General features: G+C 37.2%; 3 protein-coding genes across 7 annotated transcripts in view; 2 read left to right on the top strand and 1 right to left on the bottom strand.

Moving 5' to 3' along the window:
* The window catches only part of MS3_00003663 (uncharacterized protein), a 25010-nt gene extending 14562 nt beyond the window's left edge, over positions 1 to 10448 (top strand). For both annotated transcript variants that reach the window (XM_051211519.1, XM_051211520.1), the window contains exons 8-10: positions 1178 to 1267; positions 3921 to 4010; positions 4743 to 10448. In XM_051211519.1, coding sequence (XP_051071586.1) covers positions 1178 to 1267; positions 3921 to 4010; positions 4743 to 4753 — 191 coding nt within the window. In that variant the 3' untranslated portion in view covers positions 4754 to 10448. The remainder of the gene's footprint in view (positions 1 to 1177; positions 1268 to 3920; positions 4011 to 4742) is intronic.
* A 23209-nt stretch (positions 10449 to 33657) lies between these two features.
* On the top strand, positions 33658 to 48469 carry MS3_00003662 (uncharacterized protein). Of its 3 annotated transcripts, none has more exons than XM_051211516.1 (12): positions 33658 to 33737; positions 34356 to 34710; positions 35430 to 35650; positions 39208 to 39386; positions 40597 to 40875; positions 41036 to 41139; positions 41921 to 41971; positions 42455 to 42535; positions 45415 to 45498; positions 46178 to 46249; positions 46424 to 46516; positions 47903 to 48469. In XM_051211516.1, exons 2-12 carry the CDS (start codon positions 34368 to 34370, stop codon positions 47974 to 47976), a joined length of 1581 nt encoding a protein of 526 aa, XP_051071583.1. In that variant the 5' UTR covers positions 33658 to 33737; positions 34356 to 34367; the 3' UTR covers positions 47977 to 48469. The 3 variants fall into 3 exon arrangements, with proteins under 3 accessions (XP_051071583.1, XP_051071584.1, XP_051071585.1); XM_051211517.1 differs by having other exon boundaries at positions 33658 to 33771; positions 48329 to 48469; XM_051211518.1 differs by lacking the exon at positions 46178 to 46249 and having other exon boundaries at positions 48329 to 48469.
* MS3_00003661 (uncharacterized protein) lies at positions 47712 to 71472 on the bottom strand. 2 transcript variants are annotated; one of them, XM_051211515.1, is made up of 8 exons: positions 71287 to 71472; positions 71185 to 71251; positions 69136 to 71153; positions 68967 to 69097; positions 64871 to 65189; positions 57644 to 57919; positions 57222 to 57325; positions 47712 to 52664 (listed from the first exon to the last, which is right to left on the bottom strand). In XM_051211515.1, exons 5-8 carry the CDS (start codon positions 64879 to 64881, stop codon positions 52648 to 52650), a joined length of 408 nt encoding a protein of 135 aa, XP_051071582.1. In that variant the 5' UTR covers positions 64882 to 65189; positions 68967 to 69097; positions 69136 to 71153; positions 71185 to 71251; positions 71287 to 71472; the 3' UTR covers positions 47712 to 52647. The 2 variants fall into 2 exon arrangements, with proteins under 2 accessions (XP_051071582.1, XP_051071581.1); XM_051211514.1 differs by lacking the exon at positions 47712 to 52664 and having other exon boundaries at positions 57195 to 57325; positions 69136 to 71472.
* Positions 71473 to 72089: the final 617 nt, after the last annotated feature.

The raw sequence follows: 72089 nt of genomic DNA, 5'->3' as shown, positions 1-72089 counted from the left end.
TATTACTAGCAATTACATTTCTGGCACCGTTCAAAAAACGTGTGGCCATAGTTGATTCTTTTTATAGAGTCTGATGAAGAAGTCACTCGTGCGGGTGCCGCAAAGTTTAATCTGAATATTCTATTCTTGCTGGTTAAGTGATGTTCTTTAGGAAATGTAATTGATTGTCGAAGAGCTGTTAATGTCCCGACGTTTACGTTTTTTAAATAGAATTGTACTTCGTATATGGATTTTCTATTCTAAATAATTTTTCTATCTTTATTTTTCTTAGTATCATTGATTTTAGCGTTGTGTTATTTTCATTTAGCAACTTTGTGTCTTTATGTTGTCTCAAAATGTGAAAACCTGAATCAATCCGATTACATATATGATCTCGAAAGAGCGTTGTGTTGACTTGATTTAGTCTTTTTAGCAAACTAAATTAACAACTCAACTAAGTCGAATGATGATGATATCCAGGATGACCGTTATATATGATCGCGCAACAATTGTCTGTTTTTCTGCTTGATAGTTGTTTAATAGCTCAAACTGAAACAAATTTGTGTTTTTTGGCACAGCTGAATTATAATTTGGAAATAACATGACCATAACAATGTCAAATATATATTCACTTGGTCTCAGAGTGAACATCAACTCTGAGATGCAGGTACATCCAGTTGAGGAGTCCCAAATAGGACGAAGACGCGCGTCCTGGATTCCACTGCTAGTCACTATCCATCTTTGCTTATAACGCTTGTGAATTAAGGCAGTTCCGAGGCAATACACACAGTATGCACATATGCCAATAAGAGACTGATCAACTGCAGTCCTTAACATCAATGGGAAGATTCAAGTAAACAATACCAAGTGAGTTTAAACTTCACCCTGTTGCACAAGCAAGTGGCTATCAGGACTCAGTAGCTAAGTGGATAGCGCGATGGCGTTTGAAGCGAATGGTACTGGGTTCGAGTCCCAGAGTGAACATTAACTCTGAAATGCGGTCGAGTTTTCTATTTACTAAGCTGCTACTTTGCTGTTGGATGTTGTTACACATATTGAATATTTACTGACCAGTTAGTCATTTTATTTATTTTCACCTTCGACCTTATTTAGCAACATTTCACTGCCTAGCATGTGCATTAATTTAAAATATATTGTTATCACAGCTTAATTAAATTTTTCAAATTTCTACCCTTAGTTCCTACTAATCGAAGGCATAAATCACAAACAAAGAATATAGAGGAGAAAGTGAACGATACAGTTCTAAATTATAACTTACCCAAGTCAAGTAAGTAATGGGTTTTAATTCCTTCATTTACCGCCTTTATAAATAAGTTTGACTCTGATGATACCAAGAGCATAAACTGTCAGAACTTCACTATAATGGATTAATTTTGATTTTAATTGAAATATTAGAAACAAATCAGAATATTCCACAGCTTTCCAGGATTTCAACATTGTTTTTTTCATTTAATTCACTTCAAACCTGGTACAACTGGACACCAAAAGTACGATGTGCTACACAGAATATAGAAATAGCATTCCGAAGAAAGAAGTGAGAAAAGAAGTATATCTCAAGAAAAGGAAATAAATGAGAAGGCCACGGTGTATAATTGGAAATAAGGTTCAGTTAACAGAGAAAGATTTCTCTCAGTTAGAAGTTCCATCCATTATTATGAAGAATAACAAAGAAAGCTGCAATATGATATATATATATCAAGAAGCATTCAGATTTTCGGTCTACTACAGGTGTAGATGTGATTTAATATTTGGTAGTAGGCGAGGACGTGATCAGTATGTCTACCTGCATGCTCCTCGTACCAATTTTTCACAAGTTTTGTACAGTCGGCAATGAATGACAGAAGCCAATAGTTTGGACCCTGTGGAAGTAGATTCGCTCCTCGATAATTGTAGGGTAGATGAATATGAGATAGTTGCTTGTTCGATAAATTTCCGAATAAATTCTTAAATATAGAATAGAAGAAAAAGCTATGGAAACTTTCATATATTTTTTGCTGCAGCTTCAATAAACCTTAATAATTTCACTCGAATTTATTCGAACTCAATTATTATTTATTTATTTATTTTAATACATAGATATTGGTACAAGGGGACACCAGATACATATGCGCCACAAAAATCTCATTTGATTTGTGTGAGGGCTGTGATACTGCCCGGGTGCCCAAACCGAAGCAGGTGGTTTTCTTAGGGGACCACACCCGAAGCCTTTGACATATAGCTCTGATCTACAAGGCAGTGGAGCATCGTAAGGAGATGCAGTCCCATGGTAGTCGGTGATGACCAGTAGTTGGTCCATACGCCATTTGTTCCTTCAGGATACTGGAGCCCATTTGCACCATTGGTTTGTAATCAGGGTTTTCCAACTCCCCTAGGTGGATCCTCTATATCCACCAACCCGGTTAAAGCACCGGACATTCGCTTTTCGTCCTCTCAATTTCGTAAACAACACCCGTGGTGCGAGAAGGCAGTGAGTAGGACTTCTGTGGCAGAGGCTATATACGCGTGGCCATATGAGAGCATTCGGAGAGGGAGAACGAACTCTTCCCACTCGGCTGTACCTGGGCATTTGACTTGATGTACAAAACTGGAAGATCAATGATTAATTTGTGGTTTTCCTTTTAATCCTCTAGTAATAATTTGTTATGCGGAAAGTCATATACTGTTTATAGTGTTTTGTACGTCCATCGAACCAAGAAACACGTCTGCTGACCTCCAGTGAGTGTTGCTGTGTTCTATAAATAGAAAGGTAGTTAGAATAAAACCACTAGAACTTTCAATTTTGATGCCTACTGTTAGGAAAATTTGCCGAATATGTAGTCAAAAACAATCACTAGCCTTATTAAGAGCTCTTCATACTTAATCCACATTAAATTGAATTATATTACTACACAGGCCATCTGCAAGGAGTAATAACTACCAGTCATAACGCAAATCATAGATCCCAAACAAAAATTCGAGGATTAAGGGAGGCGGAAAATTGGCAGCCAAATAGCAAACAGGCTTATTACTAATAATATGTGCAAATGGTCGATAACATTGATTTAGATATTCATAGTGCATGTTTAACGCGTTTTATGATAATAATTGACTCAAGGTTAAATATCCTAAAAATACTTGATATTAATAGGTAAACGTCTACAAAACATAGTGCTGATTCAGTATTTCCTTCCATATGCCCTGATACCGTACTAACCGTAATCAAGCAGAGGATGTGGTAGGTTCGAAGGATTAAGATATCAGCTAGGACTGGCAAACGGGACGAAATTCAGCAACGCGACAATAGAACAAGCTAAGTTATTCCACTGCGACCTATCTCTGTTGGCTAGAAGAGGACCAGATTCATCCGGGAAAATATATAACTCCACAAGCAGCCCGGAAGAATAAACGTCAAGCGCACGACTCACACGTATATATACAACACAAAAATGTCCTTGAAAACGTCACAAGATAGCATACTAAACGGGGAATCCAACGAATGACGTTTAAGGTCCTTCCAGGTAGTAAACACAAACCGAACGTAAAAGTGTACGTTTTTGACGCGAGAACGAGAAATTCAAGTTCCCATAATGAAATTACAAAAATAATAAGTTCACCAATTGATTTCTGGAGATCTAGCATCTCCATAGTATGTAGCAATCTAGCAAAAACAGAACTTTTGTCCATTTATAAATTAAAATTGCACAGGCAGAATAATTCAGGCTCATTAACTCAGCAACAATACCAATTGTCCAATAAGGTTATTTCGACTATGTATCGGCCTGATTCGAAATCAGAATCTCGTGGACCAGTAACTTAAAATAATCATATCGCTTATTTGGAGTGTAAATAAGTCCTTTGTGGACCCCCGGTGTGTATGTAAATACTCATTTTTAACAACTACGAATTTGTAGTAAGATTCTTTAAATTTAATATAACTACAGATGAACTCGGTCAGAATGAAATAAAATGGAATATGGAAAAATGTAGGAATATGTCTTCATCCTTTCCCAAGAAGTTAGTATTTGAATCTGGTAAGTTGTTAATATTTCTTGTCATTGGTTTTTAAAAATTATTCACAAATGTATAATCTTTAAGTATTGTAAATCACTGTCAAGTTAAAACTATTAAAAACATTTTTTCGGATGTTTTATGCAAACACGTTTTTTATCTGAACACTGAAATTTATTTGTATTGATGGCAACAGTAATTTCTGTCTATTTTAATGTAATGAGATCCGCAGTATCTTGTTCAATTGTGGTCATTTAATTAATAGGATCCTTTTTATTGATAATTCTGTTTTGGTAAGGAATGCATATCAATGCTCTGCTCTTTGAAGTACCATATTCCCTTTCCAATTAATGCTTTATATAGCTTTGGACACGAATTGATATTGTTTGCAACCACGATCCGAGATGAAATCGGACCCAAGACTTCTGCACATGGTGACCGGTGCGATACCTTCAAACTAATTAAATAAAAATCTAGTATATCTCACTTTCCGTTTTTATTAAATGGTCATTTGGTGTGATAGTCATTCACCGGTTAGTAACTGTTCTGCTCGTGAAATAATTGTCACCTCGTTAAAAACTATGGGATTTGATCCGTGAATACTGTTTAAGTATTGGATTTGTGTAAGTTTGTGCACTACCGAATAACCTCTACAAAGTGTTACGTTTGTTGAGTGTTATTTTGTTCTTCATAATTCTATGGTTGATATCCGCTTATGACGACAAATGTCTTAATATTATTGTTTTTAATTTCAGATGGTGAATAAACAGTGGAGACAGGATTTTTTCCAACACCTGTTTTACGGACGATTATAGTAGCGATACACTGAGGAAATTATACTAGTTAGAGTAAAGAACAACCTGATTATTTGTACAAAGTCACTTTGATTTAACAAAGATAATTTTGAAAACCTTACGTATTTACTTTGACTTACCAAAGTATTCTCATCATCCTCATTAATGTTAGCTAACGGAAGTTCCGTCATCCTAGAATACTTTTTTCCTTATCTACATCTTAGTTTCGTGTGCTTGCACAATTATACTAAGTATATTTAACCCTCACTTGGCTCACTGACGAGTACCTGTCATTTGTGAATGCACGGATTGGTCAGAATGCATGGCCACCAAACGATTTACAAGATGCAATGCTTATGGAGAAGGTTTCAATCTGCATTCTAGTGAGAGCTGATAACTCAGTGTGTTATTGCTAGTACTTTTATAGGGGGTTCATTTGTGGAAAATGTGTAACCTTTTACTGATACGTTTACGTGCTGATTTCGTAATAACCAGGAATCTCATTTCAAACACCGGACAAAGAAACCTTACTCCGTTCCATGGTTTGTCCGTGTAAGAAAATCAATACATTTGTAGATTTATATGACTACCAGCTCCTGGGAACTGTTCGTTCTGTTGATTTCAGATCTTTTGAAGGGTCCTGAAGAACAATGATTAGTCCTACGGTTTTCGTGGTTTCTGAATACTTCGGGGGTATAATCGGTGATTTATGGTACCTTCCATATTTAGTGTTTCCGAGGAGATTTAACAACATTTTGGTTACTATGCATGAAACACGAACGGTCGATCATTAGTCAACAATGAAAGTGCCGCAGGGTTCCCACTTATTATAGAGAGCTTGACACTTGAGTTATCATAAAATACTTGTCTTTTCCATCAGTACGGCTTTTGTAAACGGAAGTTGCTTTGCTTATAAATTGTTCGTCCACTGACCAATCCCTGCATACTGCATCCAGATGTCCCCCTGTCTACTTGCGTAGATGTACGCGTTGATGATGAGAATTAGACAAATATGATTACTCCCCAAGGGTTTTTAACAAGTTCCAAATGCGTCTTCATGACTTATCCTCTGTATTTCTTGGGATCCAGTATTCGCTGTAGCTCTTGTGTTATGTGGTACAAAGTTCTCGCAAGAGTATTTTGGTTCTTCTGGTATCACTGAGTTTATCTATATCAACATGGAGTAAGTCATACCTTCTGAACAGTAAGTTCGATGTAGTACCAGACGACGAAGAATGGAGTACCTGTGATTTAACTATCTACCTAGAAATTTGAGGCGGTACTTACGGTCATTCTTGTTTCACAAATGTTTCCGGTATTTATAAACTGGCATGGGAAGTAAGCTAACTAATTCCAACCAAATATTAACGGGACCCTGTTTGAAGAGCTTCGAAACTGAAAGCATTGAAGATAAAAGTAAACAACGAAAATGTTTCAGTCACGATGTTCTGTACTTTTCGATAATGCTTAGTTCATCGGATGAAAAGACACCGAGCCTCAGTCGAATCGACCTGTTATGTTGAATGACCACAACATTGGGGAACTGCTCACTTGATGTTGAGTTGTTTCACCATCGGTTGAGGTCGAAATTAGACAATTTATCAATACACGACTGCCTGTCTATGACTCATAATTATAGCATTTCTGCGGCCTATCTTTATAAATACACTTCCATTCTTGTGGGATTTCAGTACGATATTACAGTCACCAGGTTAATGTGAGAAGTAATTATTTAGTGAAGTTTTAGAGCAGGTGTCAACAACAAACCTTACCCAAATGACCCGCTAAACTGGTGGTATCGCTATTTTGGGAGGTCGAAAGCTAGGTGTAAGATAATATGTCTACACTTGTCAGTCTCAGTATTGATGAGTTGATGTAGTTCTACGGTGGGGTCGAAACATTCAATATTATGTTCTTACTTTGTTTGCTGGCATTTGTTATTCTTCGCATGCATATCTGATGAGACTTCAGATGCTTTTTGAGGACATTGAAGAAACTGGACTTCCTGGCCATCATGTTCGGGTGGATTAGAATGTTACCAGGAATTACATCCGAAGTTATTGACTTTACGTTTTAAAAAGGCACAGCGTAGAAAAATCTCATTATACACCATGGTATACATTTCCGCATCTTTTTTCTGATTAAAAGCGCGAAAAATATATAGTGTTTCGTACCGATTTGTATATGTGTTTCGTGTATATTCATGTGATTATTTATTAGTTTTTCTATCCGCATACATTTTCGACATAGATGTTACTATTGGCGTGCTAACCTACATTATACATTAAAGCTCTGAACTATGCAAACCCACTAATCTCTTCTTACAGTAGTTTATTCTTTCATCAATACACTTGTGAGGTTTAGAAGCAAGATGATGTTGCTAGAGTAATAAACTTTACTTAAGTTTTTGAACTTTCCATCGTGTAACTACCTAATCTACAAGAGCTTACGTCATAGCTTCACTATTGTCTTTGCTGACTCCCTCCTTTATTATACTAAGTGTCCTTGCTTACTGATGGAATAGGATGATATGTACAACTACGATGAGTTAAGGAGTGGTCGTGAGGCCGTCGAAATGTCACTCTGATCATTGCATGTCTAACAGTCTCGTGAACACCGTCAAGTTCAAGGGAAGACAGCGCCAACCACTAAGTTTCCACATCATGAACAGCCAAATTCGCGGTGTTCCCACTCTGTTTATTATTATTTTTGCGTCATACGTTCATCCAAGTATCCACAACACCTCAATACAAAAAAAGGTATTTGAAGTTAAGCAATAATCCCGAGGTTTGACATCAATATAAGCTGAGAGGTAATGACATTCCTGTCCAACGCAAGCAGTGTCTCAAACAAGGATGCAGTTCACGTCGGACTCACCAGTGTTGATTACCAAAGCAAGTGATTTATATCGCTGATTGCGGTGATATTTGCGTTGAACAGGAATAGCATTACCTCTCAGCTTACCATGATGACGAATGGAAAATGTTCGACGTACTGTGATCACTACCTCATGACTAAGCCGGCACGACCGAGACACGAACCTGTTTCCACGATGAACCTCATCGAAGTTCAACTATTTGTCAAATACTCAACGGCCCATTTAAATCTATGAAGTTATGGTCTACTGAATTTGAAGTATGGTTTGTAGAATTATGGTTCAGTTCGTTTTTAGTACTACTACAAAAATAGACCTAATCCCAACATTGTAGATATATCATGGTGTGATTACCTAATCTATAAGATCTTACGTGGAAGTCACATAATTACCTACACTGACTCCTCTTATCGCAACAATCAGCAATATGATGTTTGGTGTTTATAAAGAACATATTTAGGTTGGAGATAAAACAATATATTTAGCATGAATAGAAAAGATACGTTACAAAAGAATGATCACGCCTGCAAGACTCAACCATACCATCCGGTTTAATCTCGAATGAGTGTTCCCGCGTTCACCATTATTGACCTTTTCTTAGCGTTATATGTTGAGAGCTTACTTAACCAGTTATCTCATGTTAAGGTATGAGGATTGTGTGGTTAGGGCCAATACCATTACAGGTTCACTATGTAGCATGGTCATTACGCACTCCTATACGATTGATCGTCACCTCACTCCACAAACGTTATGACTGATTCCTAAAGCAATCCACTTATCAAAACACTTGATCAACGCACAACCAGCACGTTACACAATTCGTGATTCCTTTACAATCATGAACTTTACGAGTGTGATCTACTAACTCAGACTGAAATATGTTTTCTGAAACAGTTTGTATAACACCTTCAGTGTTTAGTCATCATACAAACCCAAAAAATCTTTTACATTACTCCACGAAAATGTGAGATTAGTATTGATCAAAAACAGCAAAAGTTCGATTCTTTTACAAAAGTACTGAGGCAGGCGTGTATTTTTGAGTGGGTAGATCCTGACACGGTTCCATTTTCATAACTTTGAACTGGGATACAAAAAATGACACACCTCAGGTATTTCTGTACCCGAGGAGTTCGATGGCTCCTCTGACTTGCCGGAATATGGTTAAAGATGGAAATATGTAAAATAACTGTCTGGTTAAAATGCATCAGAGGTGAAACCTAACATTTAATGTTCGTCATTGTAGTTTAGTTCTTAAAAATCGTGATGATCAGAGGTAGTCGAATTCGGTATGCTAACTAGTAATTTACACAAATGTCAGAATCGTATCCTTGTAGTCATCAATGGATCATTATTTTAGACGGAGAGAATTTCATGTACCGAATATTGGTATGGGTGAAAAGATAATACCAGGTTAAATCTGCCTATTCAACCTTGAGTGGCTTTGTTCAAGGTGGGCGTTCCATATTTGAAGTGCTCACTGTTGGTTAAGCTTATGTTAACTTCTACGAATTCGTAGTGTTCGAACAATTAAGTCTGAAAACCTAAAACAAATGCGTTTAAAATAACTGTGTGTTATCATTCTTCAGTACAAACACTGCTCTTGTTTCCGGGTAATTGGAAATCGTGTCAATTTCCAAAAAAACGATATATCAGTAAGTATAATAACATACAATTACAAGGACTGTTTATTTATGTTGGTAGGAGATTGTCTAGCGCTAGCTGTCAAGCTTTCAGATGCCTCAATGTTTCCCTTGATGTGAGCAAAGAGTTTAGACAGCTGATGCTGAACAAACTTTCCTTGTTTAAGTTGATTTCCTAAGAGAGTGTAACGAATTTCAACGCGTAAGAAGGCAGCTCGACTGCTTTGTAGATTGCTCACACTAAACATATGCAATTGGAAAGATTGAAGTTTAGTGCGAGCGAATCCTTAAAACAGGTAAGAAGTCGATTTTTTAATGGTATGCTAGCCCAGGATTCCTCATGACATCAATCTGAATTATCATTAAAAATTGTATTGTCACATGCTTAGCATTGTATTGCATTTCAATCAGTGTATAATTAAAATACTATTCCTAACAAATATTTGGTTTCCACATCATTATAATTATAGCGGTATGAGAGAACAGTCTGTTTGAATATTGGTAGATGGGGCTTTGGCTCCTGCGACTAGTTGTGGTACTGTAGTGGACGATAACACAGGCGGGGACAACCAAACGTATTCGAATACAAAATCACAGAATCACTTGGTAAAATCTGAGAACGATACAATAAGTAGTTCATTTGTAAAATGTCAATCAACTGTCTCAGACTTGATTATTCTTTTGTTCCCAAATCAATCATTTTCGTTCTCATTTCTTCAATCTTCCTAATATTCTGAGGCCAGACATTTCACTTTCGATTGATGATAAATACTACTTATATCTGTTGACACCAATAGCACACACCACAACACTACGTTTTAACAGCTGCCATTTGTAGGGCAACACACAAGAAAAACCTCTCTTATTATTCATTTTCTAAGCCATCGTTTCTACGACACGGACTCTTTGAAGTTCATTCAGGGCACATAATCAAGAGACCTATGAGTGTGCTTAAGGCAAGTGCCTATGATCATTATCAGAAACATTTCCAACGATGTATTTAGGAAAATGACTAGAGTTTATAATGTATTTACCTATTCAAACTGTCGGGCAACCAACAATATGTGGGTTAGACCTTTAGGTCAAAGGCTCGGGTTGTGGCCCCCTAAGATAACCACCTGCTTCGGTTTGGGCACCCGCGCAGTATCACAGCCCACACACAAATGATGAACGCTTCGAAAAACAATCAACTGATTCAAATTATCATCATTACAATTATTGTCATTATTAATACTATTATTATTATTACTATTATTGTCATTATTATTATTATTTTCCACATTATTCACCTTCTTTTATACTTATACAGCGGCTCGTCTTTGGTGGAAATTTGGCTGTATCTAAATGTTCTCGTGTCACTGTCCGGTTGAAAATTGTATGTTACCACTGAATATGAGTACTGAAGCAGTTTTTCTGAAATCACGTGCGCCATTCAAACTGGCTGCCTTCAACGTTCGCACACTTATGCAGGTAGGACAAGATCGCAGCCCGGATGCAATCAAGGATGAGTTTTACCACCAGTTATCTGTTCTTCTCCAGAAAGTGCGTTCGACAGATATTGTAGTACTAGCCGGAAACTTGAATGCTCAGGTCGGGCGTCTAGGCACAGAAGAGAGTCGTTTAGGTGGCTGATAGGGGCTTGTTGGTCGCAGGACAGATAACGGGGACCGTCTACTGCAACTGTGCACAGACCACAACCTGTTTCTGGCTAGCACTAACTTTTGGCACAGTCATCGCTGATGTACCACCTGGCGTCCTCCCTCTGCATCCCAAGCCTGGACTCGGATTGATCACATCGCGATCAGCTACCGCTGGCGTGATTGTGTACAAGACTGCCGCTCCTTTTGGAGTACCTATCTGGACTCTGACCATGCTTTGGTCTGCGCCAATCTTACCTTACTTTTCAGTGGACAGCGAAGTGACCGCCATCAACGGATTGATGTTAGCAAGCTGGTTGCAACTTCTGTTGCAAGTAAGTATCGAACCGAGCTAGTTTCTAGGCTAGCTACCACTCCACCGAAAAGTATAGATGAGCATTGTTTGCGATTGCATGACGCCATGAAAATGGCGGGTACAGTCATTTGTGTGTTCGCGAAACGTCCCGCTTATAAGCACTGGGTTTCTTCTGGTTCCTTACAACTCATTGAAGCCCGTCAGTCTACTCCGGGTGACCGTGAGTTTGACCACAAACGAAGGTTGTTACGTAATGAAATCGGTAGAAGCTTGCGTAAGGACCGAGAAGCCTGGTGGTCGAAGCGTGCTAATGAGTTGGAAGCAGCAGCTGCATCTGGTAACTACCGGAAGCTCTTCCAACTCATCCGAGCCACTGGCAGCAAAAAGTCTGGTGTGAGTGAAACATTCTGCGAGGATGATGGGATGCCAATCACTAACATCCATCGACGTCTTGGACGATGGGCAGAATTTTTCGAAGGGCAGTTCAACTAGCCTGCTGCTCCGGCAACATCGGTCAGACTGCCCTGCCCTCCATGGTCGGTGACGGCTGATTCACCAAATGAGGCGGAAGTCCGCAAGGAACTCCAACTCTTGAAGCGCTCCAAATCACGTGGCCCAGATGACTTACCTCTGGCTCTTTTTAAAGATGGTGGTGACTTTCTGACTAAGGAACTGGCTGTGTTGTTTACAAAAGTCTGGGAACTAGAGAGTGTACCAACGTCATGGAATGAGTCGATAGTTGTCCCTATCTTTAAAAAGGGTTCACGTCGTTCCTGTAACAAGTATCGGGGGATAATTTTACCTCCGATTGTGTCCAAGCTACTGGCTTCCGTCATACTTCGTAGGTTGTTCAAAACCCGAGAAAGATTGACTCGCGAGGAGCAGGCTGGATTTCGTTCTGGTCGAGGATGTATTGATCATATCTTCACCCTCCGCCAAATGTTAGAACACCGTCATACGCATCACAGGCCAACAATCGTAGTGTTTCCTGACATCAGGGCTGCCTTCGATTCGTTGGATAGGACTGTTCTCTGGGATTGTCTATTGAAGAAGGGTGTGCCTGAGAAGTTTATTAACATCCTAAATGCCCTATATACAAACACCTCGGGTAGAGTGAGGTCATACAACCACCTTTCTCCATTGTTCTATTCGAGCAGTGGTGTTAGGCAGGGTTGACCAATCTCACCATTCCTCTTCAACTTTGCCATCGATGACATTCTGGAAACAGCTCTGATGGATGTAAGTAATGGCGGTGTGGATCTGTTGCCTGGAGAAAGACTTCTCGACTTTGAGTATGCGGATGATATTGTCTCACTGTGCGATAATGCCCAAGACATGCAATCCGCACTTAATCAGTTGGCAATCAGTGTCCGTAGGTATGGTATGTGCTTTGCACATTCGAAGTGCAAAGTACTTCTACAAGACTGGCAGGATTCTAATCCTGTACTCACCCTGGGTGGTGAGCAGATAGACGTAGTCGAGAAGTTCGTGTATCTAGGTAGCTGCATAAGTGCTGGTGGGGGTGTGAGCGATGAGATCAATTCATGTATAGTGAAAGCCAGAGCGGCTTATGCCAATCTGGGCCACCTTTGGCGCCTTCGTGATGTTAGTCTGGCCGTAAAAGGTCGGATCTACAACGCGTCGGTGAGAGCAGTTTTGCTCTATGCTTGTGAAACCTGGTCTCTCCGAGTTGAGGACGTTAGACGACTCTCTGTGTTTGATCATCGCTGTCTCCGAAGGATTGCTGACATCCAGTGGCAACACCATGTCAGTAATGCAGAGGTTCGGCATCGTGTGTTCGGGCACAGAGACGATAATGCAATTGGTGTCACCATCTTGAAACATCGACCTCGGTGGCTTGGACATGTTCTACGAATGTCGTCCCATAGAATTCCACGTCGTGCATTATTTGCCGACTCTGGGACTGGTTGGAAGAAGCGTAGAGGTGGTCAGTGTATGACATGGTGTCGTGGTATGAAAGAAAGCTGCAAAGAACTGGCTTCTGTTGGACCTTCACGACTCCCTGGTTGGGGTCCGAGAGATGGTGCAACACAGTGGCTAGATACGTTATCAGATATGGCTCAGAATAGAAACCAGTGGCGATGCTGCAGTAACCTTCTTTTACTTTCTTCATAAAAAGTGGTTGTGTCTCCCTTACTTGAAAGATTTCTTCCGATTATACCTTTTCGTTCCCTCATTACTACCACACTACCTTACACCAATCTCTTCGTTATTGTTCTCTTTTTTTGCGCTCGTTAGCTTTTTTTTTCTTTTCTATTTCTCTTCGAATTCTCATTGTTTTGTGTGGCGCATATATATTGGCTCTCTCTTGTACCAATATTCATGTGTTCAAATAAAATAAAATTTACTACCTGGTGGCCAACAATGTTGTTTATTCTTCGCTAAGATGTAACAAGCCATATATATTTTGCTGTCTGGAACTGTAATTGACGAAAAGAACAAACACATTGGTCGTCGAGTATTTTGTCTCCCTTTACATAAAGGGCACACATCCACCTGAGTATTTTCGGTAAACGAAAAAATATAGATCAATCCAAATGATAATAGGAAGAAATGGTATAATAAAACAATACATACATCGCAACTGCCGGAATTCATAATTTATGCTCCTAATGGACGCTTCACAAATAAATACCGACTATATAGATAATTTGGATAAAACAGATGGCCAAAATCACTCGTTCATTCCTTTTCAAAACACATTCAAAAGTTTTTAGGGCCAAGATGTAATAAAGTAGCTAAAAGACCATTAATACAAGAAAGATTCACTAACAGTGTGTTTTCATTGCCTTGATGTTGGCTAAGCCGGTAAACGCGTAAAACGGACATTTAAAAACCCTGTAAATTTGGAGAAAAAACATGAAATTGCCAATGTAATTATGACAAAACGTGCAAACTATGAATATTATCAATAAAATATTAAGTCAGACGGCTGAATTTATACCGTATCACAGAAATAAGTCTCCCTAAACGCTTCGATAACACCTTACGTCTACAAGAAACAATCAGACTTGTCATTTCATCATGCCTTTAATACTTTGGGTTCGAGTCAGTTTCTGAACAATATACGAGAGTTTAATTTTTAGGTTATTAGTAATAACTTTATTTAATATTAAATTTTTCGTACAATATAGAATTCGCAACACGAAGTATTTCAACAAGATTCGTATTCTTATTTCTTGATCCATCCTCTCAATAAATATTGAGTGGTCTCCAGAAGGATGTAAGGAGTTGAGGAATCATGATCTATGACAATTAGGAGTATTTGAATTATAGTACGAACTAAGAATCCCAGAAATAACGCAATTCAACCAAGAGGTGCTAGATAAGCACGAATGAATGTACTGTATTTGGAACTCGAATGTACTCATTAGTATTAAAATTAACAACCGAAATTCGAACAGACTTACTTGGTTCCTGGAATTGTATTTGATCAACATGTCGGTTGCGTGCACCTAAGTCAATGATACCTAGAATTCACGCCATAGATTTCCCGACATTATTCATCACAATACCTGTGGCTGAACCAAAATCATTTCCAAGATAATATGTAATTTCTGCAGACTCCAAACACATATTCCAACGGAGAATTCTTTCTTTCAATAGCTTTCGTGACCGAATGTCGAGCATTTATATATTGTAGTAGAAAAGTATCTTTGAGAGCCAGTGAAATTTCACTGAGCCCTAGCCAAATCATCCGGCAGTTGCACCATTGAATATCGAACAAATCATCGATCCTCGTCAACGCCAAGGACGACTAACGCGCATCAGTTAATCGTACGCCATGGACTGGTCCGTGCACAGTGCTTCTGCCTTCGCTTGTATCTACATTAATTATTATATTTCTGTATTAACATCCTTTGCGTTGTACAGTCTCAAAGCACCTGTAGTTGCAATGGACCATAACCACACAATCCTCAAAGCTGATACGAGATTACTCGGAAAATAGATATTCAATATTTAACGCGGAGAAATACCTAACGATGGAGAAGGCGCGAACAAGGAATTTGAATGGATTGGAGTTGATCGAATGGCATGGCTCGACCATGCAGGCGTGGTCTCTGCGCAATATTACCTTATATCTTTTATTCATATTAAATATATTGTTCTTTCTCTAGCCTAAGCTTGTTCTTCATCATGTGTTGGTAGTTGTTACAACGTAGTGAGTTGGTGTATACGATGATGTGACTTCCACGTAAGATCTTATAGATTAGGCAGCTATATCATGACAAATCTACAATTTTAGGATTAGGTCTATTATTAGAGCAGTACTAATATCATAGTAGACCATAATTATACATTGGTGAGCACGACTAAAGAAACGCAACCTCTTATTATTAATAATCCTTATTTCCACTTTAACTTACTCGATCGATTTTATATTTATGTTAACCCAGCATTCTAATAGTCCTCTGATTAATGCTCACATGCATTATCGTAATGTCATGTTGATTAGTTCTCATGACATACCTCGACCGTTGTTGCTACCTTGACGTGGTGGTCTTGCTTGCCTATCGTGATGAAGCAACCGAGCTATACTGACTGGAACAACTGTTCCTCAAGGTCCTACCACGTCAGAAAGGTCGATTGAAGAGCGGTAAGACTAAAAGCGACAAACTCAAGGTCCGAAGGAGAAGTCGTACTGCTGATTGTTCAGAGGTGTGACAGCAGTAAGGTGTTTCCTTCGGACAACCAGCATGACAGCGATGCTGCTTTCCCACAAGGGGTGAGGTTAGAAAAAGTCGACCCTAAAAATGCACACCTCGCCTTATCCCACGGAAATCGGTCTCCGGCGGTGAGGTCTCAACAAGTACGGAGCTAACACAAAAATTGCCCATTAAGAGGTCGGGTGTGACCGACCTCAAGCAGTTGTCCCTTAGGCACTGCGGTCACGCTCCCAGGTCACTAAGATCACCTATAGTCCGATTTCCTTTTCAGGTACTTCCAGAAGAACCCTTCCTCGGTGTGGGCAACCAGGACGTGATAACCGCCCTCATACCCCTAACAGCACTCAACACCACTGTATTCATAATCAACCTCCCTCTTCAATTCCTATTATTCCCCTACATCGACTTCAAACTTTAAACTTCCTTTTTCGGCTTCCCCCTCAAGTGTCACCATAGCCAACGATTCTAGTGCTCAAAACACTCTCCCAGGTCTACTGAAACCTCGCTTCACACTACACATTGGAGCCTTCAATGTACGCACCCTATGTCAAATCGGTCAGCAGGCTTCCTTGGCTAAAACCCTACAATCTCGTGCCATTGATGTATGCTGTGTCTCCGAAACACACATACAGGATCCCAGTGTGGTCATTCACTTGACCTCACCTCGGCAACACGGAGAGCCAACGAGATACACCCTCCGTGTATCTGGTGACCCGATGGCCAGCTCTCGTGGACTGGCGGGAGTAGGCATATCACTAAGCATGAGGGCGGAACAAGCACTGTTAGAGTGGATCCCCGTCAACAGTCATCTATGTGCTGTTCGGCTAAACGGCTCCGTGAGAACTCAGAAGGATAGGGATACACGTCGTTGCCTTTTCGTCGTTTCTACCTACGCTCCCACCGACTGCAGCTCAGATTAAATGAAAGATGAACTTTACAGAAAGCTATCTGAACTTCTTCAGAGAGCTAAACGTTCAGACAGAGTACTCGTAGCAGGTGTATTTAATGCCCAGATAGGCAGTGTAAACCAAAGAGAAAGGAATTCAGGTGGGTATTTTAGTATACCGGCACAGCGAACAGATAATGGTGATCGTCTGTTGCAACTATGCTCAGACAATCGCTTATTTTTAGCAAACACAAATTTAAAGCATAAGGAGAGACATCGTCTAACATGACGACCCTCTACACCAAACCAACGATGGACTCAAATAGACCATATTGCCATCAGTCATCGTTGGAGAGGGTCAGTTTAAGATTGTCGCTCATTCTGGAGTACCTGCCTGGACTCCGAATATGCACTAATACGGGCATGCATCTGCTTGCGTCTCACTGGAGGCAAAAAGTCACATTAAAAAGACACATTAGAACTGAGTTGAGTGACGAGAAAACCAAAAGTAGGTTCCAGGAACAGCTGAGGTCACACTTAGGTAATTCTGAAAACGAGGCCAAACCAGATGTTGTTTGGATAGATATACGAACAGCTGTGGAAACAGCAATGAAATCTATTAGTGACTTAAACCACAGAGTTACAAAGAACCAGTGGATTTCTTCAAAGTCTATCACACTGATGGATTCTCGCAAACTCGTCCCATCTGGTTCCGAACATGATGAAGAGCGACAACAAATCAGATCTAGGTTAAGAAAAGTCCAAGGAACGACCGTGAGCAGTGGTGGGCAACGAAAGCAAAACAGATGGAAAAGGCGACGACTATAGGGAACACAAGACAGCTCTACAGACTAATAAAAGAAACTGGAACTAATAAGTCAAGTGTAAGTGAGATTGTTTCGGAAAAAGACGATACACTCATCTGCTCCCAGTCCAGACGTTTAGAACGATGGGCGGAACATTTTAGAGAACAGTTCAACTGGCCTTCAGCTACTCTACAACTACCCTCCATTCCCAGACAGTGTGAATGGAACATTGAAGTAGGTCCCCCAACTCTAGCAGAAGTTCAGAAGGCTAATAGTTAATCTGAAACGAGGAATGGCAGCTGGTCCAGATGGATTGGCTCCAGAAGTCTTTATGGATGGTGGTCCAATTTTGGCGATTAGGTTGACTAATATTTTAGCTAAAATCTGGGAGTTGGACGTTATCCCATCTGGCTGGTCATGGTCACTTATCGTCCCAATATATAAGAGAGGGTCAAAATCATCCTGTGACAACCATAGAGGAATTGGTTTAACTGACATAGTATCTAAAATACTAGCCTTATCAATTATCAGGAGACCAACAAAGACTCGTGAACTGCGAATATAAGAAAATCAGGCTGGCTTTAGACCTAGTCGTGGCTGCATCGACCACATATTCACCATTCATCAGGTTTTAGAACACAGGCATACTTATCGGTGTCCGACAATCGTGGTCCTTATTGACTTAAAAGTAGCATTTGACTCGGTAGACCGCGAGATTCTGTGACAATGTCTGCCATTCAAAGGCGTACTTCAGGAGTACATAAACCTTATGAAGACTCTTTACTCGAACACTACCAGTCGAGTCAGAGCTTATGGTGAACTGTCACCTGCTTTTGCAACCTCAAGTGGTATCCATCAAGGCTGTCAACTTTCATTTTTAATTAACTTCATCATAGACCTATTGATGGAAATAACATTCTCATCGACTGAATTTTCGGGAATCGGTTTCCTACCAGGAGGTCCACCTATCGAATTAGAATACGCAGATGATATAGTCCTGTTTGGTGAAGATGCTGATAAAATGTAGTCTTTTGATAGCACAGATCAACGATGCCAGGATGTTTGGAATGCGCTTCTCTCCTCTAAATGCAAAATGTTACTTCAGGACTGTTCTGCGTCAACACCTGAACTAAAGATAGGGAGTGAAGTAGTCGAACGCGTTGACAACTTCACTTATCTTGGAAGTCTGATCAGCCCTAATGGGTCGGTTTCTGACGAAATCTCAGCACGGATTCGAAAAGCTCGTTTGGCTTTTGCCAATTTACGTCACCTTTGGCGAAGGCGAGATATCCGTCTATCAGTAAAAGGACGAGTCTGCTGCGCGGCAGTCCGTCCTGTTTTAATTTACGGCAGTGAGACATGGCAATTAAGAGTAGAAGATACTCGTAAGCTACTAGTATTTGATCAGAGATGCGTTAGAAACATGGCTGGAGTCTGCTGGGATCACCGGGTAAGTAATAGTGAGGTTAGACACATTATTGGGGAATGATGGTAAATCAGTTGATGAGGTTGTGAATCCTCATCAGCTGAGATGGTTGGGTCACGTGTTACGTATGCCCAAACACCGATTACCTCGACACGCAATGTTGACTAGTGTACGGAATGGTTGGAAGAAAGTTAGAGGTGGTTAAACCGAAACGTGGCATCAGTGTTTGAAGTCACTAACTTCTAGTCTGAGCCATATTGGTAGATGCAGACTACTTGGTCGGGGTCCGCGTGACTTTCGTAACCAATGGTTGGAGACTCTTGGTGACATGGCTCAGAATCGATTACAAAGGTGTCGGTGTATACACTCCCTGTCTTCCCTTAAACTAAGAGATTAAATTCACTTCATATCTTTCTTTCTACTAACTAATTCTTTCTTCCTGTACTGTATCCTTATATGCAATCTTTCTTTTATATATTACCACCTTTGACCTAACCACTCCTATGAATCCGGTGTCTATCTTGTTGTGCTAATGAGGTATGGCAACCTGGACCGATGCATATATGTGCCTGGTCCTACGTTGTAGCTGACTGACTGTCTTACATAACATACTAGCTCAATCGGTAACAGAAACTGGTCGTCTATACTTACTAGTTAGCTTTGATGGTTCGTTAACAAACTTTAATAACATTTACATGCTTCAGCGACATAGACTTGTTTAAGCATCATGCTATAGCAAATATGACATGTAAATAACGTAAATATACATTGACTAACAATGCAATCAAGGAGTTATTAGTTATCTGAATCTAATTCTCAGTGTTTCTTCACTTAACACCTCATCCTGTTTTAAACCATGCACTATCCTGTAATATCTTTTCTTCCGACCACTGCCTGCCTAATTTCATATTTTCGGGTTCCATTGCGAAACAACAAGGATGACACTACTCCAGAAACATACAGTGAGTTTCAGCTATGACTTTTCTGCAATCATAAGGTCATTTTAGATGGCTCGTTCAATGGCGACCACACGATTATCTGGATTCATTCGATTGTTCTGATTACAGCGAGTGGCAGAAACGTCAACAGCATCAAGCACCCTGGAATTAATTGCCATACTGCATGTTTTATTCTGGATACTTTTGGATCATTACTACTCCTCACGAATGGCGTTATATATGTCGCCCACTGAATAATCTAATTTTCAAAAATAATCCAGGCGAGTTCAACTACTTTACTTAATGACTTTTTTTGTACTTAACATGTATATGTTTTCCAGTTGCTTTTGCCATATATTTGTAAGTGTCCCTAGGCTAAATGCAGTAACTTCTTATGGAATGTTTATAACGCATCATATTCCTGCCTGAAGTTTCACAAGCTGTCTTAACTTTAAAATTATTCATCTGGTCATGTTCATTATTTTTAAATTGTCATATACGTCAACAACATGCATGTTAACCTGGCCCGTACATACTTTACACTATATCCTCATGTCTTCTAAATTTAGAAATCATCTGAATCGCCTTTAACATTTATCAATAAACCTATCATAGTCGTTGTTGCTAATCGTATTTGGGTTTATGGATTAGTTTATCATATTAGCAGCCTAAAATGCAAACATAGTTTAGATAATAAGATTAAAAATCCAGGTACTATCAACTGCACTAGTAAAATAACTAAATCCTCAGGTAGCTGTTGGCTAAACAAACTTTTAAAATCCAAACTCCGTAGACTACTAGAATTAACACTAAATGAATATTTCCGAATTGAAATTTATAATTAAATCAGGCGTCTTGGATTCTTTAACGTTATAAATTCCTGATAATTTCGAATCACCTAAACCAACAATACCTATTTTTACACTGACTAATGCTCAGTCAACACTATAACTAGTTACACGTAATAGTTTCAGGATATCGTCATAAAGCATTGTCGCAACTTGACAATCACCCAGATTCTCATTTCAAGGCAGATATTTTAGGATTATTACATGTATTTCCCGACCAGATGCTGCCGCCTTCTTTTTGAATTATCTTTCAGCTTATCAATATCCGGAGGATTCTACCTACTCTTGGTAACCTCCGGCGCGCGACAATCCCATCCAATTTGGTATCTAACCAACACCACGTTGATTCTGGTGGGAGAGTAGTGTAGTGGCATTGGACCATAACCACACAATCCTCAAAGCTGATACGAGATTACTCGGAAAATAGATATTCAATATTTAACGTGGAGAAATACCTAACGATGGAGAAGGCGCGAACAAGGAATTTGAATGGATTGGAGTTGATCGAATGGCATGGCTCGACCATGCAGGCGTGGTCTCTGCGCAATATTACCTTATATCTTTTATTCATATTAAATATATTGTTCTTTCTCTAGCCTAAGCTTGTTCTTCATCATGTGTTGGTAGTTGTTACAACGTAGTGAGTTGGTGTATACGATGATGTGACTTCCACGTAAGATCTTATAGATTAGGCAGCTATATCATGACAAATCTACAATTTTAGGATTAGGTCTATTATTAGAGCAGTACTAATATCATAGTAGACCATAATTATACATTGGTGAGCACGACTAAAGAAACGCAACCTCTTATTATTAATAATCCTTATTTCCACTTTAACTTACTCGATCGATTTTATATTTATGTTAACCCAGCATTCTAATAGTCCTCTGATTAATGCTCACATGCATTATCGTAATGTCATGTTGATTAGTTCTCATGACATACCTCGACCGTTGTTGCTACCTTGACGTGGTGGTCTTGCTTGCCTATCGTGATGAAGCAACCGAGCTATACTGACTGGAACAACTGTTCCTCAAGGTCCTACCGCGTCAGAAAGGTCGATTGAAGAGCGGTAAGACTAAAAGCGACAAACTCAAGGTCCGAAGGAGAAGTCGTACTGCTGATTGTTCAGAGGTGTGACAGCAGTAAGGTGTTTCCTTCGGACAACCAGCATGACAGCGATGCTGCTTTCCCACAAGGGGTGAGGTTAGAAAAAGTCGACCCTAAAAATGCACACCTCGCCTTATCCCACGGAAATCGGTCTCCGGCGGTGAGGTCTCAACAAGTACGGAGCTAACACAAAAATTGCCCATTAAGAGGTCGGGTGTGACCGACCTCAAGCAGTTGTCCCTTAGGCACTGCGGTCACGCTCCCAGGTCACTAAGATCACCTATAGTCCGATTTCCTTTTCAGGTACTTCCAGAAGAACCCTTCCTCGGTGTGGGCAACCAGGACGTGATAACCGCCCTCATACCCCTAACAGCACTCAACACCACTGTATTCATAATCAACCTCCCTCTTCAATTCCTATTATTCCCCTACATCGACTTCAAACTTTAAACTTCCTTTTCGGCTTCCCCTCAAGTGTCACCATAGCCAACGATTCTAGTGCTCAAAACACTCTCCCAGGTCTACTGAAACCTCGCTTCACACTACACATTGGAGCCTTCAATGTACGCACCCTATGTCAAATCGGTCAGCAGGCTTCCTTGGCTAAAACCCTACAATCTCGTGCCATTGATGTATGCTGTGTCTCCGAAACACACATACAGGATCCCAGTGTGGTCATTCACTTGACCTCACCTCGGCAACACGGAGAGCCAACGAGATACACCCTCCGTGTATCTGGTGACCCGATGGCCAGCTCTCGTGGACTGGCGGGAGTAGGCATATCACTAAGCATGAGGGCGGAACAAGCACTGTTAGAGTGGATCCCCGTCAACAGTCATCTATGTGCTGTTCGGCTAAACGGCTCCGTGAGAACTCAGAAGGATAGGGATACACGTCGTTGCCTTTTCGTCGTTTCTACCTACGCTCCCACCGACTGCAGCTCAGATTAAATGAAAGATGAACTTTACAGAAAGCTATCTGAACTTCTTCAGAGAGCTAAACGTTCAGACAGAGTACTCGTAGCAGGTGTATTTAATGCCCAGATAGGCAGTGTAAACCAAAGAGAAAGGAATTCAGGTGGGTATTTTAGTATACCGGCACAGCGAACAGATAATGGTGATCGTCTGTTGCAACTATGCTCAGACAATCGCTTATTTTTAGCAAACACAAATTTAAAGCATAAGGAGAGACATCGTCTAACATGACGACCCTCTACACCAAACCAACGATGGACTCAAATAGACCATATTGCCATCAGTCATCGTTGGAGAGGGTCAGTTTAAGATTGTCGCTCATTCTGGAGTACCTGCCTGGACTCCGAATATGCACTAATACGGGCATGCATCTGCTTGCGTCTCACTGGAGGCAAAAAGTCACATTAAAAAGACACATTAGAACTGAGTTGAGTGACGAGAAAACCAAAAGTAGGTTCCAGGAACAGCTGAGGTCACACTTAGGTAATTCTGAAAACGAGGCCAAACCAGATGTTGTTTGGATAGATATACGAACAGCTGTGGAAACAGCAATGAAATCTATTAGTGACTTAAACCACAGAGTTACAAAGAACCAGTGGATTTCTTCAAAGTCTATCACACTGATGGATTCTCGCAAACTCGTCCCATCTGGTTCCGAACATGATGAAGAGCGACAACAAATCAGATCTAGGTTAAGAAAAAGTCCAAGGAACGACCGTGAGCAGTGGTGGGCAACGAAAGCAAAACAGATGGAAAAGGCGACGACTATAGGGAACACAAGACAGCTCTACAGACTAATAAAAGAAACTGGAACTAATAAGTCAAGTGTAAGTGAGATTGTTTCGGAAAAAGACGATACACTCATCTGCTCCCAGTCCAGACGTTTAGAACGATGGGCGGAACATTTTAGAGAACAGTTCAACTGGCCTTCAGCTACTCTACAACTACCCTCCATTCCCAGACAGTGTGAATGGAACATTGAAGTAGGTCCCCCAACTCTAGCAGAAGTTCAGAAGGCTAATAGTTAATCTGAAACGAGGAATGGCAGCTGGTCCAGATGGATTGGCTCCAGAAGTCTTTATGGATGGTGGTCCAATTTTGGCGATTAGGTTGACTAATATTTTAGCTAAAATCTGGGAGTTGGACGTTATCCCATCTGGCTGGTCATGGTCACTTATCGTCCCAATATATAAGAGAGGGTCAAAATCATCCTGTGACAACCATAGAGGAATTGGTTTAACTGACATAGTATCTAAAATACTAGCCTTATCAATTATCAGGAGACCAACAAAGACTCGTGAACTGCGAATATAAGAAAATCAGGCTGGCTTTAGACCTAGTCGTGGCTGCATCGACCACATATTCACCATTCATCAGGTTTTAGAACACAGGCATACTTATCGGTGTCCGACAATCGTGGTCCTTATTGACTTAAAAGTAGCATTTGACTCGGTAGACCGCGAGATTCTGTGACAATGTCTGCCATTCAAAGGCGTACTTCAGGAGTACATAAACCTTATGAAGACTCTTTACTCGAACACTACCAGTCGAGTCAGAGCTTATGGTGAACTGTCACCTGCTTTTGCAACCTCAAGTGGTATCCATCAAGGCTGTCAACTTTCATTTTTAATTAACTTCATCATAGACCTATTGATGGAAATAACATTCTCATCGACTGAATTTTCGGGAATCGGTTTCCTACCAGGAGGTCCACCTATCGAATTAGAATACGCAGATGATATAGTCCTGTTTGGTGAAGATGCTGATAAAATGTAGTCTTTTGATAGCACAGATCAACGATGCCAGGATGTTTGGAATGCGCTTCTCTCCCTCTAAATGCAAAATGTTACTTCAGGACTGTTCTGCGTCAACACCTGAACTAAAGATAGGGAGTGAAGTAGTCGAACGCGTTGACAACTTCACTTATCTTGGAAGTCTGATCAGCCCTAATGGGTCGGTTTCTGACGAAATCTCAGCACGGATTCGAAAAGCTCGTTTGGCTTTTGCCAATTTACGTCACCTTTGGCGAAGGCGAGATATCCGTCTATCAGTAAAAGGACGAGTCTGCTGCGCGGCAGTCCGTCCTGTTTTAATTTACGGCAGTGAGACATGGCAATTAAGAGTAGAAGATACTCGTAAGCTACTAGTATTTGATCAGAGATGCGTTAGAAACATGGCTGGAGTCTGCTGGGATCACCGGGTAAGTAATAGTGAGGTTAGACACATTATTGGGGAATGATGGTAAATCAGTTGATGAGGTTGTGAATCCTCATCAGCTGAGATGGTTGGGTCACGTGTTACGTATGCCCAAACACCGATTACCTCGACACGCAATGTTGACTAGTGTACGGAATGGTTGGAAGAAAGTTAGAGGTGGTTAAACCGAAACGTGGCATCAGTGTTTGAAGTCACTAACTTCTAGTCTGAGCCATATTGGTAGATGCAGACTACTTGGTCGGGGTCCGCGTGACTTTCGTAACCAATGGTTGGAGACTCTTGGTGACATGGCTCAGAATCGATTACAAAGGTGTCGGTGTATACACTCCCTGTCTTCCCTTAAACTAAGAGATTAAATTCACTTCATATCTTTCTTTCTACTAACTAATTCTTTCTTCCTGTACTGTATCCTTATATTCAATCTTTCTTTTATATATTACCACCTTTGACCTAACCACTCCTATGAATCCGGTGTCTATCTTGTTGTGCTAATGAGGTATGGCAACCTGGACCGATGCATATATGTGCCTGGTCCTACGTTGTAGCTGACTGACTGTCTTACATAACATACTAGCTCAATCGGTAACAGAAACTGGTCGTCTATACTTACTAGTTAGCTTTGATGGTTCGTTAACAAACTTTAATAACATTTACATGCTTCAGCGACATAGACTTGTTTAAGCATCATGCTATAGCAAATATGACATGTAAATAACGTAAATATACATTGACTAACAATGCAATCAAGGAGTTATTAGTTATCTGAATCTAATTCTCAGTGTTTCTTCACTTAACACCTCATCCTGTTTTAAACCATGCACTATCCTGTAATATCTTTTCTTCCGACCACTGCCTGCCTAATTTCATATTTTCGGGTTCCATTGCGAAACAACAAGGATGACACTACTCCAGAAACATACAGTGAGTTTCAGCTATGACTTTTCTGCAATCATAAGGTCATTTTAGATGGCTCGTTCAATGGCGACCACACGATTATCTGGATTCATTCGATTGTTCTGATTACAGCGAGTGGCAGAAACGTCAACAGCATCAAGCACCCTGGAATTAATTGCCATACTGCATGTTTTATTCTGGATACTTTTGGATCATTACTACTCCTCACGAATGGCGTTATATATGTCGCCCACTGAATAATCTAATTTTCAAAAATAATCCAGGCGAGTTCAACTACTTTACTTAATGACTTTTTTTGTACTTAACATGTATATGTTTTCCAGTTGCTTTTGCCATATATTTGTAAGTGTCCCTAGGCTAAATGCAGTAACTTCTTATGGAATGTTTATAACGCATCATATTCCTGCCTGAAGTTTCACAAGCTGTCTTAACTTTAAAATTATTCATCTGGTCATGTTCATTATTTTTAAATTGTCATATACGTCAACAACATGCATGTTAACCTGGCCCGTACATACTTTACACTATATCCTCATGTCTTCTAAATTTAGAAATCATCTGAATCGCCTTTAACATTTATCAATAAACCTATCATAGTCGTTGTTGCTAATCGTATTTGGGTTTATGGATTAGTTTATCATATTAGCAGCCTAAAATGCAAACATAGTTTAGATAATAAGATTAAAAATCCAGGTACTATCAACTGCACTAGTAAAATAACTAAATCCTCAGGTAGCTGTTGGCTAAACAAACCTTTAAAATCCAAACTCCGTAGACTACTAGAATTAACACTAAATGAATATTTCCGAATTGAAATTTATAATTAAATCAGGCGTCTTGGATTCTTTAACGTTATAAATTCCTGATAATTTCGAATCACCTAAACCAACAATACCTATTTTTACACTGACTAATGCTCAGTCAACACTATAACTAGTTACACGTAATAGTTTCAGGATATCGTCATAAAGCATTGTCGCAACTTGACAATCACCCAGATTCTCATTTCAAGGCAGATATTTTAGGATTATTACATGTATTTCCCGACCAGATGCTGCCGCCTTCTTTTTGAATTATCTTTCAGCTTATCAATATCCGGAGGATTCTACCTACTCTTGGTAACCTCCGGCGCGCGACAATCCCATCCAATTTGGTATCTAACCAACACCACGTTGATTCTGGTGGGAGAGTAGTGTAGTGGCATTGGACCATAACCACACAATCCTCAAAGCTGATACGAGATTACTCGGAAAATAGATATTCAATATTTAACGTGGAGAAATACCTAACGATGGAGAAGGCGCGAACAAGGAATTTGAATGGATTGGAGTTGATCGAATGGCATGGCTCGACCATGCAGGCGTGGTCTCTGCGCAATATTACCTTATATCTTTTATTCATATTAAATATATTGTTCTTTCTCTAGCCTAAGCTTGTTCTTCATCATGTGTTGGTAGTTGTTACAACGTAGTGAGTTGGTGTATACGATGATGTGACTTCCACGTAAGATCTTATAGATTAGGCAGCTATATCATGACAAATCTACAATTTTAGGATTAGGTCTATTATTAGAGCAGTACTAATATCATAGTAGACCATAATTATACACATCTATAATACCCTGATACGTCAGTGTGGTAATCCACTTAAGGTGCTGACCGTGAGATGTGTCTTCGACGTTAGATATTTCGTCACACCATTCTCGTCTAATCCTAGTAGGTCTCCAATCATTTCTAAATAGATCAGACACGTTGGTAATCTACAATCTACTCCGATTTCCGGCTCAATAAATTTTGAAGCGGCAATAGAATCAATATCAGTTTCCAATGTCCTGACAAAATGTCTTTCCTGACTATTAGAACAAGATTGCCTGTGAGCAGTAAACAGATGTTTGCATCTTATAACATTCAACCAGGTTGTGACTTCATCGGCAGCAAAATGAGAGCCATTATCAGTCACTAACAACATGGGAACCCCTTCTTTGCTAAACTCTTTTCTTAATGTTTGGATTGTGAAGTCAGAATTTGGTGAAGTTGTGAAAAAAACCTCAGGCCATTTTGAAAAAGAACCAATGACCACAAGCGCATAGTATTTGCCAAGAAACAGACCACAATACTCTGCATAAATTCTCTGCCAGGCCTCAGACGATACTGGTCATGGAGTCCACTTCGAAGGCTGATTTTTCAACTGATGACATTTTTCACAGTTGTTTGCTGTACGAAATATATCTGCATTTATCTATTGCCACCAACATGTGAGCCTTGCCAAGGACTTCATTTTCCCAACACTTAAATACCCACTATGAAGACCTTGAGGGACAGATTTACGCAATGAAGAAAGAATAAGAACACGATCATTTAAACACAAAATACTAACAGGGGTGATGTATAGTTCGTCCCGCTTTGTAAAACAGACGGGAAATCTGCGTTTCAGATTGGTATTCCAACCCTTCCGTATAGCTTTGAGTATACATCCAATGTATCTACGAGTTTCTCTAATGAGATCTGGACGTCTCATTGGTAAAGGTAGCGCTAACAAACAGTCTGAAGCATCAACAGGTCTATCTTGTAATGATTGTCGAGAAATGCAGTCAACATGTTGAATTTCTTTGACACTCTGCTGAACCGTATAGTCAAAAGCACTCAAAGCAATACCCCATCATTAAACCATAGCAGCTGAGGAACATGTTAAAGATTCTTCAGGATGATAAATAAATTTTAATGCTCCATAACCAGTAAAAATAGTGAATTCATTTCCAAATTAATATTTATGAAGTCTTTTTACGGCCCAAAACACAAACAATGCTTCTCGCTGAGTCTGTGAATAACCTTGTTCAGTAACAGTAAGTTTGCGTGAAACACAGATAACTGACCTACCTTCCTGCTCGAATACCCACAAGTGGTGCATCAGTAATGAGCACAGAATGTACACAAGAGGGGTAAGTTCGAAGAACAGCATCACTTTGAAGAAACGTTGGCAAACTTCGTAAGCATGACTCTGTTCCTCACCCTATTTGAATGAATTGGATGTCAAAATATTAAATAAACAATTTGCACGACAAGAAAAATCAGGAATAAAACGGAGTTAGTGTTGAAGGGCACCCACTAGTGGGCGTAGTTCCGCAAGATTTTTCGGAGACGGTGTATTTGTCAGTGGAGCTAGACGTTTTATATCTGCTTTAACATCATTACCATCAACCAGGTATTCAAGACTTTAAAACTAGAATAACAAAATGAACACTTATTTGGATTCACTATAATATTCTTCTTAAATAAACGGCTCAATAAAGCAACAAGTCTCTGGTCATGAACTACCTTGTCGGAACCATGTACAATGAGATCATTTTGATAACCTTCAACACCTTTAAGATCACTAACTACTTTATTCATAACTTCCTGAAATATGGCTGGAGAACAACTTAGACCAAATGGAAGGAAATTGTATTTGAACAGACCAAAAGGAGTGTTAATTGTTGTCAAAATAGATGAAGAGTGATCTAAAGGAATTTGAAGATAAGCATCTTTTAGGTCAACTTTCGAGAACACTTTGGAACCATGAAGTCGATTTAGAACATCTTCAGCCTCTGCCGTCGCGCACGTTTGCATCATCAAACAGGATTTCAGTGTTAAACTACAGTCACCACATATTCTAGAGGTCTTGTCATCCGGCTCAATGGCGTAACAATAGGAGTGCCCCATGTTGAAGACTGAATCAGTTCAATTACATCTTTCGCACACAAATCTTTTAATGTCTTATGTACTGCTTCTCGAAGACCATAATGAATTTCTCGTCTTTTAAGAAAGACTGGATCACCCTGTACTTGAAGTTTTATAGGCTGAATTTTCATACCTCCACTGCACTTAGCTCACATAGCTATCAAATCTTTAAGGAAGCATCAGAATTTTCTTTAGAAACTAAGAAAAAACAACTCCACTTTAAGCCTCTTCAAAGTCTTTGAACCCAATAACGACAGTCCTTTTTCTCTAAGTAAAAATTCACAAGCTTTGTATGAAGAATTATCGTCTCTTATTAGTAGTTCACAACAACCTCGTATGGGCAGTCTGTGTCCAGTAATCCCCAATATTGATACTTCAGTGGGTCGTACCACAACATTGGATCTAAAGATTTCAAGTTCTTGAATGAAATAATGGACTCTATACTGCCTGTGTCTACAATAATGTCATGAAATGAATCGAAGGATATATATAATCCCTTCTGAATATGAACATTACCTTTCGAAATGGTGGACAAAGACAAGTGATCATTAGGAACAGCCGAGTTATTGGGATTTAAATTATAAGATTTAGTACGACTTGAAGGAAAATGAACGGTAGTTTTGCATACCGACTGAATGTGTCCTATCTTATCACATCTAAAACATTTAGCATTAAGAAGTGCATATGAATTACCAGAATGAAATTTGCCAAAGGATTGTAGTGACTCACTTTTATCACGAGAATACGACTGGTTTAATGAGAACAATTATTATTATAACCAACTGTACCAGTGCTTGGTTTAATGTGCTCTTTGTTTAACTGTGCTAATGACAGCTATATTGTGCTTCCATTCTTATTCTCACACTTTGATTGTGACCTCGTGAGAGTTCGGTTACGCTCTGTAACCAAGCTTGTATCCTGGCACGATCTCGGTATTCATTCGATACCACGAGATCGCCAGCAAATATATCTCGACTTGGTCCATTAACTGCCTTCTGATATTTGGCTTCCGGGGGGTTTCATGGATATCCTGATACGCGTTCCTTGGTAGCAGTGTTCATAGTCAACCGCGACTCGACACCACGCTACAGGATAAACATTTACTAAACTTGATCTCGCCTCTGTGGTTTGCTCTATAATTCCTTCTTGAGATACCTTTCATATGTATACGAGAATAGGAATCACTATTAAACGAACGCAAGTTTGATTGACCCTGAGGTTGTATTTCATCATGACAACTAAGCAAAACAATAGAAATTTTCATCGACTGGATATCAAGTTCATTCACTGCCTCGTAGTTAATACACGCAGTTCTATCATTTTGAAAAGAACAGAACCTTCACATCTACTCAAGATTTCCAATTTCCTATAATAAATCAAGATATGTTGGTTATTTATGGTATTTCAGCACACAATTTTTAAAAGGTGTCTCCAAATCTCACATGTAAACTCGGCAACCAATCTGGACAGAAATACCGTTTTTTAACTTCCATCGTTGTGAAAACTAAATTATCTTCTAGTAACTCATATTTGAACTCTTAATTCATCAATTGAACAAAAATTGGTAGGATGATGATCGTAATGCAAATAATTCTTATAGACATTTCCAAATCTTACATCCTATTTATGTACGAGAAAATAACAATAATTATTACAAAAACCAGAAGGAGCTGAATAATGAAGGAAACTTCTTACATATTTAAAGGCATCAGTCTGATTATAAGATCAAGGTCAGTGGTAAAATTAACGAATCAAACGATCACAGGACGATTCGGGATGCAAACCACGATTAGTACCGTAAACGTTTCATACCAGTATAAAAATTGCCTTGCGATAACAGTGAGAAGTTTGATTTTCCGAGACTCTGGAAACTAATTCTAACATCAAAATCGTGCAACAGGTAGCCCGACTGGCAAAAGTTATATCGTGTAACAACACCGTTTTGTATATTTAATAAATAACCTACCCATTGAAACTCCATAAACTTTGATAAAACCCAAAATACGTGTTGCAGAAGACAGGGAATTAACAATCACCATGGCTTACGGCGATACCGGATATGGCATGTATCCTGTAACACGCGCCCATGGGTGTAATACAATTTTAGTCTCTTAACAGGCTTTAGTCTATGGTTAATAAGTCAGAAAATCTTTGAGGGCTAGTTTATTAGAAAACGTTTGCGGGCATATCATCACTGAATCTTGACATTGGATAACCTTATCAATAGGGAAGCACTATGAGCTTTAATTTTGAGTTTGCACTCAGTATATGTAATCTTGTGATACTACTTTCTGAATTGGTGATATCTGTCGACGATAGCTTGTCAGCTCCCCTACGTTATTTAACAGAAATGTCTTCAGTTTGCAGAAGATTTTCTAAACTGCTTACACTGACGATTTGCACAAGTGATTCTGTCGCCTAATCTCTCATTATGCTGACACAGTTCCAAGCTATTTACCAACTAATTAACCGATAAAGAGTTTACTAGAATTGTTTGTTAAAGATAACCGCTAGAAACCATCATCAGTCAATGAAGAGTGTTCGTCAGTTTGTCAATGAGTATTTTAGTTAATAGTTTCGTCATATATCAATCATATTATGTGATTGGTAAGTCATAACGATGCTTTATGACGATATTTAAAAACCATTATGAATAACTAATTATAGTATCAATTGAAGATTTGCTAGTGATAAATATGTGTTGTTACTTTAAGTGTTTGGTACTTTTCTGATTCAGAATATGTCCACATTTAAGAATATGGAAACGTCAGAAGTTTAGCGTGATTTCTACAGCATTAGCAAATCCAAGTTACCTGACCATATCATAAATCATAATTCTGAAATACTCGTTAATTTTGTATCAATATTAATACTAAGCTGCAGAGTTTCCATTTTGAACGCGTGAGAGTATGTGTGGTGTTCGCTTTGCAATTCTTTGTTGAATCACTTTTCATATTTACAAGAGAATAGGAATCACTATTAAACGAACGCAAGTTTGATTGACCCTGAGGTTGTATTTCATCATGACGACTAAGCAAAACAATAGAAATTTTCATCGACTGGATATCAAGTTCATTCACTGCCTCGTAGTTAATACACGCAGTTCTATCATTTTGAAAAGAACAGTTCGGTATTCTTAACAGCTCTCTTTCCAAACCCAATGTGTTAATTCCTACAATTAATCGATCTCTCAGTTGCACATGAAGTCGATCACCGAAATTACATTTGGCAGCCTGTTTCTGCAATTCAAGGATGAGTTCCCTAACTTTTTGGTCGTTCTCTCGAATCATCTTATGAAATTTCGCTATTTCACGGTATTCAAAACTGGTGCACTTTACATGATTTAATATTAGTTCCTTAAGAGTTGCATAAGGAAGTGAGATAGGCGTTTTTGGTTATGCTAAAGTCTTTAATAAGCTGTATGCTTCCTTTCCGACGAATGTCGGGAAATATTCCACAATTTTATCACTCTCAACATCTTTCTCGGTCATGCTCCAGATTTCAAACGTTTCTAAATAATTTTCAAAAGCTTCAGAAGTTGAATGAATATCTAACTGTTCCATTGCAGGCTCCATCGCGACGCCAATATGATAATTTAGAGTATTTGAATTATAGCAAAAACTAAGAATCTTAGAAATAATGCAATGTAACCAGGAAGTGCTAGATAAGCACGAACGAATGTACTGTTTTTGGAATTCGAAAGCAAGCATTCTGCAAGTACCAGGAATCGTTAGTTCATAAAAACACCACAAATTTTAATGGTGTTTGTTCTTTTCAAGGCATATTGCCAGCCATCAAGATTTGGCTGATTGTGCTTTTTTTGTAACCTAAGTAGCTAATGATACTTTAGAGGAAGTTGTTTGACCACGCCTGTTCTATTATTATCTGACAGTGGGCGCATTTTTGACATTTTTGGTACATGTTGTGAATTGTTCACGTGTGTCCGTAGTTTTATCTGTTTGTAAGTTGGAAGTTATACGTTCGGATTCACAACGGTAGGGTTGGGTGGTGTATGTTTTAAAATTTGTGTGTAGACATATCAAGTGATCATAATTTAAGACTGAAATTTTCTTATCATATCTGTCCACTTTATACCCACTCCCTGAATCACGACATCCAATTATCACAATTCGAATTATAGTAGTTCAGTCAACACTTTCAGTGAAATTTTTAACGCGGATAACTGTTGGTAATAAGTTGCGGGTAATACTTTTTTATTCGCCTGTTCAGCTATTACACCTGAACGTATTCCTTTGTTCATTAGATCCACTCGGCCTTATTCCCATAGATCCTGAGACTAATTAGTCGACCTTTCAAGAAAGCCTACCTTAGAAGGGTTAAAAATCACTGTAAGGGATTACGATTAGTATTTGGTTAGGAACTAGGTATTTTATTAGGAATTTATATGATCTGTAATGGCAGAATGCTATTTTACATATGGATAAATGGATGACGCATCAAAACTATGGACTTGCTGTTTTTGATTTTATTGGTTTTCCCATAAATTGTATTCTCAACTTATCAAAAATAATGAGCCAATAACTAGTTCTCATAAGTTATTCTGTGTCATCTATCTTAGCCATTTTGTAGGATGAAGCCGATAATTGATTCTGAATCGGTAAAGTTGGACAAAAAAAGCAGCCCTCAGAATATCAAGCAAAAACTTTTCAGACAAGATGGTACAAACAAAAGTGACATAAAAGTATATATGCGTATGCATTCAAAGAAGAAACGGGAAAAGTACATTAAATCTACAGTCGAGGATAAAACGACTGAATCTGAACAAAATACTCTTTTGACATCTGGTCTCAAGGTGGACAGTCAGTTAGAGGAATCTGATCGCTTAAGATCAAAGAAGAAAACTCGGAGGGAGAAAAATAAAAATGTAACAAAGCGTTTGCCCGAACATCCTGATTCTATTATGAGCAGTAAAGGTACGGATTACGTAAGATAAATATAATATATAGTTGGTAAATTTAAGAAACACCTGTTAAGCCAAATACATTAAAACATTTGTTTAGGAAGGTGTAAGGTTCGGAACACTTATGATCAAATTATCTTGATCATTCTGATGGGACTTAGTCCTCTGAACTTCATAACCACCATTCCAAGCTAAAAGTCTCCACAATCGCATTCTTATCATTTATGAAGTTGGAGTTACAGTTGTTTTCAAGACAAAATTAGATTTTAAGGTTGGTGATAAAAATAGTGAAATGTCTAACTAAAGTTCTTCGCATTCGTTTTCTCTCATTGTTACAAATCTAAAAATTCATGATTTCATGTACTGGCATGTAGTTTTAAATGAAAAAGTGAATAATCATCTGGTGTATCCGGTTAATGACGTTGCCTCTGGGAAAAGATTTCCAAGTCGTCAGTGCTACTATTACTAGAAATGTGTTCATACATTACTTGGCAAAGTAATACGTGGAGGTTATTTGACAGTTAATTGCTTTTCCCCTTATAGCAACTCATATGTTCCGAAACTTAATGTAATGAATGCATTTTCAAGGTGGTATAAGGTTTGATCGGTAATTATATTTGGCATCATATGTCCAAGTTCAGTTAATATTATTTTACTTGACGTCTTACTAAATATATATCAAGATAAATCACATTATGCTATTTTAAACATAATTATTGATCGCTCTCACAGACCATTGTAGCGTAAGCAGTCAGAATTGTCTATCTCTACTCATCACCAACCTACCCAAACACATAAATTATTCAATGCTCAAAGATGCCATACCATCGGCTGCACGCTTGCATCTATTCAGGAAATCTGGAAAGCGTTTAGCGTTTGCCAATTTCTATACCATGGATGACTATTCAAATGCCATTAGTCGTTTGGAGGGACTTGAGTTTGACGGGGTCAAGGTAAGATAATATCAGCCGAATTCCGGTTAGCAATAAATGTTTCTTAAGAGTTTTAGACTAAGTTACTTAGTTTCTAACATCATCGTATACAACAAAGAGTTTGGTTTTATAAGTTGAGTAGTCGTGATGATTAACATTAGTAATGGATTCCAATTCTAGTGTGATTCTTGTTTTCAAAACTATTTGATTACTTTTCTTGAGCCAGCTACTCCTTCTTAGACGTAGACCGCCGACCAAAAATCTCCAAGTAACTTTGTTCTGGCCACTCCTTCCTAGTTGTTGTCAATCAGTATTCATGGTCGTGATGTTTGCCTCTGATTGGTAGCGTTGGTCTGCTTCCTTTCGTTTTGGCTTAAGTTAGTGTCTACATTGTGACACAGTATAGTAGCTTTTGCAAACTTTGTTCTGTTGATTTTCAATATCTGTCTAATTTCTTCCTCAATTGGCACATACCTTTACTTCTGATAGGATGAGTTTTTTATGACCATCTGTAGTACCTAGTGTAAGTGATCGTTTATGAATACTTGTACTTCCTTGGTGGTGATCTTGTCAGGGTTATTTTGACGTCAATGTGGAAAATTCTATGACCTTGGATGAGGATTCTTTTGAGCTCCGGATATTCTTCAATTGTAGGAATGTTGCTCTTACCCAACTAACGCACACCTTGGGATCCGCATTAGACTATTGATTATTAGTGATACTACCGAGGTGCGTAAACGTTTCCAACTCTTCCAGAGCTTCGCCATCAAGTACGGTTTGGTTGATTTTCCCTGTATCATGTTTTTGGGGATCTCGCTTCTTCCCTTGTGAATATATAGACCTACTTCTACACTGGCTGTCTTCACCTGCATTTGCTGCTGTATATGGAATAGAAGGGCTAGGTCATCTGCCCACTGTATTGTGTTTTTCGTGAGATTTGGAGGTCTCATAATTTAGTCAACAACCAGGAGAAAGAGAAAAGATGAAAGTAGACAGCCTTATTTTTATCTGAGTCTTCACTTGGAATACATATGTGAGCTGTCTTCCATGCAAGACTTTTCAATTCAGTTCCTTATATGAATTCCGTATGTTAGTGACTATTATCCCAGGTTTCAAAAGGCTTTCCCATCGACACTGGAACATCTCCCCCATAGTCAAGAAAGTTGAGTTTCATTCAATTTATTGCTCAACAATGACCCACAGTGTTAAGATCCGGTCTGTACATGACCGATCCCTACGAAATACTGTTTGTTGATTTCAAAGTTGAACGTCTATTGAAGCTTTCATTCGGTTTAGCAACACTTGAAAATTTTGACTGGGACTGATAAAAATGTGCTGTACCTGTAGTTCTCACATCCACCAATATGAGATATCGTTCTTTCCTCCCAAAGCTTCCTAAACATAACATTGGACATCTTTTCAGTTACTGCCATAATTGACTCCAGTACTTCGTCTGACATGCCGTCTGGTCCAACAGCTTCTGGTCTATTCAGTGTGCTCTGTCCACCTGTTTCACTGCTATTGGTTCTCAGTGGTTGGTTTCCCTTTGTTCTTGATTGGTCGATCTGGTTTCTTACACTTCTCGCTAACAGAGATCCACTCCAAAAGTGTTCTGCGCTTGTAATTAGTACTATGCATACACCTGCCAGTTCATGAGAACTAGCCATCGGGACGTCAGATACGCGGAGGGTTTATCTCGTCAGATCCTCGTTTTGCGAGGTGAGGTCAAGTAAATGACCACACTAGGATCCTGTGTTCGTGTTCCCTCGCGAAGATTGTTAGGTGTTTTCCTGGACATTTCTTCAGGATAGACTGTATTATCTGATAGAACAGGTCTTCATAATCTTTACTGACATCATTGATGGGTGTGTATCAGTGGGCAATATTCATTACAATGTTTTCTTTTTTTGCTTTGGAGTATGTTTCGATAATTCTGTCGCCTTAGGTCTCCCATCTTATAGGCGGTTTTCGTGTTTTTCTGGACAGCATCAGTGCAACTCGTGTATGTGTTGCGCTTTCTTCCTTATGACGAGAATACAACAGTTCTACTGAAATGAAATGATTTCTGTCCAGATTGTGTACATGTAGTTTTACTTATTTCACGCAGATCTGGCTTGTGTATTGTCATTTCTGTGACTTTAGATGATCCGGTTTTTCGCGCAATCTGGACATCCCACACCATTTATTTGTGCTTCTCTGATCGACGGAAGTGGCGTTGCACTTGTGTCTGGTTGTTCAGCAAAGATGTACTACTATAATCTGATTATGACGAGTTTATTGATCAAGTATCAAATAAATTCTCCACTTCATTTAAAAAATATCCCCGTATGAAAAGTACGAATGGCAAATCAGATCTTCCTACTGAGTTTACTGTTTTTACTTTGAACCAAAGTTCTTTATGGTCATCACGTTAATGTGAAACAATACTTAATTATTTGAAGATATGCTGTACTATCAATTGTGTCTCACGAAAATGTGAAATTCATTTTGTCGAGTGTTTGAGTTACGACCTTTAGGCTAGGTTATTTTTTAAGGAATGCCTAACTGTATGGTAACGCGTCTACATATACGAAGACGAAAAACATGAATAAGGAAACAGTATGAGATGCCTTTGGAATCACAGTGTGGAAAAGTTTACAACTCTGATATTCGATGGCAAGATGTTAAAAGAACTCAGCGACCACTAGTTAAATCACTGCGTTTAAACAGATATTTCGTTTAAAAATCCCCATATTAAAATACTAATATATGAACGATGATTATTCTTTCCAGTAAATTCTCTTTGGGTTCTGCTGTAATTTTTATTTGTTTTACGAACAATCTTAAATTCACATGCTATGGTTTTATATGATGTACTTCTCTTAAACGTAGTCACTCTTTGGATTATTAATTTGAATGTGGAACTGAAAGAAAATTTATTGGAAAATAATACTCCGTTCATATATTAGTGCTTTACTTATCCCTTTTTTCGTCTCACTTTAAACAGTTGGCCTTCACCACATAAAGCTTAAGCTACGATTTAGTTTAAGAAATTATGAAGTTGAATAACCTCACTAGAAAAAGTGGTTTCAGATTATACGCTAATTTCTTATGATGATATTTTTATTTTTACGAAATCTGGTGTGTATAACTTGACCGATTCAAGGACTATTCTGCAATGTTTTAAAGTAGCATCATAAGTTGTATCCTGTTAGTGCTACATTTAGATTGTCTACATGATTCTCTCTGGTATAAAATTTTACCGTTTCAAAACCCCTTGAAAAAACTTCCCGTCTATAGAGATAATATGTGCAAACATTCTCGTTGTGATACAATAGTAAACAGGACTTTGTTAACTTGAGTTACTTTTTTCATCTTTTGTCGCGAATTATTTCGGAAAGAAAGCACATCAAATCACTAATCGATCTATAGATTACGTGTATTCAATAATCAATGACCACTTATTTTGTGCCACAATTGCTTCATACATCAATACGCAAACACTTGAAAGAGGGTATTACCAAGTAGTTTTATTTCCATATAGTTTTATGTTTTGTTTTAACTGTTATATTCTTTTACCGATTTGTTTATTATGAAAGCCATTGTTTAGGCAAGTTACACGCCATGAAAAAACTGAAAAGAAGAAACCTGAGAGTGGTGAATTGAGGCTGACTATTCATAATTTACCATACTCTATTACTATAACTGAGTTAGAAGATGAATTTCCTACAGCCAAATCAATCATAATAAATACGAAGAAAACTGGAGTTAATAAAGGGTAAGATTTAGATGTTATTCTTTATAAATTATGTTTTCCATGTTGATACTCAGATGATAATTCCAATTTATATTGACGCTTAATTGGTACAGTCAAAAATCTAGTGATTCATTAGTATATTAGTTCAGAATAAATATAACAGCGCTCTATATCTCGTGGAAATTTCTTTAAAACTCTGTTGTATGTTTCTGTGTGCACATTTTGGTATTTCATCTTATTTTGATTCCAGTAGTTAAAATGAAGTGAAATGCAAAACATCAAAGTCATAACAGTTGCCGCAGATGATGGTAGATTACGCCTGCTAGTAAAACAAATATTAACAGGCGATTGTCGATAAAAAGATTTGTCTGAGATAAACTAGTTGGTAGTATTTTCAGTAAAGACTATTGGCACAATAAATACAATTTTTGTAATGCAGATCAATGACTATCTCCGAAACTTCGATTACTGTTCTGATGAACCAACTTTGACTGCTTATTTCAAACACTTAAAATAATTATAATATAACGAAAGTCGAACGAAACTCCAAGCTTGAATAAAATGACTCCAAATTTCCTACTTAGTTTGCATTCGAGACGCAAATTTATTTTTTGGTATTAAAATAAGTTTTGTTTCGGCTAAGTTAGTTAATGAAATCGTGAGACTGGGAAACAGTTTATATCCATTCTTTCAACAGAATAACATTCGAGCACTCTAATTCCCGATCTTTTGGAAAATCTCAGTCAGTTTCATGACCAAAAGGTCAATTCGCCACCATCCCTAGAAAGGGTTGGAAATAAGTCATCTTGACCTAGTGATTTGCGGAGCTTCGAAGGTTGGAGCTCCCTGTGGACTTCCGCCTTGCTAAGTGGATCAGTCGACGCTGGCCAGGAAGGATATGATAAACTGATGTTACCGGAGCAGCAGAATAGCTGAACTGTCCATCGTCCAAAACGTCGGTAAGTGTTATTAATTGGCGTGACATCACAGATTTTATGCACAATTCTGGGTAGACTTCCAATTTAATCCTCTTTTTTAAATGATATTTACCTGATTTATTCACTGGCGTAAATGTTGTCACTGAAGAATTGCATAAAAATATTTCAGTGCTCACTATGATGCTGCAAGTAAGTAATCTGAAATCTTTAGGTTTTTTCGACTTTTTCACCTAGTATTCGAATTTCATGGTTTATTTCTAATGGTATTTTTTATTTTTTGATTGGTTTATTAGATCCTGTTTACTTGAGTTTGAATGTCATGATGATCTTCAAGTTGTTCTGGATGCTTGTCAGAATAAAGTGATCGGTGGTCGCCGTGTATCTGCCTTGTCCGGTCTTCATTTTGAAATTAAATCCGAAAACACTAAAGCAAATACTAAAGAAGCCACTACATTTAGCATAAAAATATGCAAAATGTCTACATCAATAGAAGATGATCGACTTCGACAGCAGTTTCCATTGGGATCCATAATTGAATATTGTTCAGTGCCTACTAGTAATCCATCATGCAGGTAATACACATTTGTTCACTTTTGCGCCAATTTCTATGCACATGTGTAATGTTTATATTTATATGCAGCTGAATCTCTTGTTCCAATGCATTGTTCTTTTTAAAATTTTATGTATATCACATCCTCCGTTTCTAGCGAATGTCTCTCTTTTTTTCTTCAGAAATGTATTTCTCACTCTCAGGAACAATATATCTAATCAATTAATTGTTAAAAAACTTCGTAGAAAAGGTATCGACCAACATCGCCTGCACATACAATCATGGTGTAAGTGTTGTTGTATTCACGAATAAATAATATGATGCTAGTAATCGCATACAAGTATACACCTGCTGTGTAAAGTATAATGAATTTATTAGAATGTATAAATCTTGGCTAATGAGATGAGGTTCTGACCTGGGCACATTTTATTGTTTAAACCAATCCATCACATCAAGTTTCATGGAGCAACTTTTAGGTTAAAAAAGGATCTTAATTTTTGGAAGTTTGTTGGGAACTCCAAACATCGTACATTAAGTAGTATAGATTAGGACAATAAACTAGTAATATTAATGACCAGTACTCGTTATATGTATACCATACATTTTGTTTTCCTCAACTTATTGTCTTAAAATCAGAATTGATCAGAAATCTGTGGCAATAAGAAAGTTTCTAATGTTACTCACAATAAAATATTCAACCTAGTGTATATTTCGAAATAATGAACAAAATTATCGAGTTACCAGTTGTTTAGTGGAAATTATTGTTCTTCACATGCCATCTTGTTTGAAATAGTAGGTCCCATTCATTTTTGATTACTTTCAACCAGTTGACCGACAAAACTTTTGTATTCAGTTATTTTTTATTGGAAATATGGTGTTTGATTAAGTAATTATTGGCCCGGTGACTTCAGTCAGCCAGTTATCTATTTTTTCATTAGTCTGTTTAATAATTTGCTACGTATATTTATATGTACACTTTGTCACTTCAATATCCTATGTATATATATTTACCAGTAAATTACAAATAATTACTTGATTTTTATGCTCCACTTTATTTCTATGTTCAGACAAAAAGGACTTCAAATCTCAAAAAATTGAGCTAAAGCCACCAACTGACGGTAAGCTTTATGTTTACAGACTAGTAGTGAAGTATTTCTTTTGAAAGTATGTTTCTGTTCAGGTTTCTATTAATTTTGTTAAGTGATCAACGTTCAGTATTTCCAACACTTAGTTTACATTTAGATGAAGCTTGCTAGATACTCATAACATTCTATATATTTGTCAGTCAGCTACAACGTAGGACCAGGCACATGTATACATCTATGTATTTGTACTTAGTATATATAGCGAAAGCATACTAGCAGTAAATCCACGTCAAATCAGAAGAGAAAAGCATTAAGTATCTTTTTTCTAATAGTCATTAATGACTTATTTTATCGACTCTGCCTATCTGCATTTCCTTAAATTCACCTAATTAAAAAAACCCATTTACGTATAGTTTGCGTCAATTAAAGGAGCTTCTAATTATACAACGCTAAATGTTGATTTTGATATTTACAAAACATTAATTGAACTATTATTCTCTGTGTTTTGTTTGGAAGGTAACAAAAACAAAATTGATGAACCGAAATTAAAGGCGAGTGGTTCAGCTGAAAATGGTGAAATGACATTTTCAGAATCAGGTAAGGAAGAACTTTTCTTCTCCCTTGAGTGTTTTGTAGTGAGACATTGGATAACTTTTCATCGTATGTGCATCTGTGTTTAGAGAATTTCCAACTTAAAGTGATAATATGGTTACCTAGCTTGTTGGTTAAATCGTATTTACCTATAGCTGTTAGTTCAATTTGTTTAGCTTGAATGGGGACTTGTAGAATTTTCTTACTGCTATTAAACTCACGGTTGTATTCTAAAGTGACTGTATTCTTTGATTTTTGTTAGTATTTAGTGTGTTAATCCCAACACACTTCTTTAATTATGTTAAATATCACTTACTTTAATGTTGTACTTACCTGAATACCATTGATGAAACACCTAATGTAGGTGTATCCTTTTGATAACAACTAATATTAATTGAATTAAAAACCATTAATCTATATTTTCAAGTCTCAATAATTTGGCGGCAATCCGTTGCAGGATATCGAGAGAAACAACAAGATTGAAGTTTTTTGAACACTGCTAGAATGTTGACTGCTTTCCTCGTCATATTATTAAAACTGTATGTGCATGTAAAATACCTCCTTTATTAAAAATCTGCGACTTATCACAAAATCCCAAATTAAATGCACCAAGGAACTTATCCTTATACTCAAAACAGAACCCCTTGGTTTTGACAAAATTGTTATGGATTTAAATATTGTGTGCCGAATCAAACTCATGAAGACATTAACCGAAACAGTTGTAAAAGAACAAGAGCATGACGTCTTTCCTACTAATCCAGGAAATTACATACGGAATTTATCGAGTAAAAAACAGTCGAATTAAAATGGAAGCGCTTTCCCTTAGATTTCAATTTCATATTCTGAAAAAATTTAACAGAATCGACACCGAAATGCAATTCGAGTATTTATATCAACAGTTGTCAGGCCTAAAACCCATGAATGATGTAAAACAAAGTTGGTTGAAATCAAAATTAGTGGATATTACAAATCAGTGAGTTACGACACCAGTTCAGCAATCTAAGGTGTTGACTTTAGATCATCAGAAGGCATTGAAAAAGCTTATGAAAGAAAAAACAATATTGCTACTTCGTCCAGATAAGGGTTCCGGTGTAGGCATCCTAAACAGAGACAAATACATTAGCAAAGTAATGTCCATTGTGAATGATTCCACGAGATTTATTGTCGAAAGACTTAACAGATGCGACTGAGAAGCGTCTTTTAAAAAAGTTGGGAGAATTCTTGAAGAAAAATCTAGTCGATAATCATACGTACAATGAACTCAAACTGAAAGAATCGCAATTATCTTACTTATACGGTCTACCTAAAATACAAAAATCTAACATCCCGATAAGACCAGTATTATCTATGACCAAATCGTCTTTCCATAGACTCGCCCGCTGACTGAATAGGTGCTTAGAACCAATCCTCAGGAAACTATCACCCTACAGTCTGATTGATAGTTCCAAATTTGTACAAAAACTTGACAGCTTAATTGCTTCCGATAAATTCATGGTCTCGTTTGATGTCTCATCACTCTTCACAACGATCCCTTTGGAAGAAACGGCAGATATATGTGAATATCCTGAACTCTTGCCTTTACCAATCCACGAATTCAAACAGCTCCCGTTCCTGTGTACCAGAAACATACAATTTCAACTTAACAGTGTGTTGTACCGCCAAATTGATGTAGTAGCCCTCTGAGTCCAACTCTGGTCGATATATTTATGGGAAACCTGAAGCAGAGGAGGCTCAAGCACGCAATCGATGGGACTACACTACTGTAGATATGTTGATGACACATTACTCGTCTGTAGCAATCATATGCATTCTATGAACCTACTCAATCTGTTTGAGAAAGCACACAAAGATATAGATCTTATTATGGAACACGAAGTAGAAGGTAAATTCCATTTCTTAGATATTGGAATCAGACAAACCTCAGATGGCACATTACAAAGACACATTCACCTCAAAAATATCTGGAATGGAATCTATCTCAATTACAACATTTTCCGTCCAATGAGTTACATAAAGGGTATTGTACGAACCCTTTTTGACTGTGCGCGCAAAATTTGCTCAACGGAATGCCTGGAAGATGAAATTTCTCTCATTACAAATTACTTACGTGAAAATGCATATCCCGTAAAGTTCATTGAGAAGTATGCCAAAACCAACCTTCGGGTTAAATACGATACAGTTGAAAAAAAACTGCTTCTTATACTTACGCTTCAGAGGAGATGAAATCATCTATGTCAATTGTTTCACATTTTATCTTAACTCAATGTAAAATCTCAATACATATTTAATTGTAAGGAGCTGATGAGAAACCACAAAATATAATGAATTCATATTATTGTCCATCCATGTTTGTTCTGGCTTTATTTAACTTCATAAAGGGAACTAATTGCATGAAATTAATCTATATCATTGACGGTAGTAATGGTTAGAGTTATAAAAATTATCACTTGACACCAGTTCCTGTTTAACTCCACATTGCAATTTTTAGTGTAAAAATGAACTTTTCTAGCGTGGTTGTTCTGATTTTTGACAGACAGTGATGTTTTAGAAAAAGGCTTGACTTTTTCCTTTCGAAACATTTAACACACTTATGTATGATGTCCCGCTTTGAATGTTCAGACATCACAGTACATGTTTATCATAAAAGAATTTGTCAAATCTATTCACGTATGTTTATATACTAATCCTGTATCCTTAAATTTCTTATTGATTAATACCGAAAGAAGTTCACATTTCAGCCAAAACGTTCTAGGCTTTCATCAGCTTCTCTGATGTTTTTTTTTTAGTAAAAGATGATTTTTGACACACTCCTTTACCAAATCAATGTTGCAACGATAATGTATTATGCCTGATTGTGTCTATTCTCATTGTACTTTGTTCAATAGATAAAAAGAATAAATCAAAAAAACAGAAACTTGAAAAAATGGATGTCTCTTTGGAGAATACTAAACTTGTGGCTTCAGACTCAGGTGAATACTGCTTATTTGCATTCTCTTTTGTATACTTTAAGAATCGTAACGACCAACTATCTACTCATCTTATTTCGCTAAAGAAGATTTACATTTAGCAGTAAAACAATGCAAGGGATTGCTACAACAAATAAACAACTTACGTAACAGTTAGACATATTGACGTAAAATTTTGCATTGAAGTACATCCACTCAACTTATCATGCACCGAAATCGAATGAATATTAAACAAACCAAAGAGAACTGAAACAGGTGATTCAAGAAAACAATATAAGTGCTACAAATTTCAAGGGTCAAATAGGGTAGTGAATAAATTTGTGTTATTGTAATCAACTCATGTATCAAACCATTGATTTTTTTTCATGATATGCAATCTGGAAATTAAACCTCCCAAATGATTCAAATTGTGGGTTTTTTCATTTTATGAACTAATGGTGTAATTTAGTACGAAATCTTTGATTCCAACTTTTACTGTGACCACCCCATAGTATCCAGTAAATTGGCTTCACGCATGTGGTGCACGATCCTATCACTTCACTTGACATGGACCAACAAATTTATCATTTAACCTGTCACTCCTACTCAGACTGGTCCTAATGATTTACTTGAAAAGTAGAATACTGTATTGATTTATATCGAGTTGATCACTGAAAATAATTTTACTTTTTCATCTATCTAGCCAATAAAAAGCACAAATTGAAAAAACGGAAATATGAGTGCGTAGACGTAAATATGATCGATTCGCATTCGTGTAAGTAAATAGTCCGATGTTGAAACGGTCGTACTTTGCATTTAATGTACTTGCTTTTTATCCTGTGTTTCTTGTAAGTACTTACATGAACGAAACAAATACAACACAGGGGCTCATTAAGCGTTGATATATATGACAGTTTTCACTTATGTATCCACAATGTTTTTGTTTTAGCGAACACTCCACAGTCTCATAAGAAAAAGGAGTTCAAAACCAAAGAAAGAAGTCACATCGGTGACAATCCAAAACACATAGTATTCGATCAAGGTAGGTACACATAGTTTACTTAATGTGTTAAATTACCTGCTTGCAAAATTGAATTTGATTTTTATGTGTATCAATATGTGCGCTTAAAAGATAATCATTTTTGTTCTGTAAATGAACTGTTATCACATTGTCTCGAACAGTATTTCGTGTAAAATTAGAATTTTTTTTGTGTTGATAATGATAATATTACTGAGGAATATGCTGATATAAACTTGATTAAGAAGCTGTGAGAACTGCTGTACGGAAACTAGTTTTACTTATCATTTGACAATATGAATGAGACTTTACAACGAGCTTCTAAAGTCCCATCAAGCTAGTAAAAATGATATATCGAAGGTAAATCAAGCAAATATAGGATACCCTTTATAGATTACTTTCATAATGTATAGGTTTCTTACTTTGAGACTATTCTTCAGTTAGTCAGTGTACAATATGGTCGTAGTTCATTCATACTGGTCCTATTAGTTGTCTACTATAGCTCATTCATCGCAGTAAATTAAATAGCATTAATTCAACTACAGTTATATCTATTGTTTTTTGAAATAATGTGTTTACTATTTAGTTGAACACTAGCCACAATACAAGGAAAAAAGACCCACTTTTCTTCATTAGATTTTGGTACATAAGCACTCTTTATTACACTTTACTCTAGCGAGATTGTTCTACTTAAATTTAGAATCCGATTGGACCGATCAAAAGTTGTTAAAGTAGTAATTTGAAAAATGATTTCCTGGAAAATATATATTCCATTTACAAAGCTTCTATACTTAAGTGATTGCGATTGCGTAATGCCTTGTATTCAGCCGACATTTTACGTAGTTATATCGAATTCGGTTTGTCAGTGGTAGACACTTTTCATTTTTGTACTTTACTGGACAGTACCCTCGGAATGATCTACTATCAGCTTAGTGAATAGTGTTCACTTTAGTTAAAAGTGATTAAAATTCTTTCTACACATTTCAAACTATTTCGTATATCGATGTTAGCGCTTACTCTCGTTACATTTTTTGTTACAATCAGTGATTATACTGACCATATGAAAAGCAAAATTTATTGATACCGACTTCTCCAGACCATAAAAACATGAGTTACTTAGCCGCATAGTTGCAATTATCGTTAAAACGAATTGTTTCAATGATAAACAGCATGAAACCTGACACAATTTTCCGTCGGACCCATTTGGTACACACAACATCTGAACAGTGAAAGAGAGAAGAAGAACAAGTTAAGCTTGGAAGAATCGTGTTGATGATAGGGATTGAGTTTATGAAAGAACGAATGACAATGCGGATAGAAAAGCTAAAGAATGTACACATCTACACTAATTCAACCTATTTCGAGCCACGAATTAATTGCAGTTTTTTGTTTCCTTCTGAGCAATTTTAGGTATGTTTGTGTGTAAATTTAAATTCTTGGGGAAAGTCTATATTGTTTCGCAAATCCAATTTTTGAATCAATGAATCTTGCATTCTTGACAACTGATGTTCAAGAGAAATTCAGTATTCTTCATACATGCACACACCTACAAGGTATTGAAGTTAACCTTAAAAAACATCGACTTAGTTTCGAGAAACCTAGAAGCATATTTCAACAAGCGATCCCCTAAGGACTAGTTGCTCCAATGATGAAAATTTTTCATTCTTATGCCCCCCCCCTAATGCTACTTTTACGGTCCATGACGCACGATAGTAATCTTACAAATCACCAATGATTTTAATACTGGTATTTACTTCGATTTCAGCTATATCTAAGCAATTATTTGGTAGATTGTGTTTAAATTATAATTGTTTTCACGTTTTCTGATCTTTCTAGATGGCTAATATATTTGTCATTGCACAGAAAATAGTTATGTCTCTAATGTTTTTAAAAATATTCATTTCTCGGAGTACCCTCTCATTGGTAAATTTGTAGAAATGATTTAAATATTAAAGTTATCTTTTCACAGTTAATAAAGATTTTTTGATTAATTCGCGCTAATGCTTTTGTAGTTTATAAATGATCAAAGTCAGTTTACCAGTCGTCCAGTGCACTGGTATTCAGTCAGACACTGAAGCTGATAATTTTATGTTGATCGTTATTATCCGCTAAATAAGAAACACCTCAGTCTTAATCCACTGTTATATCGTAATTTCATTTATTATCGTGTACGTTCACAGCCTGAATAGACTGATCTCAACAATCCTTGCGTCTTCTTGCAAAGCAACTCGGTTCTCCGTGTTGTTAGATGCGTAAAGGTTTGAATGTGGTTGCAGAGAAGAGTGCTATGGCGTTACTTGAGGAGATAGCTCTATGTTATTAAAGTACTGTTGGAGAAGTGTATATATGGTACTAATTATTGACTATTACTCATAATCTCTTTTAAATCAAATAGGTTATGTCGTTTCCAATGACTTTATAAAATTGACTGGGGCACCTACTTTAAGTGAGAATTGTGGGGTTGACTATAAAAGTATTATTTTACTAAAAAAAAGAAATTGCGACAATAAGACGGATGTATCCATTTTCAATAAGTGGCTCATCTCTATTTCAAGTGATAATAATGTCTCATAGAAAATAAGTAAACGTCTTAACATTGTATTAACTATAACCTAGCTTTCAATAGCCAAATCGACATATATACTCTTTTTGCCACGGGTTGAATAGCCGAACCTCAAATAAAATTATTCCTTTCAACAATTATTATCGGTTTAACACGTAAGTCTTTTAGGTTTGCAGCAGACGGTCACCATTATCTGTTCGCTGAGCCAGAATACCAAAATACCCACTGAAATATCCATCTGTTGGATTTAATCTAACTAGTTGGACATTAAATTCACCTTCTATGAGCACTATGTCTGAGTGTTTAGCTTTTTGAAGAAATCCAGAAAGCTTTCTGTGAAAGTCATCCTTCACTTCATCCAGGTTGCAGTCAGAGGAAGCATAGGAAGAAATGACGAGAAGTTAACTATGTGTCCCTATCCTTCCGATTTCTTATGGAGCCGTTTAGCCGAACAGTACATAGACGACTGTTAACGGGAATCTACTGTATTAGTGCTTGTTCTGCCCTCGTACTTAGTGCTATGCGTACACCTGCCAGTTCACGAGAACTAGCCATCGGGTCGCCAGATACGCGGAGGGTTTATCTCGTCAGATCCTCGTTTTGCGAGGTGAGGTCAAGTAAATGACCACACTAGGATCCTGTGTTCGTGTTCCCTCGCGAAGATTGTTAGGTGTTTTCCTGGACATTTCTTCAGGATAGACTGTATTATCTGATAGAACAGGTCTTCATAATCTTTACTGACATCATTGATGGGTGTGTATCAGTGGGCAATATTCATTACAATGTTTTCTTTTTTGCTTTGGAGTATGTTTCGATAATTCTGTCGCCTTAGGTCTCCCATCTTATAGGCGGTTTTCGTGTTTTTCTGGACAGCATCAGTGCAACTCGTGTATGTGTTGCGCTTTCTTCCTTATGACGAGAATACAACAGTTCTACTGAAATGAAATGATTTCTGTCCAGATTGTGTACATGTAGTTTTACTTATTTCACGCAGATCTGGCTTGTGTATTGTCATTTCTGTGACTTTAGATGATCCGGTTTTTCGCGCAATCTGGACATCCCACACCATTTATTTGTGCTTCTCTGATCGACGGAAGTGGCGTTGCACTTGTGTCTGGTTGTTCAGCAAAGATGTACTACTATAATCTGATTATGACGAGTTTATTGATCAAGTATCAAATAAATTCTCCACTTCATTTAAAAAATATCCCCGTATGAAAAGTACGAATGGCAAATCAGATCTTCCTACTGAGTTTACTGTTTTTACTTTGAACCAAAGTTCTTTATGGTCATCACGTTAATGTGAAACAATACTTAATTATTTGAAGATATGCTGTACTATCAATTGTGTCTCACGAAAATGTGAAATTCATTTTGTCGAGTGTTTGAGTTACGACCTTTAGGCTAGGTTATTTTTTAAGGAATGCCTAACTGTATGGTAACGCGTCTACATATACGAAGACGAAAAACATGAATAAGGAAACAGTATGAGATGCCTTTGGAATCACAGTGTGGAAAAGTTTACAACTCTGATATTCGATGGCAAGATGTTAAAAGAACTCAGCGACCACTAGTTAAATCACTGCGTTTAAACAGATATTTCGTTTAAAAATCCCCATATTAAAATACTAATATATGAACGATGATTATTCTTTCCAGTAAATTCTCTTTGGGTTCTGCTGTAATTTTTATTTGTTTTACGAACAATCTTAAATTCACATGCTATGGTTTTATATGATGTACTTCTCTTAAACGTAGTCACTCTTTGGATTATTAATTTGAATGTGGAACTGAAAGAAAATTTATTGGAAAATAATACTCCGTTCATATATTAGTGCTTTACTTATCCCTTTTTTCGTCTCACTTTAAACAGTTGGCCTTCACCACATAAAGCTTAAGCTACGATTTAGTTTAAGAAATTATGAAGTTGAATAACCTCACTAGAAAAAGTGGTTTCAGATTATACGCTAATTTCTTATGATGATATTTTTATTTTTACGAAATCTGGTGTGTATAACTTGACCGATTCAAGGACTATTCTGCAATGTTTTAAAGTAGCATCATAAGTTGTATCCTGTTAGTGCTACATTTAGATTGTCTACATGATTCTCTCTGGTATAAAATTTTACCGTTTCAAAACCCCTTGAAAAAACTTCCCGTCTATAGAGATAATATGTGCAAACATTCTCGTTGTGATACAATAGTAAACAGGACTTTGTTAACTTGAGTTACTTTTTTCATCTTTTGTCGCGAATTATTTCGGAAAGAAAGCACATCAAATCACTAATCGATCTATAGATTACGTGTATTCAATAATCAATGACCACTTATTTTGTGCCACAATTGCTTCATACATCAATACGCAAACACTTGAAAGAGGGTATTACCAAGTAGTTTTATTTCCATATAGTTTTATGTTTTGTTTTAACTTATATTCATTGAGGAATTTGTATTCCTAGCAATTCTTACGCTTGTGTTGCAATGCGATTTTGAAGTGTTTATTTATATTCCTGACATTTATTGTGTTTATCATTGTAATTAATTTATCTCAATCATTGTTGCAATTCTTCACAACTTCGTGTATTTAGTCATCCATTGTTTAAACACAACGGTTCCCATATTGCTTGTTCTTGGTTCGTTCTTTTGCGTGTTCATAAACTGTTACCAAGTATTGACAGCTGGCTTTTGCACTATCGTATGTTGTAATTTTTCTTTATGTTACTATCACAGGAATTCTTTTTTATCTCAGATAATAATATGCCGCAGACACCTCTCACGTTGAGGCTTGTAACTAACTTTTGTATTTTATTCAATAAAGCACCGGTTTTGTACAAATCGTTGTTTTGTAACCTTCGATTTTGCGCGTATCTCAATTGGGTGACTCAACACCATTATTTAGGCAAGTTACGCTGTATCGTGTACCAGCTCAGATTTTGGAGATAGCTGGTAACAACACAGGTCTGTAGAGTCAGCAGTACGACTTCGCCCACAGGCCTCGAGGAACGACTTTTTCATTAAGTATGACTTGGTTAATTAACCACGATAGACTAACCCGACCAACACTTCAAGGTAGCAACAACGAACAGCTCTTTAAGATAAGCGGTTATGCTAAATAACACGCGTATTGAACAACTCGATTATTTCCTTGTTTACATTTTTAAAAATCAAAGATCCAATCTTCACTCTCTTGGCATAGTTAAAACAGCATTGTTGAATCAGTTCGTGACTAAATCCTTGTCCTATGAAGGCATAAGTTTATTAGAACATATTTAAAAAACAACCAGAAAGGCATTATCAGATATTCTAGACAAGATGTGTTTCTCAATCAATAAATCTAGATAACTTAATTACATGTGTATGGGGCCTAAAACAGCGTTTACTACTACTCACAGTGAAGAAAAGTAGGACGAGACAGGAGGTTGGAACTTTTTTTATTTAAAAGTACCAAAGTTAAACATGTAAAATTATACATAACTACAAAAAATCCTTTAAATTTTCTTTGTAAAATACTAGTTTATTTCTAAAAATAAATGTTTTGTTTTCCCTACATTGTAATATTCATGATTGTCCAGTTATTCTCTTCATTCTGCTTCTAAAACATAGAATTGGCTTTTTCGAAACAAACAATAGAAAGAATGAATTGATGGAACTTTCCCAGCATTATAAACACTAGAACAATTAATAACATTCAGTAGCAATTATTGCTTAAGGTCAAGTTCACAAAATTTTTAGTAAACTGACTGGTGTGTTACTTTTGGGTCAAAATCTTTAATCAGATTTAATTCATTACTGTGAAATTCAATATTCGTTATTTAAAACTTCGGAACGACCAATCATAAAACGGGTCTCTAACATAGTAGCAAAAGCCTAAATATTAGGTTCAGGAGCCGCGGCAATATGTGAAATCCGGTTTAAGAGGGGGGAATATCGGAGAGACGGTAAATAGGTTTGTTACTGGTTTTATGTCCAGGCAATGAATAATATCAATCCGCAAAAGATAATTATTACATTGAAATTATGAACCACCATTGGAAACCTGGAACCACTAGACAGCCGTTTCGTCACAATATGGGACATCCACGATAACGCTAGCGGGACTTGAGGCGACTGGGTTTTCATCCGACGGTGTTAATGTCTAGCTTCAACCAATCCATGATGTCGCGCGACCATCTTACATTGTTTTTTGTGAGTAACTGCCTCACACTCGATACGGGGACTAGTGAAGTGCTGAAACAGCAACTGGATTTAGCATCTGGAAATGCATTGACTTTTATAAAATAAATAGTTGTGGACTACTTGGTTAAAGTTAACGTGATCATAGTAACCAACGTTAAGAGATTTTGAATGACATAGACCAAATGCACAGGTGCACACATTTTTTCTCCGAGTGTTGAAATCTTTCTAGATCTTATTTTTATTACAGATACGGTTAATAGTTTAGGATTTCTCTTGAAATATTTTTATCTCGCTGTGCTAATGTGATATGGCAACTTAAACCGATGCCCTTGTGTTAGGTTATACGTTGAGTATGATGATAATGACATTTATAAGGATAGCACACATTCTTGTATGGAATATTATATTACTTAGTGGTTTTTCAGTGGTTTGTTAACATAATCAACTGTATTATCAATTTCAATACTGAAAGGTTGCTAAGCTTTCGGATTAACGCGAGTCAGTCCGAATTACAGATTAATATCACATACTTCTCTACTTAACTCGTGCACGTTGGCATTCAACTAGTAAGCACTTTAAAATGACTGGAATACGCAACATAAAATCGGACATTTTTGATTTAAGTTGAACATCGACATCATCATGTGTTGATGTCCCGAAGACAACAGTATTCTTCGTGGTTCAAACCCTTAAGGTCACTATTTTTCTGCAAAGTTTTTTTAAAGATTAATGAAAAACGGCATTCTCTTTAATGGGATTTAGTCAGTGGTGTAATCTGCACGAATTTGTATAACTGGAGTAAGTTTATATTTCAAGTTCAATGTTTTCCGTGCACATAAGATGCAGAAAAAATTATAATCTGCTAGCTAAAATACTCTATAAGAAGCATGTTCGTCTAATGTAGCAAAATTACCATCCGAAGAACGTTGGGTGCTATATAAATAGTACGTTACACGATAAGCTTTCCGATGGTTGGTAGATAGATGATTATTTATGGTAGGAATGTCACTACCAAAATGCCCTGGTACGGCCGAGGGTGGGGAGCATCATCTCTCACTTCAGAAATACTCTCACATGGACACGCGTATACAGCAATTGCGAGAGAACTCCTACTCACTGCCTTCTCGCGGAGAGGGTGCTGTTTACGAAATTGAAAATACGAAAAGCGAATGGTCGGTGCCTTAACTGAGTTGGTGGATATGGAGGACCCATCTAAAAGAGTTAGCTGGAGAACCCTGATTCCAAACCAATGGTGCACATGGGCTCCAGGATCCTGTCTGAACGAAAGGTGTATGAACCTATTGTTAGTCACCGGTTACCATGTGACGGCATTTCCCAGAGCTGCTCTACTGCCTTGTGGATCAGAGCTCTTGGTCAAAGGTTCAGGTAGTGGCTCCCTAAGAAGAACACCTACTCTGGTTTGCGCACCCGAGTAGTGTTCCAACTCTCGCAGAAATCGAATAATTTGTGTGGCGCATATGTATTTGATGCCTCATTGTACCAATGTTTGTTTGAATAAACACGACGATGGAACACCATACTGATACACTTGTCAAAACAGAAAAAAGGTAGAAAAATTTTCGACCAGTTTGGAATTTCCTCCGGACGCTACTGGAATCACGTTCATTAGGGAATCTAATTTCTTCTGTGAGACTTGTAGGTATCATCAATACCTACGAAGTTCGAGAGTCGACGAGGTGCAGTTTTTTATATACTGTCGGCAAAATAGGATTCGAGATCGTCACGTACGTACTTATATTCATTATTGACAATATAAATAGACAACCAATCATTTTCAGGAAAAAACACGGTTAAAATATTCATTTACACAAAGCATAATCTATTACTACCTGCATAAAATAGTTGGGAAATCCAAACAACAAGAACGGCGTTAACAGTAAAAAATAATAAAATGTCTGTACATCTAAGATAAGTAATGAAAACGTGTACGTCATCGTAACCTCACTTAGTGGCTGTTTTATTAATATGATACATTGAATGAAATTCCTTAAGTTCAGTGATTATGTTTAAAAACTAGAAAGGAGAGCGAACTTATTATTTAGAACTTTACTAACACTTCGAAAGGATCGTAATTCAGAGAGGTGAGCTAGGTAAGTTATCAAAACTTAAAGACAAATATCGAGATCTTAAAAATACTAATTCAACAGGACTAAGTGAATATCTGAAGTGTAATGATTGGCAAACGCAAACCAAATATTGGTCCACGCTATTATTTTTTAAATAACATTTCACACTAGAGATGTGATTAACTTATTTCAAGTTTTATTACACTGTTTGGAGCAAAAATCAATACTTAAGTTATTAGAATCACTGAGTGAACCTGTCAGATTGATCGAAATGGGATCAATTCTTGCCACTTTAATATCATTAATATATAACGCTGAAGTGATTTTGAACAAATATTTGTGGTTTACAGATAACTAAATAACAAATCACTGGCGAAACTGATCAGTTAATCTTCAACGAAACATGATTAAATCCCTAACTCCGAGTTGGTGTGATCAAAGCTCTACAAGTCAGTCACAACGTATAACCTGGTACGTATGTGCATCAGTTGAAGTAGTTATACTTCATTACCACAAAAAATTGAATTGTCAGGCCGAATGTCAGAATATTAGAGGTGGTAACAACATCAGTGCTAATAAAGAAATTAGGCGTCGAAGATGATATTTGAAAAGAAAATATAAGGTTATGGGAAATTTAGGATCTCAAAATTCGGAGAACGGATGCATCTGCGCCATTGTATACAGTTTTGAACCATGTTATCCATACTTCCAAACCATTGGTTTCGATAACCACGCGGACCCCAAACAATCAATAGTCTACACCTATTAACATAGCCAAGTTCAGTTGTTAGCGACTTCATGAACTGATTCCGTGTTTTGGTTTGGCCGCTTTCATAGCTTTCTTACAACCTTCCCTATACTGGGAAACATCGCCCTTTGAGGTAGGCAGTCGTCGGGTACATGCAACATATGTTCCAATCACCTCAGTTTATGAAGAATCATCACCTCATCAATCGACTGGACAAACTAAATAAGTAAAGATTGACATCAAATCCATAATCCAGTAGTTTAAAAAGATCGAGTGCTTCAACAACTAATTCATTACTCGACAAAGAGGATTAGATTCCGATGTCACTATTTCTAGTCCATATGAACAGTGATCATCTTTTTAACTGGTCCACAAAGTCACATGTTACAAAAAACACGTTTATGATAAAATAATCATAAATCGTTATTGAACATAAATAAATCACAACTATTCACTTGGAAGAATGCCTTGGGATTTAAATCGGAAAAAATCAAAACGCTCGGATTGCCAGTTTATAACTTCTCCAAAGTTTAGAACTTCATTTCTTCTCAAATCCAAATTACAAAAAGGCTGTTATACCTCGCATTCTATGAGGAAGATGTGTCAATTTGTTTTGCTAAGGTTTCGTTCTCTGAGACGTGAAGTTTTCATTATTTTACTGAACGAATTTAGCATAAACTTCAGTTAGAAGTGAGGTATACGAATTTCTCCACATATGGTTGACAACTTGTTCTGTCAATTGGTCATTTTTTACTTTTACCCTGTCGTAGTGTCCATACTTTGATTTTTTCCACCTATTACCTGAATCCCAGTTTATATTTACTCATGGTTAGAAGCATCTGCGCATTAAATAGGTCCTGGCAATGATCAATATAAGCATAACCATTGAGGACTTCAGATAGTAATATATAGCCTTTGATCATCAAAACAGAACTACGTTCATTACGCCTTAAGTTACACGCATTACTCCAAAGGAAGATGTTTGAACACCCAATTCAACAAGCTTAAAAAAATCAGCTTCGAACTTTAGAAAGCTAAGAAACAATAGTGAATTTTTATCGATTAATTCTCACGTTTGGAGAAAGAAAATATTAAATAAAACAACATATATAATCAACTACAGAATGTCTTATAACACAACATATTGTCACTCACTCCATGGTCGACATTCAAAAGGAAATCCACTAAATACATTGTTTTTTAACATCATAATAAGTGGCCAATTGAATCCTTGTTTTACGAAACGAATAAACACATTTCTAAAATAACAATAATAATAATTTAAAAAACTAGAAGAAACAATAAGATTGATTATTGTCAATCATTGTGTTAATGATTAGACATTTACACGTAGTCAAATTATCGTTCTAAATGATAAAAACATGTGAAACCGTAAGTTCATAATACAATATGAAATGGTGATTTATTGCTTTTCAGTTCTCAGTGATTATCCAACTAACGATGGTTTGTGATGAAAAAAAATCTTCAACACGTACATTTCTTAAAAAAGTCTAGTTCGATAGTGATAAGAATAAATCTTTTCATAATAATAAAATCGAAGTTGTTTATACACTCACCTAGTGACTAAATCATTATTAGGTATTGGATGATAATCAATTATAGTATTTTCAGGAAATTGTTTACGAATTTTATCATCGTCAATGTTTGATAGTACTCTAACAAGTTCAAACCCATGAATATCTTGTGTATCATCAGCACCACAGGATTCATAATGAAGAGTTGATTGAACACCAATTATAGCTTTAATAGTCTGACTTCCAATTAATTTGTGATGACAATCTTCAAATACATCTTCGAGATCTTCTGAACATTGAAATTTTAGCAAACATGACCTAAGTTATTATGTAGTAAAAAAACAACAGCAGAAAAAACAAATATTATAATAGTTTGTTGAAAATTATTTATTAAATATACTTTCGACCACAGTGATTGTATACGTGTGAAAAATATTGGTAGTAGTCATTTCAACTTGTTTAAATATAACAGATGGATAGAATAAGAGACTTGTATGTAAGAGGAGTTAATATCATGAACAATTAAGTATTCTGCAACTTAACTGATAAAAGATTGATAGCAATTTATACAGTTAACAGCGGTATACATTGCAAATCATTAATACAATACAGTTTAGTAAAGTGAAATTTAGGTTGAACATTTTTGTGACTGCCAGGACACAGTGTAGATGTTCAAACCGAAGTATGCAAAAGAAGGTTTGCACTAAGGAGTCAATAGTTGGACGGTGAGTAGTTTGAAAAGCAAATCACTGCTCCAATTTACAGATATTCAAATTCAAAATATGCCACAGAATATCACTTATCAAAATTAAGTGGGAACCAGGGGCTATAATTTCAGGGTTAAATGGTGCTATTGGGCATAACTCTACTCTTTAGTAAGTTGATACACTTTCTGTGAGATTTGATTCAACATTGCCTAGCATGACGATACATTTCCATTCACAATCACATTTATTTAGTGCTATACTAGCACTGATTTATGATATACAGTTCCATACAATTGGTTCTGAGCTTCACTTTCAGTATGAAGACCGGTGACGATAACAAGCCGCTAAGCCGAAGTAGTTGGATCAACGTTTAACTTGCAACCAGGCGATTTACTTTTTGAAGCATCACTTTAAAGTTCCACGTAAGAAATATCACTACTGATCTACTATTGCAACTACTATGGAGGACACCGAAAACCAATATTTCTGTGTACAATCAATTTTTCCGAATCTCCATAAAGTTGGACAGTTTATGAAATAAAATAGGGTGGAATCAAAGAATTTTGACGCGAAGTTATATACTCTCTGTTGGTCGTTATCTTCGAATGCAAATCAGACAAATTGAATTGTAATATCTAATAAGCACACGATTACACAATGGTAAACGTTACTGATCAGTTTCCGGAAACAAGTAAACGTTCACTTTAAAAAAGGTCCCTAGCTAGTCAGGGTATTAACGTCACTTAAAATGATAAAATGAAGACCAAAATAGTTTACTTTTTCTGTACATCCCATATATCAGTTTTTAATTTTATAGATACTGCTGTAGGAAATTCTACTTTAAGCTGAGTTAGTGTAGTCGACTGAGGCAGGTTTTGAACAGTTAATTCAACATTTTCTGGCTGAATTACATTTTTGGATTGTGATGGTCGACAAATAGATTTTACAGTTGGCTAAAGTAAAACAAAGAAGAATCAAGTATAGTATGTAAAACGAGAATGTTATCATATCGCGGTAAAGTAACTTTAAATGTATGTTAATCTCACACTAACAGAAAATTATTCATGTGTGATACCAAGATAAGATGCTAAACGTAGTTCAATTTACATCAATAAATGATCATATTCGGTGTAATAAATGAGTAATAAAGTAAAGACTAACGAGAGAATTTTTCGACTGGCTATTTAAAGTTGTTACAAAAATACTTTACAAACAACTAGATAAGCGAGGAGGGATAATTAATTGATCTGTGACGTTTTTATAAGTGTATGGAACATTATGAAAACAGGTGAAGCACATATACTTTAGAAAAAGCTTCATGTCTAAATACTCAGTCCTAGAAATTGTTCCTCACTCCCGATGGGATTACGAGACCAGAAACTGTCTTACTAGTTTGGAGATACTGAGTGCAGACTGATCTGAATACGCCTATTTGATCACCAAACAGTAATCGTTTACCATTTTTGACTAACAAAATACATCTGAAACATAGAATTAATAAACTCCATGGACAGTGTTTTAATATGACTGAAGTGACATTTTTTGTCATATTCATGGATTTTAAATGTTGTTACTCTTGGTCAATCACTTTTAAACTGAGTCATATCGGGACGTGCAAATTTATTGACCATAATCTATGAAATGACTACAATCTATGGTTCAAAATTTTGGGTCTCATGGCTCACAATTGGTTGTAGTGAAGTATGAGTATTCATTACTCATCTTTTTTTCCGCTCGATTCTTAAGTAGCAAAACTAAACCATATTTTTTATCCTCTAATTTTATTAGTTATTTTTTAAATTGCGTTCTCCATCAAGTCTATCACTTTCATTGGGATCATTATGTCGACACATCTGGCCTTATTTAACGATGCCTTTTTTATCCTGATATGAAATGTGGCAACGTCGCCTGATGCACAATTTCACCACGTCCTGTGCATCCTCTGATTGATCTAGTGATAGTTAACTACCGACTTTCCCGAAAATAAATGTGCTTCATTAGAAATAGCACTATCACAGTAGAACAGAATATTTACCAAAACATTTGTTTAACATTATCAATAGAGAATTAACAAAACTAGTTATCTAGAACACTCGACCATTTATTGATGAATTAGTGGTTCATATTGTTTTAATTTATTTCTGGTTTATTTATAATTCACTTTAATTTGATATTAGGTTCATTTTAAACAAACAATAGTGAATTTACTGAAACTTTACGTTATTGATAGATGATAAATCCTAACACACTCTGTAGTGCATTGGGTAGATTTTTGGAGTGGTGGGTTAGTCCCAAGAAAAACATCAGCAATCCTGTTCACTTGGTATTGTTTTTGCGTGTATCTTCCCATTGAGGTTTAAGACTGCAATTTATTAGTCTGTTATTTGCATACGTGCATACTGTGCGTATTGCCTTAATTCACAAGCTATATAAGCAAAGATGGAAAGTGGCTAGCAGTGGAATCTCAGAGTGAACATCAACTCTGAGATGCCGGTACATCCGGCTGACGAGTCCTGAATAGGGCGAAACGTGAGTCCTGGATTCCACTGCTGGCCACTATCCACATTTGCTTATCAGCAATCCTGGTTGTTAAATAAGACACAACGAGAAATGTAAATGTAAACTCTATTGGCAACGATTATTGACTAATCAGCTAGAGATTACAGTTAACCCTAACTGTGCTCATATCCTCTAGTTCTACATATATGACGTTCGAACTCCAATTTATTTTAAAAATTTTAGGTAACCTAACAACATCACTAGGCTTAATATAATATAAGTGCTTTATAACCTAGTTTATTGAGTCTGGGTATCGCTGGTGAGTTATATTTCTGATCAAATTATTAAATTATCAGCTACACCTACAAGTTTGTGATTACAATACAAACAATATTAACCAACAAATATGAGTGACAGGATATTAAACAAATGATTCAGTGGATAATTTACAGTAATTATACTGTTCATAAAACTAAATAACTAAAATCGAAAATGTTACTTATAATTTACTCAAATAGATGGTACAGTAAAGTGAGGAGCAATTATAGACCAGATTGGTTGATAAAATAGCAAACCATTCAGACAAATTACAAAGTAGGAGAAGGTTAACTGTTTGCCGATACAAAGATAGGTGATTTTTTATTTGTATCTATACAGAATTACTTGTCTTATCCACTATACCAATAAAATTGAAGTCAGTCAGTTGGTCATACGCAACACAGAACCAGGCACATGTAAGTCGCGGTTTAAGCTTTCATACTCCATTAGCACAGTGAGATGGAATTGTCACGACGAATCCCAGAGTAGCAAAGGTAGTAATGGTATTATTGGTAATTGAAAAGTTTATTCAAGAAAATATAAATTAACAAATTAAAGAAAGATTTGACTAGAGGAAGAACAATTAATGTAGCATAGTAACATGAATTCATTATATTTCGCTGTTTATCATTAGCTGCTCACAACCTAAACATAATAGTATCAATTGCACGCCATCTGCATGACAGTGGTCATGGTAATACTGTCTCGAATTCCTTCAAGATAAATAATAAACAAAGAACGTCAGATTTTCTACGGCTTCCCCAATCAGCTGCCATGAATAGACTCAAACCAAATTTATGTATTCAGAAAGACTCAGTTGTCAATCGTGCTTTGCCGCGGTAAACTCATTCATAAATTTTCGTTGAGCAATTCGGTTTTAATGAGACTAATTAATACTCACATCTTATCTGATGCGTACTCAGTTAGTTAATTTTGTTACAAGGATTACATAATTATAGCATTAACTTACTATTTCTAAATAACTCTGTTTCTATGTTTTTATTTGTTTATTCTAGGATATTCTTATATTAAACCTATAAATATTAACATTAATTTACATATGAACATCTCTTATCGCTACTTTCATTAATTTGCATTGATGAGAACTCTTTCGATATTATGATATAAAATATGTACACTGATTTTTAAAGATTAATATTATGTTTAAATTGTAAACAGCTGATGAGAAACAGCGAAATATGATGAATTTATATTATTCTGATACATTAATTGTTCTTGTCTTAGTCAAATTTACAAATAAAAAAGAGCATTAAAAATATTACAAAGAAACTAGAAACTTAGGATCCAAAGGAAGCCAAACAGTGAATGTACCTGCACCACTGAGAACGATCTTGAACCATCTCATTCAAAATTCCTAGGTATTGGCTACAGTAATCACATGGACCCCAACAACCAGGTAGTCTACGCCTAATTACATGACTCCGTCTCACAGTCAGTTTCTTTGCTTGAGTTATATGGATTGAATTAAGGCACGCTCCGAGTGTGATTGTGTTGGAGCACACTGATTGGTCATTTCCTAGCTAGTCAGCGTTAGTAGATACTTAGAGAAGACTCTAGGGCCTTCTTGAGTGAAATTATCAATATACTAACGTTTTTCTTATTGTGATCCCTATTTCCACTCAACGTTGTTTATTTGGAATATAATTGCGTTCCTGTTCAACCGTGTTCTAATTTGGGGACTTGCCGAGTGAGGTATTTTTCGAAAAATACTAATCAATAATCGTAGCTGGGTCGTAATGAAACAGTTTATAACAGTGAGGAAAAAGAAAGACATATTTGATATGCCGATATCAGATGACCAGCTCAATTGAATTCCGCAACAACAGCAAACACAACTAAATGCACAAATTCGGTTGTTAGAAACTCTGACGCAACGGCTTAACATTGAGTGCCCGAGTTCATATGCTATGTCAACTACTTCCTGTGGTGCAGTTACTAGTAGCATTCCAGAATTCAACTATGACCCCGTAGTGGAAATACCTTCCTCACATGGTTAAGGCGTTGGGAAAATACATTTAGAATACGATTATGCAAACAAGATGAAACGTGGAAGACTTGATTGTTGATGCGTTAGTCGGAAAGCAATGGACATGCACGCTATGCTATACAACAGATAGACCAGAACGTGGTCTAAATATGTTAGAAAAACTTGGAATAATGGATATACCCATTACGTGTATGCAGAGTGTCCTGTTCAACAGTGGACACTCCTACATTTGAAAAAATAAGTGGAAGGTTGTCAGATAACCTAAGGAAAAAGTTTGCTGTTCTTGAACTAATCGATCAGGAAATTAATCGTTTGCAACAAGCTGGTGTGATCAAACCAATCAACTACTACGCATGGATCACACAAATCGTAGTGATTAAGAAGGCTAATCCAATTATACGTATATGTGCCGATTTCCCAATCGATTTAAACGCTGCACCGGACATATATCAGTATCCGTTACCAGGTCCTGAGAACCTGTTCGGTAAGCTTAATGATGGAACATGTTTCGCGAAAACAGACTTTTCCGACGCCTACCTGTAAGTGGAAGTAGATAATTATTGTAGACAGATTCCAAATATCGATACTGATCGAAGGTTTATTTATAACACCAGCCTACCATTCGGTGTCAAGACTCTACCCGTTATCTATCAGTAAATAATAGATACGATGTTAAAAGCTTATCTATATGAGATCATTGTTATGGTTTCAAATAACAGTGAACTTCTAGATTGACCACTACTCCTTAAGTCACTTGCAGTTAATGCCGTATCACCAAGATTAATTCGCTCACATTGTTACTTACTAATAATGTACCTCTACTTGTATCAATATCCGACTTCATTTCTACTTCTTTTAATGAAACTAGTTTCGTGTTAGCATAATTACGCATCGAAGACCAAGTTACGAATAAATCGATTTGCTGCTGTTAATAGAGCTCTGATGTGAGGACTCGAAGGTCTCCAAATGGAAAGTTTATTATAAGATGAAACTATCTCATTCCCGTATATGACATAATTTTGTCGAGTTATGCCATCTAGACAATAGGAAAAGAATAACCAGGCAATATGTACTACTTCACAAGGGTCATTGCTTATCTTGCAATTAGGACTTAAAAATATTTGCTTAGACGACCACCAGAACATGAGTTCAAACTAATACTGGTGACACTGCTATGTACTATTATACAAGTTCCTATTGTTTTTCTAATTTCCATTATGCTCACTAACTTTTATAGAACGTCCATGTAATTTTTCGAAGCTGTTACTTAGGAATTTTACACAAGATGAATTTAGTTGCATTTATAAAAATCTATTGAGAGAGATTCATTGGATTGTATAAAGACTAGTCCAAACAATAGTATGGCGAAAAAATATCAAGAAATAGGTATCTACGACGTTATTTCTTGAGAACCAATAAATCTGACATCTGTATTGTGCTTCTGGGTATTACTGAACACTAAGTGTTAGGGTGAATGAAACATCACATAGGATTGTTTATAATTCATATCATTGATTGCTTTTTAGTTAGTAGATTTGTGTAATTTCATTCGTTAGCTATAATATATTGTCTGACCAATCACAGTGAGAAAACAGTTTTTTATAAAATACTTCGATAGACGACGAATAGATCATTTGAAAACTTGTGTATTTAGCTGCGAAGTAAATACATAGTTTGACTAGTGAATAAGCTATTATTTATTGAAAATATAAAATACAGCAAACTTTTTGATACTACCTTAACTCCATTGAAGTCGACTCTTCTTAAACGACGTAATGCATCTGTATAGCCCTTCACAGTAGAAAATGTGATAAAAAATGTTTGCTTGTGTGAACTGATTTTTTAGCCGAAGGTATAATACTCCTCAGCATTTTGTCATCTACATCCACCGGTAAATTTCTGATTGAAATAGACTGAACTTTGTCCTGACCATTTGTTTTACTTAGGCGATTCATGACAGGAAAGTCAGGATTGGCAGACATGTTAATCTGAATAACGGGTCGCTCTAAAGTATCTTAACTATCATTTGATAGAAATTTCGTAGAGCAATTCTGACCTGTAGACAAAATAAAATTCTCACGTTATACTTTGCATTATAGCCAAAAATATTTGCTGATTAAGCTTTCAGAAATATCATAAAGGCCTGTAGAACAATAGAAAAATTAAGGCTGTGACAAAGCTATACTTTAAAAAGGGAAAAACATGCATTTGTTATTGATTGGGCTATTATGACATGGTTCTATGTAATCTCCAGATAAGCTACGTATTTAGGAACATGAATTAATAAACTAATGGTGAAACCTCTTACTTTGAGGAAAAACCACTAAAATTTTATATGTTCACAATAATCAAATAGTTAAAAAGCATTATTTTTGTATTGTATCTAATAGTATTATATAAGAGAAAGTGGGGTGTTCAACATGACGAGGGGTTTAAAGGCAGATTAGTTTGGCACACAAGTCCCTATGTCTTGTTGGGATATAGGACGCCATTGCGTTACGATGTTATATATAAAACCTTGAGCTTAGAATAGCGCATAGAGTTGTTCTTAAATATAGTTTGACAATTAGAAAACCATTAAAAATGACAAATCTTGTACTCAGTTATGTCGTTAACTGATCCCATAGGTCTTATTGCTTTAGATGCCCCCAAATGCCCTGGTATGGCCGAGAGTGGGGTGGGCCCACCCTCCATCTCGAAATGCTCTCACATGGCCACGCGTATACAGCCTCTGCCAGGGAAGTGCTACTCACTGCCTTCTCGTGGCAGGGGTGTTGTTTACGAAAATGAGAGGACGAAAAGCGAATGTCCAGCGCTTTAACTGGATTCCAAACCAATGGTGCACATGGGCTCCAGTATCCTGCGGGAACAAATGGCGTATGAACCAATCGTTGGTCACTGGCTTCCATGGGACTGCATCTCCTTAGGATGCTCCACTGCCTTGTGGATCAGACCTTCAGGTCGAAGGCTCGGGGTGGCCCCTAAGAAAACCACCTGCTTCGGTTTGGGCACCCGGGCAGTATCACAGCCCTCACAGATATCGAATGAGATTTATGTGGTGCATATCTACTTGGTGCCTCCTTGTACCAATATCTATGTGTTTAAATAATAAATAATAATATTGCTTTAGATTGCCTTTCATCCAAGTAGCATATACAAAAGCTGTGAGAGAATCGTTCAGGATGAGATTAAACACAAAGCTCTTCGAAGGCATCAGCGTGTGGAGAGAGTAAAATTTCTCTATGCATTAGATCAACTTACCGTTTAAAAAATTAGAAATGATGTCACCGGTGAGGATGAAAAGGTGTCATTCAGTCAGTCAGCTACAACGTAGGACCAGGCACATATATGCATCGGTCCAAGTTACCATACCTCATTAACACAACAAGATGGACACCGGATTCATAAAAGTAGTTAATTCAGAGGTGGTAATATATAAAAGAAAGATTGCAATAAGGATATAGTACAGGAAGAAAGAATTAGTTCATAGAACGAAATATATGAAGCGATTTTAATCTCTTAGTTTAAGGGAAGACAGAGAGTGTATACACCGACGCCATTGTGATCGATTCCGAGTCATGTCACCAAGAGTCTCCAGCCATTGGTTACGATAGTCAGTCAGTCAGTAACAACGTAGAACTTCGTACGTACGTACATCAGTTCGAGTTGCCACACCACATTAGCACAGAGATGCAGTTGTCGATTCAAATCCCGTAGTGGTAGAGGTAGTAAGAGCATAAGCAGTAATCGGGAAGATTGGGGTTTGGAGATGTTATTTAAAGAGTATAATCCAGTGAAATAAATTTGGAAAGAGGAAAAAAAAGACAAGAAGCATTCAGAAGGTTAGAATTTGGGAGAACACAAAGAGTGTATGCACCCGCGCCATTGCGAACGATTTTGAGCAATGTCATTCAGAGTCTCTAACCATCAGTTGCTATCACCTCGCGGTCCCCAACCAGGTAGTCTACACCTACCAACATGACTCAGTCCACTTGTCAGTGACTTCATGGACTTGTGCCATGTTTTGGTCTGGCCGCCCCTAGCTTTCTTACAACCTACTCCTATACCACTGAACATCGCACGTCGAGGCAGTCGGTCGTTGGGCATACGTAACACGTGTCCCAGCCATCTCAACTGATGAAGTTTCACTACTTCATCAATTGATTTGCCATCCTTACCTAGTACCCGTTTCCTAACAACTGTGTTACTTACTCGATGGTCCCATGATGTACGGGCAATGTTTCGAAGACACCTATGATCGAATAATTACCATAGTCACGTGGACTCCAACCAAGTAGTCTGCATCTTCCAACATGGCTCAGACTAGAAGTTAGTGACTTCAAACACTGATGCCACGTTTTGGTTTGACCGCCCCCTAACTTTCTTCCAACCATCTCCAGCACCGGTTAGCATTGCACGTCGTGGTAATCGGTAAATAAAGAAGGAAAGAATTGAGCGAAGAAATTTCTTTTCAATTAGTTTTTCATCATGGCTCAACACTAATATATATATATATATATATATATATATATATATGTTTTACAATAATAATATTATTTATTTATTTATTTAAACAAATAAACATTGGTACAAGGAGGCACCAAGTAGATATGCACCACATAAATCTCATTCGATATCTGTGAGGGCTGTGATACTGCCCGGGTGCCCAAACCGAAGCAGGTGGTTTTCTTAGGGGGCCACCCCCGAGCCTTCGACCTGAAGGTCTGATCCACAAGGCAGTGGAGCATCCTAAGGAGATGCAGTCCCATGGAAGCCAGTGACCAACGATTGGTTCATACGCCATTTGTTCCCGCAGGATACTGGAGCCCATGTGCACCATTGGTTTGGAATCCAGTTAAAGCGCTGGACATTCGCTTTTCGTCCTCTCATTTTCGTAAACAACACCCCTGCCACGAGAAGGCAGTGAGTAGCACTTCCCTGGCAGAGGCTGTATACGCGTGGCCATGTGAGAGCATTTCGAGATGGAGGGTGGGCCCACCCCACTCGGCCATACCAGGGCATTTGGGGGCACAATAATAATATAATACTCACCGAGTGGATACGTTACGTAATAATTACACAATGACATTTAAATGAACATTGAGTAATTGGAAGAAAGAGGATTATTAATATTCAAAGTAATTATTAAATCAAGAAGTTGCTATGTTGCGTAATGTATGACAAAAGAGAAGGAACAAAATTTTAACGGATGGTCAATAGGATAGTTGTTACGTGAAAATCAAGAGATGAATGTTGAGAAGTTATAAAGTTCAAAAGCAATGGAAACAAAATAATCGGTGTGCAGACTTACGTAACACGTGGCCCAACCATCTCAGTCGATGAAGATTCACAACCTCGTCAACTGATTTACCATCATTCCCCAATAATCTGTGTATAACCTCACTATTACTTACCCGGTGATCCCAGCAGATGCCATCAATATTTCAAGGCATCTGTTGTCAAATACTAGTAGCTTACGAGTATCTTCTACCATTAATGGCCATGTTTCGCAGCCGTAAAGTAAAACAGAACGAACTGCTGCGCAGCAGACTCGTCCTTTTATTGATGGACGGATATCTCGACTTCGCCATAGGTGGCGTAAGTTGGCAAAAGCCAAACGAACCCTTCGAATCCGTGCTGAGACTTCGTCAGACACCGACCCATTAGGGCTGATCAGACTTCCAAGATAAGCGAAATTGACTACTTCACTCCCTATCCTTAGTTCAGGTGTTGACGCAGACCAGTCCTGAAGTAACAACTTGCATTTAGAGGAGAGGTGGAACTGTATGTAAATGAGGACACATTACAGTCAGGATATAGAACAATGACTTACGTGTAAATCAGTATCGAGAAACGATTTCTATATTGTACGCTAATCAACGGTAACTCAAGCTGTCGAACCGAAATAAGTGTTGGACGCCACAGTTTTGAACGCGTAAATAGGCGGATATTAGAAGAAAGACTCTACTAACCTACTTTGTGAAGTGATATTTTAAACTAACTCTAAGATTCTCCTCTCTTATATAAGGCACACAAATAATTGGTACAGAAAGTATGCAACAAACTAAGTAGCTGTAGTTCATAAGTTCTAATTCATCACCTTATCTCATGATTTTGAGTGGGCTGTATTAAAAAAAACTAGGAAAATGAGACAAGAAACCTAAACAATTTCCCTGGTTTGGAGTTTTTTCTAAAAATACCCAGAACGCTTGGGCAAACTTTGGGGAAATCCATCTATATTATTTAGTAGAACACCGAAATTACTGAGTATTCTGGAGAAAACCTGAAAATTTTCCCAACGTTCTCGAGAAGTTATATGGTCTTTATTGAGAAGTACCCAGAATGTTCTTTGCGTATAAACGTCTTTCTTTATCTTTAGTTAATTTCGCAAATTTAACGCAATTCGAAAACAATTACGCCACTGTACCCAACATCAAAATGTCTGTTGTCGCACACACATCTAGCTTGTGTAAACTTTCTCTGACGAAGGAGTTTGTTCTTATCACGTGATGTAAAATGTTTATCTTGAAATTACTATTTACTGTATATTTCCTTTTCGGCTGACTTCGTAAGTGCTTACTGGTCTAACTGTAAGTTTTTAATCCAGCAAACACTTTTATATTAACGTTTGTACATGAGACACATTTCATATGACATTATAGATCCACAGGTTCGATTATTGCTATAACATTAGGCATTTGTTTGTCTACTATTAGCATTGGGACTGCTTTGGTATTATGTTCGTTACATAGAAGGGTAACGTTCCGTTGTTTGTAGAACACTGAGAACGAAAGTCCAACTTCTACGTGATGAACACATCAAAAAGAAAATCGCCATTGAGAAGAATATGAAAATGCAAAGAATTCGCGAAAGATCTATATGTAGTCTTTTTTATATTTCAATAAACAATCTTATTAATAACGCGCCAGTCTCTTAACTACGGCAACGCTTACATATAGTGTTTGTTGCTGCAAATGTTGGCAAGATATGACTACTTTGATGAGGTAAATAAACTATGATTGCGTGTCCACATTATATTGTCTTCTAAGAAGCATTCACTTAGTTCCGCAGAGAACATTTATACAAGCTAGATGTGTGTGCGACAACAGACATTTTGATGTTGGGTACAGTGGCGTAATTGTTTTCGAATTGCGTTAAATTTGCGAAATTAACTAAAGGTAAAGAAAGACGTTTATACGCAAAGAACATTCTGGGTACTTCTCAATAAAGACCATATAACTTCTCGAGAACGTTGGGAAAATTTTCAGGTTTTCTCCAGAATACTCAGTAATTTCGGTGTTCTACTAAATAATATAGATGGATTTCCCCAAAGTTTTTGTAGATTCTGGGGAAATAATCAGAAAGCGAAATTTCCCCATTTATTTTATTTATTTATTTGAATACATAAATATTGGTACAAAGGGGAACTGAATACATATGCGCCACAAAAGTCACTTGATTTGTTCATGGGCTGTGATACTGCCCAAGTACCCAGACCGAAACAAGTAGTTTCCTTAGGGGGTCACGCCCGAGGCCTTCGACTTATAAGTCTGATCCACAAGGTAGTGGAACAATGTCAGAAGACGCAGTCGCGTGGTAGCCAGTGACCAACGATTGGCTCATACGCCATTTGTTCCTTCAGGATACTGCAGCCCATGTGCACCATTGGTTTGGAATCAAGGGTTTCCAACTTTCCTAGGTGGATCCACGATATCCATCAACCCGGTTAAAGCACTGGACATTCACTTTTCGTCCTTTCAATTTCGTTAACAAACCCCAACTGCGATAAGGCAGTGAGTAGGAGTTTTCTGGCAGTGGCTGTATACTCGTGGCCATGTGAGAGCATTTCTAGAGAGCTGACTCTCCCCACCCTCGGCCGTACCATGGCATTTGGGGGCCCAGGTGTTTTGGGTATTTTTGAGGGAAACTCTAAACCAGGGAAATTACAGGTTTTCTGTCGCGTTTTCGTAATTTCTCCTAATATAGCCTTCTCAAAGTTTCCCCAACACTGTTGGAATTTCTCAAATAGTGATTAGAAAAGTTGCACTCACTTCCTACGGCAAGAAAGTTAGTTTAAGTTTCGACCCAGGCTTGCCGCTGAAGAGAAGCAAGAGGAAACTAACAAAGCCTACAATATACCAATTATCACTTACCAACACTTTATTGTCAGGGTCAGGGTTTGCTACTTTCATAATTCTTCGTTCGAGTTATTCAATTTCCAATATTTTGCTGGGTATCTTTTTAGATCGCATAGATTGTTTCACTTTGGCTTCTTGACGTTATGAAGCTATTCATCTGCACTGCATGCTAATTCTTCCTAGCATAAAATATTATTTTTTAGTAAATATGTGTCAAGTAAATCTATAACTCTATGAATACGAATACCTTAAGGTATTGAGAAGTCTTAAAGTGAGGTAAATGCAGAAATATACAATTTTCTGAGGTTTCCTCTTGAAAATGCTTGTTGATTGGGGTCACAACAAGGAAGCTAGTGATGGGAATAGACAATGCGCTCTTAAAAGTGATCGACTAACATTTGTCGCAGTCAGTGTTTTTACGCGCCTACATGGTCTATCCTGACTTTTGGTTAGATAAGAAGTGAGCTTTATGCAAAAGCTGGCTTTTACTTGGAGGTTACTAGCTGATAATAAGGCTTCTATATTGGTGGAAGTTGTTAAAAAGTGGATTTTCTGTTCAGATTGCCAGCCAATTTCGAGCGTTGACTTATCGAATTTCGCTTAGAAATAACAGGCTGAAATTCTGGGAACAACCATCTTCGCGGAGACTCATCTAGGGAAAAGACGGCATTTTCCCAAATTTTGAGTTTAATCTATTGTAGTTTTTAATCCCAGTCCTGGGATAATTTTCATGCTTTTTGTTTGAGTTTTGTGAATTTTCAATTGATACTACCGAAATCGATCATTTTTTCTCCGAGTTAAGAGCTCGAACGGTTTAC

Source organism: Schistosoma haematobium, chromosome ZW (assembly GCF_000699445.3).
Source record: "Schistosoma haematobium chromosome ZW, whole genome shotgun sequence".
Taxonomy (NCBI): Eukaryota; Metazoa; Platyhelminthes; class Trematoda; order Strigeidida; family Schistosomatidae; genus Schistosoma; species Schistosoma haematobium.
Note: the sequence above shows the minus strand (reverse complement) of the source record. Positions and strands in the feature narration are given on the sequence as shown.

Bases quoted from the DNA above. Each gene is read 5' to 3' on its own strand.
- MS3_00003662 (XM_051211516.1), top strand. From the start codon at position 34,368: ATGAAGCCGATAATTGATTCTGAATCGGTAAAGTTGGACAAAAAAAGC. The intron at 35,651-39,207 runs GTAAGATAATAT...TTATTATGAAAG, and splicing joins TTGAGTTTGACGGGGTCAAG to CCATTGTTTAGGCAAGTTAC. The intron at 41,972-42,454 runs GTAAGCTTTATG...TTTGTTTGGAAG, and splicing joins GCTAAAGCCACCAACTGACG to GTAACAAAAACAAAATTGAT.
- MS3_00003661 (XM_051211515.1), bottom strand. The intron at 57,326-57,643 runs GTGAGTGTATAA...TTGTTATTTTAG, and splicing joins AATAATGATTTAGTCACTAG to AAATGTGTTTATTCGTTTCG.